Source organism: Strix aluco, chromosome Z (genome assembly GCF_031877795.1).
Source record: "Strix aluco isolate bStrAlu1 chromosome Z, bStrAlu1.hap1, whole genome shotgun sequence".
Taxonomy (NCBI): Eukaryota; Metazoa; Chordata; class Aves; order Strigiformes; family Strigidae; genus Strix; species Strix aluco.
The window spans coordinates 42,993,025-43,064,297 of NC_133971.1; the positions used below are offsets into that span (position 1 = coordinate 42,993,025).

Consider the following 71,273-nt stretch of genomic DNA (forward strand, 5'->3'; position numbering starts at 1 on the left):
CACCTGACTGCCTCCTTCCCAAAAAGCCTCCTTCTCCACAGACTCACGGTCCATCCCTTTAGAAAGAAAGAAGGGTTCTGTTCCTTATCAGGATAATGATGCCTTCAGAGGGCAGTACTTCTCAAAATACATTCACAATGCTAAGAAACAAGGCCTGGACATTTGGGGGTGCACCTAGTCACTAGTCCAAAGAAGGTGTCATTCATCGAGAAAACTTTCAGCACTAGACACTCTCCAGTTTACCAGTAGACAGCAAATCCTGACCTGCTGAAGTGCTAAGGCTTGGACAACAGGCCCAAGCCAGAGTTGACCTATAGATGAATCCTGTATATTTTATAACTGATAACCGTTGTGCTAATGGGTATTATACTGTTATAACAAACTACCTAGTCTGATGTAAAAGGTGGAAGTGTTGAAGCCTGAGCAACAGGCCCTGAACCGAAACTGTTAACTCAGTATGTAATCCCTAATGAAAAATGCATGGAGGATGTAGCTATCTTGAATGTATCTTTCCCTTCCTTTGTATATGAATAGAGTAACAGAGTCATGGAGGCAGGTGTCTGTCTCCGAGACCTGATGTGATGAATGTGTCTTTCCCTTCCTTTGTATATGAATAGAGTAACAGAGTCATGGAGGCAGGTGCCTGTCCTCGAGGCCTGATGTGAGACCTTGTGCATAATCTGATCAGATAAGCAGAGAAATTCCCTTAGTTTCTTCCTTGAGCCCTGGCCAGGCTCTGGGGGGAACCTAATGTGAAATTTAAACCAGATATTTCCGCTTAAAACAAAGGTGCCAGCTATTCTGGCTTGCTGATTTTTAGCATATAAGGCTGGACCCGCTCACAGCGACTTTGGAAGCCTCACCTACGGGTGGACGCACCGCGTAGGATTTCCCACTTGCAGGGAAAGGTTCTCCAAACCCTCGCTGTAACCGGGGCTGCCCAGCGACTGCGGATCTGGATGATGGTAACGTATGCAAGTGGTGATGGATCTCTCTTAATCACTATTCTCTCTCTCAGGTAGTAATGATTTGATGCATTACCCTGTATTTTCCTATTTATTTAAGTGCACTGTTCTGTCTTTTCTTACTGTATGTTTTCTGTATTATTCTGTTATATTGTTATTTCTAGTAAAATATGCCTGCTTTTTTCACTCTGGTGTCTGAGTTTAACTGATATCCCTAATCAGCAAAATGCCTGCCCAGAGACTAGGAGACCACACGTGGTCTTGTTCACATTCCACTTAGTGCATTTTTGGCAAACTGCAAGGTGATGCCAGATTACGTCCTTCAGAGAGGACAGGAAGAGGTACCCAGTTGAGCTGGGGAAAGAGCTTTTCTGAGTAGCACTTCCCACAGTCCCCCAAAACAAGAGGAAAACCACCAGCCAGTTTTCTAAAGCACAACTAGAAACAGAGAGCTAAACCACCCGAGACTGAATTCACAGCCCTTCCTTTTCGCTGCCTTCAAGTCAGGTGTCCGGCCTCACGCTAGGTGTCCAGCTTTCACCTGTCCCTGACACCAAGGTGTCACCAAGAGGTCTCAGACATCAAGGAACACAAGGGGGATGGACCAGGTTGTGAAACTGGGGCTGCTCTGATCCTGGCCAGGGCGCAGCTCCGGCAGTGTCTGCTGGTCTCAGCGCCCTGCAGCTGCCTGCGCAACCTCTGCGCTCTCCCCTCCAGCAACTGGCAGGGTGCTGCCCTCTCAGCACTGAGCAGCAATCAGCTCCTTTGCAAGTCCATCACGCACTCAAGGCGTGAGTCCCACCAGCTCCTGCCAGCTGGACACCACCGTCTGCCCAGAACAGCTCTGGCCCCAGTAAGGCTGTAACTGGGGCAGCAGCTGTTCCTGGGGCTCAGCTGGAACCCTAACTGCAAGCAGAGACTCGACCATCTCTGCAGCTCGCCAGCGCCCACAAGGCGTGAAACTGAGCGTCGCCGCAGTGAGGCTCTGAGCCTCCCCTTCCTACTGTGCAGGCTACAGCTTGTCCATCCATGCATCTAAAACCTCAGCTTCCCAAGGCTTCTGCTTAACGGGGACAGACACCCACTGTGGGCTGACATGGTCTGGTCCAGTTCCTTCAGGATTCCCTGGAGGACTTCTGAGGACTGCTGGGAGGGTTTTCCTGATCGGTGCTATATTTTGCTCTTTGAGGACCTGAACGGAACATCCAAAGTTAAATTTCTCACAAATAGAATACTGAAAACGAGTGCTTCGTCTGTGAAATCAGTCAAGACTGACTACTCACCCCTGCGATGCCAGGGAAGCTCCAGTGCAGGATCCAGCCGAGAATCTGGAAAAGTCCTCCCTGTACCCACATCTGCAACCAAACACCCACGAGAATTTCCATCACGCACTGTGATACACACCACCATGACTGAGCAGCAGAACATACAAGCAGATCACGCAATGACACTGCACACACAGTGCAGGTCGATGTTCTCACAGCTGCGAGAGACACCTCGCTCACATCTGGGCTTTGAGCCAGCGATTCTCAAAGGAAGTCAAAAGCCGTGACGTACTCATGCGATCTCCCTGAGCATCCGCCCTGGAACCGAGCTGGGAAGCTGCATAGCCATCGCCTCCAGCCACATCTGTGAACAGACAGAAAAGAGAAGCTCCCATGAACTATTTCAATACACCTCTGCAGGTCTGAATGGCCATGAAGACAGTTCCAACATGTGAGTTCTCCATGACACTCGTCTCCCCGCTCCATCAGGAGCGTTGTGCAGACAGGTACTGGGTGCCTGGACCAGGCGGATCTAAAACAAGACATGCACAGAAGTGTTGGGAGAAAGGACTCCCTGGAGCTCGCACCAGCTCTAAACTCAACCCCAACAAGCTCACCACTGGCCTTGCAGCAGGCACTAGAAGCAGAGCAGGGCTGGAGAGGCTGGCACGGACACCATCGCAAGGCAGAGTGCTCGCAGCACCCATTCCCTCTCTGCTCCTCTTCTGCATGGCTGAGCATGGGCCAAGAGACCGTTAAGTGAAATTTCACATGAATGGAATATTAAAACCTAAGTGCTCACTCATTCAACGGACATACCTGTGGGATCGCCCTGATCCTCCCAGAGAAGATCCGGCTGAGCAGTCAGGTGGCCGTTGGCTTCGGGCACAGCTGTAATCAAGCACGTTCCCATTAGAGGTTGTGACCTCCTTTTCCAGTGACCTGCAGTGACTGGAGGGGGTCAGGTAATGCCATGGGACCCAGACATGGGTGGAGATTTCCAAAGGTGCAGAGGGGCCGGGGTGACCTGTTAGCTGCACCTGGAGGCTTTCAAAATACTGTTTCCAGGCCCTGTGCAACAGCCCTCAAGGACCGGATGGACAAACGTATAGCCCCTGGGGATTTCTTCCTGGGACACATTTTCTGGGCAGAAAAGGAGCCCACGTGAAAACATTATTGTGCACGTATGTGTTGGAGAAGAGCCCACTGGCCAGGGAGAGGCTGCCCCAGCGCTGCCCCGTCTGTACCCCGGGCTGTGGGCTGGGGCTGTGTGTCCCATGATGACCTGGGTTCGCCCGGGGAGAGCGTTGCAGGGCTGGAGCAGGAATGCTCCTGTTTTCCCGAGTGGACATCTCCCAAGGATGGACATCCCCGAGGCTGAAAGCTGGGGTCCAGCCAGGGAGCGGCAGAGCCACAAACCCGGACGTGGCTGTGCCTGGCCCGGGGAAGAAGTGCTCCCGTGGGCTATTGCCCGGCTCCTGCCATGCTGCCGGGCCCTGACATACAGACCGGGGCAAGGCTGCCCCAGGGCAGGAAGCACAGGGCCGGCTCCAGGGACAGTTTCTCACTGCTGCTCCCAGTCCCCCCGTCCACCTGGAAAATGCCCCCGCAGCAGACGCAGCCCCCTGCGCCTCCATTCAGGGCATGTGCCTCCCGCTGCCCACAGAGTGGACACAGCTCACCCATCCCAGCCCGGCCCCGCTGCTCTCCTGGCCCTGCCTCACCACGACCCCAGCCCCGCTGTCAGCCCGAGGTGCAGTGGGTGCTGCCCCATGCTGCCAGGGCTGGGCGCTGGCCCTCACCTGCCCACCTACCTAATCCCCATGCTTGCCACAGAGCAGCCCCAGCACCCTGGGCTTGCAGGGCCACCAGAAGCAGGATGAGGATGAGGGTGGGGGCCATGGTCACCTGCACCTGCACCTGCACAACGCCGCTGCTGCTGCTGCTGCTGCTGCTGCTGCTGCTGCTGCCGCCGCCGCCACTGCTGCCAGCACATCTGATGTGGTGCCTGGGCACAGCACTGCACACCCCGGTGTGGCACCGCAGGGCTCTGTGAACTCACAGTGCAGCCTCTTCCCCACAGCCACAGCCCTGGGGCAGGGGCATGTTGGAGAGGAGACACTTGGTGAAGAGCATCTTTTTTTCTGAGCTGAGGGCAAGAGGCAGCAAGCATGATGGAGGGATGCTGCACCGCCGCTGTCAGCTTTGAGTTGTGCAGTTTGTTCCCCATGCTCCTGCAGCTCTCCAGCATGGGTAGGGTTTTCAGGAGCTCTTTCCCGAAGGGTTGCAGTTGTTGAGAAACTGTTTTACCAAACAATGTTTAACATTGCATGGAGCAAGGCCTGAGTGATTAAAGTGTATAGAGAAGATCTCCTAACCTTGAGAATAGACACATCCTGGCAGAATTGCTCAAACAAGGTGGATAAGAAAGAACAGCTTGGCTGGACAACAGAGCTGGGAAACATCCAAGGAGAAGAAATTGTCCTCAAAAGACTCGTGACCATAAAAGGGAAAAAGGAGTACGGGGCTAACTACCCAAACGACCACCCAAGACCCCTGTGCATGTGTAGTGTAGTTTTGCAACACCAGCATTATGTAAATGCAACAGACAGGTGGAAAGGCGGAAACTTCTTGAGAAATGTATGAATATTCATGTCTTTAAGGTATATAAAAACTGAACTTTTGTTTTAGTGTGTGCATGATCCCCCATGCACCCAGCACTGAATAAAGAAATGCCTGCTTCTTAGTGCTACATTGGTGTTGAGAGGTTTATTCCTGATTTTGGTGACACAGTGGGGCCGTCCACTGTCAAAAGCTGCAGCTGCTGGGCTGTGGGGGTGGCTGAACAGGGCTGGGGGCTGCTGCGAGAGCCCTGCCTGAGAGTCCCACCGGGCTCAGGGGACAATGTGGCAACCAGGACCCCCGGGTTGTGGTGCTGGGGCTGCCCTGAGCCCTGAGGCTCCTGTGGGCATAGCCTGTTCCCCTCGTGAGGGGGCCATCCAGGGCCAGCTTCCCCTGGGAGCTGGTATCCCTTGGGGTTCTGGGTCTGGGATGAAAAGGGGTCCTGTGTCCTGGGAGCTGGGCACCTACATCTCCAGCTCCAGCTCCCACAGGGATCTCTCTCATGGGCTGGCTGGAAATGCCCCTGCTGTAAATCAGCCTTGAACCAGTACCCTTTTGGGAGAACCTTTGTTCCTTCCCACGGGATCCTCTTGTGGCACCAGGCTGGCAGATTATGTCCTGGGCTTGGGGGTGCCATCCCTTTCTGGGGGTTAGATGGCCAGAGCCCTGGTCCTGGGCCCTTCTCACAGCCCCATTTCTGCTTCAGCCCTGCCCCAGGAGCACAGTAAGTCTGGCGGTCATAAACTGGGGCACAGCCCAGCTCTGCAGCCACGGCGGTGTTTGTCTGGGCTGGTTTTAGACACCCCCATCTGCCACCCCCTGGGCGAGGAGCTGCCCGACAGGCTGTGAGCTGGTTGGTCCGGAGCCTGAGGCTGAAAGCCAGGGTGCAGCCGGGGAGCAGCAGAGCTCACAGCCATGCCTCCCTGATGTCTCTAGGAAATTTTGTTCTCTGCTCATTCTGAACTTGTAAATAGAAGAATAACAGGGGCAGTTTCTGATTTAAGGCTCTTGCAGTGAAAAGAAGGAACCAGGAGATAAGGGAGTGAGTTACTCCAACTTTGCACAAACAATGTGTGCCTTCGCTAACAACTATACCTTTGAAGAGCAGCTGAAAGAGTGATAAGAGCAGAACATCCTGTCCCAGAAGGTGCCAGATGCTTGGATGATTGTCTGAGAAGCATGAATTCAGGGAGAATCAGCAATAACTGGGGGGAAAGGTAAAGGCATGGGGGAGGGGGGGGGGGGCACACGTGGAGACCATGGCCACTGACTCAATTCAAGACCAAAAACACTTGGCCCCCCACACCTGTAAGGAGCATGCGTGCTAATTTACACAGCAAGCGAGGGTAATTTAAATATAACTAACCAATAGCAGATGGAATGGTAATTACGGACCCATGAGTGTAATCTTAGATAGGTTTTTACTAATCATGTAACAAGATAAATAGGCTGTAGTTCCTTTGTGTAGCATGCTAGCTTTGTGGAATTACCACCTAAACCCAATCTTTGTGCAAATGCAGATTAAACTGCTCTCTCAGCTCTGTGTGTAAGAGTGGCTTTTTTGCACACAGGGTAATGAACCCTGTTTGAAGGAGAACAAAAGCCCTGTAAGAGTTAAGAGAAAAACACAACTCCTGTTACTGCAGTAATGCTATGTTATGCTGGGGTGGCTCACGGGGGCTCTGGGAGTAGGGATGCCTGGTGCCTGTGCCCAGGGGGGCCTGTGCCCAGGGGGGTCTGTCTCCTTCCCCCTTCCCTCCCCAGCTCTCACTCCCGGGCCTGCCCTGGCCGGGCCCGGCTCCAGCTGACCAGGAGCCGCCCCCCCGCCACCACCAGGCATCCAGTGGGCAGGAGAAACCCCAACACCTGCCCAAGGGCCTCACTCCTCACGGGTGACCCCAGTACTCACCTCAGCCGGGCCGCAGCTGGAGCAGAGGCTGCACCTCCTGAGACCAACATGGCCACCTGTCAGTGCCCTGCCCTAGGACTACAGCTCCCAGCATGCCCTGGGAACAACATGTCTGCCAGCAGCCCCCTGCCCCAGGACTGCAGCTCCCAGCATGCCCTGGGAACCAACATGGCCACCCACAGCCCCTGGCCCCAGGACTACAGCTCCCAGCATGCCCTGGGGCACCAGTTCCTGCGGTCTGACCCTGTGGGGACACCGTCCCCTGGCCCGGCCCCGCCCCCGCAGCCCCATGGCCGCTGCTCTGGGCCAGTGGCTGGTGGAGGGACTGATGGACAGACATGGACAGACAGACAGAGCGAGCGAGCAGCAGAGAGAGGTGGGACAGGGCATTGGACTGGCTGGAGAGGGACAGGAGGTGGACAGAGGGATGGGAAACCGGCAGTGGGACGAGGAGAATGGGGGGAGCTGGGCAGGGAGTGGGGGAAGGAAAAATACTGGTGAGGAGCCGGGCAGAGGGGCAGAGGGGCAGAGCAAGAAGAGGGTGGAGGGGAAGGGGACAGTGGGTGCAGGAAGAAAGAGAGTGGTAAGCATCAGGACAGAGGGACAGAGAGAGGAGAAGGGCAGGAAGGAGGACAGAGGGACGGACAGACACAGGCAGGGCGAGTGAACGGGACTGGGGGTGAGAGACAGCAAAGGCACCAGGAGAGGAGTGACAGAGACATGGGACAGGGAGCAGGAGAGAGGGACGGAGGGGAAAGGGTGAGAGGGAAGAGGGAAGGGAAAGAGAAAGGGAGAGGCAAGGACAGAGAGCAGGACACAGAGCAAGAGAAGGACGGGAAACAGTCCCTAAAGACTGAGAAACAGAGGGTGTGGATCAGGACAAGGAGGCGGAGAAGGTCAGAACAGCGATGGGCTCCAGGATGGAGACGGAGGAAGAGCAAAAGCGGATAGGGAGCAGGACAGAGGCCCAGAGAGAAGGCCCAGCCAGCTGAGCAGGGGAGACAGGTGGGAGAGAGGGGACAGGCTGCAGGAGAGAGAGGAAAAATAAGGCCAGGAAGCAGGACATGGCAACAGAAAGAAGAGAAGGACAGGGAGAGGGAGAGAGAGATGTGGAGAAAGAAAAAAATAGCAACAGGCTATAGGACAGACAGAGAGGAATGAGAAACTACAGACAGGGAGTCAGAGAAAGAAAAAGACAAAATAGCAATGGGCTAAAAACAGAGAGGGAGGAACTAAAAAATGGGGGCAGGGATCTGGACAGAGAGCAATGGGGAGAGACCAAAAAGAGCAATTATGGGCAAGGCCCCATTTCTTGAGCGCTCTCCAGGAACTGCATTACTGGGAGCCTCAAGAAATGTGCAGCCTGCAAAAGCTCTGCCCTGGGCCCAGTCCTGCACACTAATATTGGTGCAAATCATCACGCTGCAAAGTGGCCAGGACTTGGGAAAAAAAGCCCAGCTGGGGGGAAGAAAAATTGCCCAGCTTTTTTTTTGTTTGTTTGCTTGTTGGTTTTGCTTGTAAAAAAGTACTATTTAAGCTCTAAATACAACCTGCAAAGGAAAAAGGAACCAGGCGTACCAGGCTGGACACATTTAAAAGCTGAACACATCCAACAGCTGCACAAACCATGCTTGCTCTCGCTGTGCACATTCCACCCCCTGCCTGCAGGTGCAGGCAGTCTCCCTGTGTCTTGAGTGTTCCCTGGGAACAGCACCACCAGGCAGCTCAAAAAAACGTACTGCCTGCAAAAACTTGAGCACAGCTTAATTCTGGGAAATTTGTCCACTTTCTAGGCCTGCTGGTTAGAGACTCAGCTGTCAAGAGACGGCTCAGGTCCACACCAGGGCTGGCGGTGCTGCTTTCTGGATCCCGTGATGGTGATGGGCAGAGGGGCAGGTTGCCATGTCCCAGGACCGGGTACGTGTGTGGGATTCCAGGGTCACCCCTGCCTGTTTTTTTGCAGCAAAACCCCAACTGGTGCCAGCCCCGTGCTGCAGTCCCGGCGCCGAGGCTGACAGACCCAGGCATTTCTGCGGGCCCTGCACCCTGCCGGGCCCCACCGCCAACTGCCAGCTGCCCCGGGTCTCCCCCCATTGTCTCCAGTGCCGGGGGCACCGCAGAATGGCTTGTCCACACCGCAGAGCCATCCTGGCCCACGTCTGCAGATGGTATGTGGTGTCCATGTCACACAGCTCATTTGGGGTGGCAGGTCTCTCTTGTGGCACCCTGGGAATGGGGACAAAGCAACCCATCCCTCCTTTCCATCTCTGTCCACAGGGCGACCAAGCGGAGCCGTCCCGTGCACTGGAAAGCATCCTGCAGGGAGGTGACAGCCAAGTGCAGAGCAACACTGAGACCCGCCTGACAGCAAAGGTGACCGCTGGCCACAGAGCAGCCCAGGCGAGCTGGTTCTCTTGGAGGCCAGCAAAATTGCCTTCCGCCGCCCCTGGTTTTGGTGAGATATGGAGCAGCGCCGAGGTGTTTCTCAGGCATCCAGGCCTGAGGAGGCTTCCCAGTGCCCCTGTAAGAGATGCTGCTGCTGGGCAGCACATCCCCGTAGAGCAAAGGCCGTATCCAGCCCCTCAGAGCTGAGTTCGGCTGCCCAGAGGGGTGTCTCAGGAGGACGGGGTCATCTGCCTGGTGACTCTGGCACAGAAATGATGAGCTGAAGCCCCGTGGCCATGGCTGGCCAGTTCAGAGTCTCTGAGTGCCTCAGCCTTTCCCCCTGGGAGTGTTTAACATGTGGCCTTTTTTAGGGTGTGACGGATGATGGATGTTGGTGACATCCTGGTGGCTCTGTCCCACTCCCACTTCAGAGTTGTGATGCCTGAAATCCTGGGCCACCTGAGGCTCTGGCAGGGATTTCCAGGGTGTTTGAGTTCAGTTTTATGATATCTTGGGGCTACAGTGTGCTAGGGTTATGGGATGCTAGGGTTAGAGTTTGCATAGGTTATGGGGTGGCAGGGTTATGGTATGCCAGAGGTTAAGCGAGTTAGGATTAAAGCGTGTTATCGTTATGACCAGATCTGGGTTTGTTGGCCCTGGGTTCCTGGGCTTAGGTTATTGTAGGAGTCTGGGCCGCGCTGAGGGAAAGTTAGTGCAGGCAGAAGAATGCAAGGATGAAGACAAGGCCAGCAAAATAAGGCTGGCAAAAACACACAAGACAGATAAGTGAGAAACGTCTGTGGTCAGCAAAAGCACACAAGTCTGAGCAAAACAGGGTATGAGACAGGGGAGTTTTTGGCAAGTTTTGGGCTTTATGTGCTAATTGCAATTAACCAATGCGAATGCTTGTAGAGGAGCATGAACAGCGCGTGCAGATAACCTGTAGCCTATTAGAAGATAGATGAGTGCATGTATGGAACTTAGTAGGATATAAATGTAACTAGGACTGGAAAAATAAAGATGGACGATCTGATCATCACATTGGTGTTGTGTCGTTCCTGTTCCCGCATGGAGAAATAAGGATCCCAGCTAATGGTAACCCCAGCAGGTTATTTTTACCTTATCTTGTGTTCTGTGTGGTCTTTTTTTGTGGAGAGTCCTTTTTTAGCTTGCCTTTTTAGGGATTGGATAGGGACCTTTGATTTGTGTATGATGTTTCTTCTGGTTGATTTTTTACTGTTTTGGTGGATTGTATTGCTTTCTGTCTTGAAACCATCATCTCTGGCCTAGTAAGTCTACAGCAGGTCAGTCAGTGTCCCTTCTGGTGCAGTCCCACTCATTTCTGGTGAGTTGGTAGGTGGGTGGGTGTGGAGAACTTGCGGTTCATGGAGAGTGACTGCCGGATGACTAATGGGCAATTCTGGGAAGGGCTGAGAGGACTTGTGGCCCCTGGGTAACAACTGCCAGAGGACTACGTGTACTTCTCAGTTTATGTGAACTTCCAGATTCACGGTCATTTCTCCTGCCTTGAGGAAGAGCCATGGGAAGACACCAGCCACACGGAAGGGCGAGGGTTTCCCCAAGGGTACATGGCTTTTTCATTTTTGCTTTTGAGTAAGTGAAGTGCTAAGGTTTGGACAACAGGCCCAAGCCTGAGTTGACCTATAGATGAATCCTGTATATTTTATAACTGATAACCATTGTGCTAGTAGGTATTGTACTAAGTTATAACAACCCACTTATGCTGGTGTAAAAAGTGCTAAAGTATTGAAATACTGCAGCCTGAACAACAGGCCCCAAGCTGAAGCTGCTAACTTAGCATGTAGTCATTAGTAAAATATGTAAACTCACTAGTGAAAGACAAAATATAATCAGTAGAGAGGAGAGAATGTATCCGACTTTCCTTTCGCAGCCTTCTTCAAGGTTGAGAACCTAAGTATTTGGCCTTGTTAGAAACTCCCTTGGTCTCCCCCCCGAGCCCTGGCCAAGCTTTGGGTGGAATCCAACAGGAGAATGAAACCAGAAACTTTCCACTCAAAACAAAGATGCCAGCTATTCTGGCTTGTTGATCTCTGGTATATAAGGCTGGGCCCGTTCACAGCGACTTTGGAAGCCTCACCTATGGGTGGACGCACCGCGTAGGATTTCCCACTTGCCGGGACAGGCTCTCCAAATCCTCGCTGTAACCGGGGCTCCCCAGTGTCTGCGGATCTGGATGATGATGATTATATATGCAAGTGGTGATGTATTTCTCTTAATTACTATTCTCTCTCTCTCTCGTGTAGTAATGATTTGATGCATTACTCTGTTTGTTGCTTTAAGTGCACTATTCTGCTTATTCTTACTGCATGTTCTCTGTATTACGCTGTTACATTGCTTGGTTATCACTAGTAAAGTACGCCTACTCTTTTCACTCTGGTGTCCGAGTTTAATTGGTATCCTTAATCAGCAAAACAGTAAGAAACCTGCAAAGAGGCTGCTATCGTTAAGGTTAGTGACATTTCGTAATGTCCTGGACTGAGTACTGTGTGGCTTGAAACATTGCTGAAAAAATGGTGGAGGTTTGTCTGCGTCTTCTGGATGCTTCAGGTTTGAGCATCTGCTCGTGGCGGTGAGATCATGCAGCCCTTAGCTCCTGTCTCAAGGCACAACATGTGCTTAGGGTGAGCTCACCATCCATGACAGTGGATGTGAATCTGTATCTCAAATAGATTTCCTCATCATTTTGATTTGGATGGCACAATTTCCTGTCAGATCTGTTTTGATCATCCTTGGTTTTGCCTCTTCAAGTAGCTGGCAAAGAGCTTTTAGGAGGAGCAGGAGAAGGGTCAGTGCTGCCATTTCCACATTGGTGCTGGAGTTATCAGGGTTAACTTCCTTCCGCAGTTTCTTTGCAGGCGTCTCTTTAAGCCACTTGTCTCTTTTGTGAGGGACTTCACAGGAGACCTTTTGTTCCTCATTAGTGCCCCAGAGGTTTACCTGTCACTTTTTGTTTGTTTGCCCGTTCACTTTTTATTTGCAGTGCTTGATTTAAAAAGCTTATTGTAACTCTTTGGACTCCTCTCATTCCAGGAAGTCTCTAGGATTTCTACCCAGGAGTGAGACGTCCAGAAAAGACTGTCCTTGTGCACTGCTGTCAGCCTTCAGTCTAGAGAAGTATCTCGTAGTGGTGTCTGTTTAATGGTCAGTGTAACTCAAATGCATCTTAAGTGGGGACCCTTTAGAGTAGAGGAGAGAATGTGAGAAACACTTCAATGATGTGCATCTAGTGAGGATGGAAGTATGTGCTTAAATGTGCTTTTTTGGTTGTTTTTGCATTCTTTGGCGGGATTTATTTAAAAGTCTACTTCAGTGAAAGAAGAAGAAATCACTTCTGATTTCTGTGTCTGACTAAAAGAACTCACCTGCTCATACAGAGAACTGATGTGCAGAGACGTTTTCTGTCGTTACTGGGTACCGTGTCTGACGTGTCGTGCTTTCCCTGCACGTAGGGTGGTGGTTTGTGTGTGGTACTGGTCTGTGCTGCTGGGTCCACATCCCTGTTGGTTGCCAGATGCAAGGCAAAGGGCTTCTCCTCATTAGAAATTACTTATCAAATTTCAGAAACCATCTACATAAAAACAAAGCTTCCTAATCTCTTTGTGCACTAAGTAGAGAAGCGGTGCGGGGGTTTCAGGGCAGTGCCTGTGAAAGAGCCTTTAGGAGATCCCGTCCCTTGACTCTTGGATTGAGAGTCTGAGAAAGTCATGGGTGTTTTGGTGTTCACTAAAGGAGGCTTTTTTTCTTTTGTAACTTACGTAGCTTATGTTTCTTATGTAGGAGAGTTGTGAGGCTGGGAGGAAAGACTATGGGTAGGAGGGAATGTGCCTAGTTACGTATCAAAGGAAGATAAAATAAATATCTAAGTAAGGTCCAGCGTAACTATTCAGAGTGTTGGCTGTTTAAATGTTGACCTGAGCTTTCACCAAAATGGATTTGCTTGCACTTCTCTTCTAGTTTGTCTGTAGGTACAGAGAAGAAGGCAGCAGATATACACACAACCTAAAACCCCTTTGTGTTGCCAGCAATAAAGGTGCCTCTCGTCTGGGAGCCCAAGAAGGACCCTGTGTTACAATTCTTGATTCCTTATATGCAGTCTTAAGGCTACTCACTTACTCATTTTTAGAGTCTAAAAAAACTATTGGCCTCAGCCATGAGACTGCTTGTTACCATTCACTTTTGAGTATTTGTCCACACAACCCCCGTGCAAGCACGCTTAATGCACGTTAGCTCAGTTTGCACTGTTTTGTTGCATCTTTGCCACTTTCAGCGGTTTCTGTCTGGTTTCTTCTAACAATAGACCCACTTGTACAGGCGATGTCACAGTCGGCCAAGTTGTCTTACACATGTCTTCGAAGCCGTCTTTATATAGGAGCTGTTTCTTATGTGCCACACTCTGCTGGTCAGCTTTTTCGCCAGGACTATTTCAAAGCCTACACAACAGGACACAACTGCTGCCTGGCAAGTTTTCTTTATATCCCCCAGGAGCTCGATGGTGATAACGCCATTTATAGCTTTCTGTGGGAGACGGGGAGGACCAAAGCTCTTGTATCCCAGCCTGGCTTGGTCTGGGAAGGCAAACTGAAAAGCACGTGATGGTCACAGACACTTCTGTCCTGGACTGTGAGCTGTGCAAATGCCAGCAGAAAGCTCTGGGAAGACTTTGCCCGTACGCCAAAGCGTTCCTGCTGCTGCCCCAAGCGTCACCAGCCCGAGCCCTGACATCCACAGACCGGTGTTGGATGCCAGCAGGGCAGGGGAAGGTGGAGTTGCCTCCTCTCCCACAGGAGGCTGCAAGCGTTGGAGCAGGCGTGCTCTGGTGGGCACAGACCAGGTGCCTTTGCTGTCCCCAGGCCCTCATGTGGGTCTGGTGCTCATGGACAGCCTCATCTCTGTTGACAGCCTTTCCTAAACAGGGATTTGGAGAAGTGAAAGTTGTTTCTCCTGCCTGGTGGGTGCACGCACCAGGGCTTTGCTGTCAGAGAAGCAAGTGGGGAGTGATCCTGGTTGGATGCAGCTCCCTTGGCAGATGCTTGTTCCCCTCTTTTGGTCCCTGATTTGTGCCTTCCCCCACCCAGGCTGTGCTGCCAGCTTTTGGGAAATGGGGGTACTGAGGGCAGATGGTTTTACCACAGCTGGGAAGTTCCATCCTTCCTGGCTGTTGCAGTTGCAGGTTTTCAAACAAGCCAGCAAAGAAGTATTGTAAGGAAATGTGCTCAAGGGAAGTGCAGGATTGAGCTTGGATTGCTCTCTGTGTGGATTGTGTCTGTCCTCAGCCATGCACACAGTAGCTTTTGGACAAGGAATGGGACTATTCCAGGCTTAAGTGAGCAATCAGGATCCATATTCTTTTTTTTTTTTTTTTTTTTTTTAAGGCAATCAGGTGGAAATGTGCGGTTGGAGCCTTCGTGGTCACTTACACTTTGATTTCAGTGCTCTCCTCTAGTTCAAATCTTTCAGGTTTTTTGCTGAGGTGTAAAAATTAAAGGGATAAAGCAAATCTCTCTCACCCACATACACACCTTCTCCCCAGCTCAAGGTGAACAGACAAAATCTCTGGGGATGTGTTGTTTTATTAAAGGTGTATCAGGTACCCAGCATCAGGGGAGTTGTGTACAGGGAATGGCTGCACATGCCTGGGGCTTGACCAGTGTCACCTGGAAGAGAAAAATATAAAAAGGTGACCACGGGGACTTGTTATCAAGTGTGTTTATTTGAAATTTCTCATTGTACATTGCTGTAGGTGTGCCTTGAAAAATTTAGCTTGCAATACTTCCTTCTCTACTCCCCCTCCTTCTCCTCTTGATCATCTTCCTCTACCTGCTGTTCCTACTCCTCTTCACTTTCATTCTTTTACCCTTCTCCTCCTCCTTCTGTCGTTATGCTTGTTGTTGCTGTAGTGGTCCTCATCCTCCTCCTCTTCCACTCCCTTTCCACTCGTCCTCCACAACTTCATCCTAATCCCCTTTCTCCCATTAGTCATCCTTATTCTCCTGTTCATCCTCTTGCTCATCCTCTTCTTGCTTTTTCTCCTTCTTCTCCTCTTTCTCCCCTGCCTCCCCCACTGCCTCCTCTTTGTTCTGTTCCTCTTCACCCTGTATGCCACCCTCCTCTTTCTTGTCTTCTTCCTACTCATATTCCCACTCCTCTTCAGTCTCCTTTTCCTTCCTCCTTCTCTTTCTACCTCCTCCTCCTTCTCATCCTACTCCTCTTCCTCCTCTTTCTTCCTCTTCTTTTTCATGTTTGTCCTCTTCCTCCTGTTCTGTATCTTGTTCTTCTATCTTCTATTCCTCCTCCTGCTCACCCTTCTTCTCTTCCTATTCTTCCTCCTGCTTCTCATCTTGGGCCAGCTTTTCCTCTTCTGACTGTTCCTTGTGTTCGTCCTCCACTGCTTCTTTCTCCTCCTCTTGCTCCTCCTCTTTCTTCTTGTCTTTCTCTTCTTCCCCGTCCTCATTCTGTTTCTGTGTTGCTCATCCTCTTCATCCCTCTCCTCCTTCTCCTGCCATCCACCAGTTCATCCTGTTTGTCTTCCTTCTTTTTACCCCCCTCCCGTTTGTCTTGTTAATTCTCTGTGACAGGGTCATCACAACCTGGTTGGTTGGGGTCTGGGACTCAGTGATAGATGAAGGGATTCCCCATTTAGAAGTGGGTTTCTATATGCCCTTTTCTCATGTCAATGTGAGAAAAATGACAGGCTGACAGTGGGGCTTTTAAAGGGTCTGTGGGTTGGAGAGAGCAGGAGAATGAGCTCATTTCACTGGGCATCCAGTGGGTACCTGCCCACTGTTAAAGCATCATTATTTAAGTGCTGTTAGCTTTGGGTCTGTAGGGCAGGTGGAAGACCCAAGCAACTCTGTGAGGTTCACACCATTCCTGTACAATTTTGTGTTGTATCAAGGCAGAAGAACTCTGCCCCACAGAAGGGAAAGGTGCCATTTGTCATTTTCTCCACAAATTAGCCCTTGGAAGAGGAGAGGGAAAACGTGCTGTTTGATTATATAGATGGTGCTGTGTGTGCTGCTGCGTTTCCCTGTTCTGTGGCAGGGTCATCACAGCCTGGCCCGTAAAGAGGGAAGATGTCATCCTGGTGCCCAGGAGCCTTGAGGCTGATAAGGAAGGTGAGAAGAAATCTGCCTGGTGCACAGGACCTGATGAGGAGGGCGAAGGGGACTGACACATGACCAGCTTCGTCACAGAGCATGGCCATTTGCCTCAGAAAATGGCATTGGTTGTGCTGACCATATTGTCAGGGATCAGGAGCACGGGGTATCCATCACAAGTGCAATTGTTAATTGCCTTTCGTAACTACTGGGATGGCAGCAGTGCGGGGCCCAAATACCAGGATAGGCTCGAGGCCGCTGCTGTTGTCGTCTTTCTCCCAGGCAAAACACAAGCGGAGACGTCTCCGTCCTGCAGCTTATCTGAAGGGAGTGCAGTAGCTCTTGCCCGTTCCCAAGGCACTGGGTGGCTCCAGCCCATTACAGCATCAGAGTCAGTATAAACTGTGCTGGCTGCAGCTTCAAAGGCTTGGGTGAGAGTCAGGGACTCAGCTCATTGGGCAGAACCTTGTATTTCCTCAGTTAACTCTGCTTTTCCATCTGCAGAAATGGCTGTGGATTTACCAAACCAAACATCATTTTTCATTTCTGTCTGTAAACCATACTCCTCAAGTATTACTGGGGTCAAAAGGGGGAGCATCTTGCACAGGGGATGATGGCACATTGCTCTCACATTCTTGAGGCAGTCCGATTTGAGTTACAGTTTCAGTGGGAGTCCTTCCGGAACTATCGTTTCCTGAGAGGACAGCACGATGATGGAGGTGAAGTGTCCCGTGCTGAATGGTAGGCTTCTGGGCCACCTCTAGGGGTGATTCTCAGCCTTTGAGAATGGCTTTCAGAATGGGGAGAGAGGTATTGTCACGAAAATTTTGCAACTGGCCCATGCCGTCCGGGAAGAGAGGCTAGGACACAGAGTATAGAATTACAAGAGTAGTTCTCTATTCATGTGCATGAGGTGTCCCAGAGAAATTGGGGCACCCCAAATGCAGTTTTACACACAGTTCTTACACCTTTCAGGCATTCAGGTACAACATGATTTGTCCAATCATTACTTAACACGCTGTCATGGTTTAACCCCAGCCAGCAACTAAGCACCATGCAGCCACTCGCTCACTCCTCTCCCCTGCCACTGGGATGGGGAGGAGAATCAAAAAAAAAAGTAAAACTCGTGGGTAGAGAGAAGAAGAGTTTAATAACTAAAATAAAATATAATAATAATTTTTTAAAACATGAAAAGGAATATAACAAAGAGAGAAATAAAACCCAAGAAAAGACAAGTGATGCACAATGCAGTTGCTCACCACCCGCTGACCGATGCCTGAGGAATGATCCACTCCTCCTGACTGCCACCCCCCCCCCCCTCTTTGTTTATATACTGAGCATGACATCCTCCTATGGTATGGAATAGCCCTTGGGGTAGTTCAAGTGAGCTCTCCTGGCCACGCTCCTGTCACATCCTGCTCAGATGAGGGAGACAAGTGACTCAGATTTGTAAATCCCCAGCAGAGTGGACAACGGTGAGACAAGTCTCAAAGTCCAAACATTTATTAACTTCCCACAATGTGCTAATTGGCTAAGTATGTAACGAGTTGTGGCAAGCAATAAGTATGCCTTGCATTGCTTAATGGTAGTGAAGGAAAAGGGGAAAAAGGAAAGGAGGGAGATGGAGGGAATGGAGGAACAGAGATCACCGGTCTGGGTTCCTGCGTCGATCCCACCAGCGAGGGTTCCAAGGAGGCAGCTGTCTTCTTCGCTTCACTGCACTGTCCATGCCTGCACCCCTCCCCCCCCCCCCCCGCCCCTTCCTCCCCCTCGATTTATACCCACTTTCCTTGGGTCCGTCCCCTAGGTCGACCCACATACCTACGTATCCCATGGATGGGGAGGGGTAAGGTGTTTCATGGGATGATGTAATTATCATGATCATGTTAGCCTTCGTTAGCATATTGAGGGGTGTTAACTTTAATATGCATTTTGTGGATAATGAAGCAAAGGTCATTCACTGGACAGATGGCCCTTGGAACTTGACCAGGTGCCCCAGAGCAGAACCGTCCTGTCTCCACAGGGCTCCCCCCTCAGCTGCATCCTGTGTTACTGGGGCAGCCTTATCAGCTTTGACCTCCACACCATCCACCCCGGGACTGTAGTTTCGTTACTTGCAAGTGTTTGAGACATTCCTTAGCTCGGAGGGCCTCCGCTCCCCTTGCTAACTTTTATCTCTTTCCCAGGCTGTTTTTCTCAGTCCTTGTTTCTCACAGGCCTGTTTCTTTCAGGACCTGTTTTTTACAAGTCATCTGTCACAGCTCCCTCCCACCTTCTTGTGCATCTGCTTGCTGACAGAACAAGGGAAACAGAAAAATCCTTAATTTAGGATAAGCACTACTTAGCAACAACTAAAACATCACCATGTTATTAACATTATTCTCACACTAAATCCAAAGCACAGCACTGTAGCAGCTACTAGGAAGAAAATTAACTCTATCCCAGCCAAAAGCAGGACACACACACATATACTGCTGTTTTACAAAGCAACTCTAATTCTATGGCATCATCATCCATCTGCTTCTTTCCTGATGTAGAGGTCCCTGGAGTTGGTCTTGCTGCAGTTCCTTATCTCTGATGCCAGATGAGGGGAGGGTTTCACCAAGGTGTCAGAGGGGCTGGGATGCTGCCATGAACTGGGTACCCAGGGGTATCCTTTCTTCTTCAGGGTGGGGGCTGTCCTTCTCCTTGCAATGAGCCAGGATCCTTTAGTCATGCTGACTGAACCATGGCTATGCAGTATACAGTGTAAACTATATATATCTTCAGAAAGTTCATACAGTTTCATACTCTGAAGACTAATTGGTACGTTAGTTAAGAAATAAGATTTTCCTAACAGTCCCTCCTTTTCTTTTCACTGTCAGGGTCACACTACACTATCCATTATTTTAGTTGTAAGTCGAGCACGTAAGGTAATACAACTCTGTAAACACACATATACAATTGCAAAGCAAAACAAGAGCATGAATACAACAACCCAAATCCTTTTAGTTCACCTAAGTCCGGGAGCCAAGAGGCTAACCACCCAAATAGATTTAGGGGACATCCCTGCCTTACTTCATGTAATATTTGTAAATGAGTCTTTGTTTCTATCAACCAGTTTCATTTTTCTGGTCTTGATTTACATAAAAACCCACCAGCTGTTATTCAGTACTGCACATACTCTGTCCTGTACTTCTGAAAGGTGGTCTAGAGCTGATCGATTCTGTATCACCATTTGTGATAATAATTTGATTTCTTCCTGTAGGGCTGTAATACTATCTGTGCTTTCATGAATGGCTTTTTCTAATTCTCTTGGCATATTTGCAATAGCTCTTTCTAGTTTTGCAACCCCTAACTGTGGGATAAAAGCTGTTACAGACAGGTGGAGCTTAGTGCCACGTTCAGAGGGCTGTAACACTTTTCCCCAGATATCAGTAGTTAGGAGCCACAGAGGCAGAAGAGATCCTGGTTCTAACCTGTGTGGATGGTATTAATGCACTTAGAATGCACTTTTCAGCTCAGGTTGAGGGTAAATCCTTGAATGCCATTTCTCCACCCATCCAATATTGCCCTGGTTGTGTCAATGAGTACTATAACCTTCATAGAAATCTGAATCATGTCAATTATTTCCTGTAAAAGGGTTAGCGTGTGCGGGGTTTGCTTGTTCAGGTAAACCAGTAAGGTTCAGATCCAGGGTAGATGACCCAGAGCAATCAGGATCCTCGAGGTCTGTAGTGGGAACGAAAATTGTATCATTACCTTTAGTTTGATTATGGCTTCCTGCAGAATACCCAGTTAATCTGTCTGCAAATATCCACATAATGTTGGAGTCTTCAGGGCCTGATAAACTCCATTCAGGAACAAATCTACAGCGTGGTGGCCTGTTAGAATGGGTTTTATGTAAGGGCTTCTGGAGACTCTCCCGTCCACTGCACCCACCCCCTGTGCCTCACGTGCCCCAGCACATTTTGACAAAAGGCCCTGTCACCGCCTGGGCCTGTCCCTGCCCAGTGTCCCGTCACACCCCCAGCTCTGTGGTGTCCCTCCTGTCACCCCCCAGGCCTGTCACTGCCCACTCTCCTGCCACCTCCTGGGCCCGTGGAGTCCATCCTGTCACACTTAAACAGAATAATATGTTCGCTGCAGTAACTGTAACTTCAGCCCTAGCCTTTAAAGGGGTTGGACCTAAAGCTCACTGTTTATCTACAGATATTTAAATTATTTCCAGGAGAATGTCTGTGAAGACACTTAACAGCACAACGTTAGGTGTCTTAGGGATGCCATTGGATTCTGTGACGTGTGTAGGTAGAGATGCATTTCAGAAGTCTTGAATTTTTCTAGTAGTATTGAATAAATTTGCCAAGAGCTTTTGAAAAATTGTTTAATTAGCTTTAAGGGCTTTGCTGCAGAAGGCTCTCTCTACATTTTGTTTTCAGTTGCTAATGTACTTTCAGCTTCACAAATGCTAGCAGGCTGAGTGGCCAACTGGCTGATGTCACTCCTGTAATAGTTGGTTCTGTGTAAAACAGAGCCTTAAAAACAGAACACTGGATAGTAATAAACTGTAATGGAGCCTGATTAGTATCACCAGAAGAAAAAATGTTTTGAAATAGGCCAAGCACATGGATTCTGTTATAGTACATGAGGAACAGAAAGCAAAGTTTTAGAAGAAGAATTTATGCTCATAAACTTGTTACCCCATAAAGTGTTACTCTAATAGACATAGCACCAGTTTCACAAAGTGTGTTGCTTTGATTTCATACGTAATCAGAATCCAGTGAAGAAAAAGCGTCTGCTTCACTAGGTTCTGTTAAATGTGGTGTTGCCCAAAGGTGAACTTACAGAAGGAATATCTTTCATATTTTAAAGAGCATCACTCTTGTTTAATGGTGACAAGATCCTCCTCTAGGTAGGTTGTGTTGCACTTTGGCCTTTGTAAAATGAGTATAAAATTTTGAACTTTGTATATTAGTGTCACTGATGCTTATTGAAGCTCTTGTAAGGGTGTTTTCCATGTGAAAATGCAAAAATCCCCCCGTGGTTTTCAGAGCAAAGCTAGGGAATACATTTTGGTGTAATATATGTGTATGCCAAATTTTTGTTTTATAGGCATAACAGTGAATTTCAGTTTCTATTAATCAGATGTAAATGCTTAAACTCACCTTCAGAAAGCAAAGGAGAAAACTAAACCAGGATATCCCACCTAAATGGGATGTTTGGAATTCTTACATGTGAACATAAAGTATTGGGGTTTTATACCTTTGTCAGTGCAGGAGTCCTGACTACATGTTGCAATGATCTTGGAAAGAGCAAAGTGAACCTTGAGTGAGGGTGGCCTACTTGTTCAGATTTTTCTGAGTACTCTTTTTACAGCTCAGTGGCTGTTACTTTTCTTAATGGAAATCTAGCAATAGAAGCAATGCTAATATAAGCTAAAAGTAAACAGGAATTTACATATCAGTGGAGAAAAATTATAGGATGGACTCTTCCAAATGCTGGGAAGGCAAAATGGCTGTTTGGGACCTACTTTAAAAAGGGGGAGGGAAAGTGTGTGTGTCATCTTCCACGCTTATTACAGAGGCATGTTCTCTAAAGGCAGAATTCCCTTCAAAAAGCCAACACCCAGGAATGATGCATTTAAACTTGCCTCCTTTTAATTTGATCTCAATTTCTTGACCTGTCTCTTATAATAGATGTTCTCACAATATTGTGGAAGAACTGCAAACTCCAGAGCTCCGGTTTCTGGAGTACTCTTTCCTGCCCTGTAACGTTCTGACTCAAAACACTTGGAGAATGTGCTATTCTGCTTATCAGGCAAAATACAAAAAAAATAGAAAACCAAAAATGGGACTCTGAACTGGTCTTAGATGAATAGTTTTAAGGAAGAGTAGTGCTCTTTAAGACTGTCTCTTGAACTCAGAACTTTCCTGACTTCAGTGTTGCAGCATGCACTTGACAGTTTTAGTAATGCCACGGTGTGATGTCTTCAAAACAGACTCATGCTAACTCTGAGTGACATCATTTGGCCTCACAGCTGATGTCTGTCTGTCTACTGGAATGTCTTCAGCACTCTGCAAACTTAGGCTTTTAGAGAAAACATTTAAACAACTTTTAAACCTTGCCCTTCCCTGTGCCGTTTTGTGTTGCAGTGCTAGTGTGGGGGAGTTACTTTGGTTACACCTCGGAGTGCAATGAATTCTTGGGCTGCCGTGCAGCGTTGTTGTGTGGAGCTTTCAGAAAGGGGATGGAGTTCCCTGTTTCCCTGGTGAGTTCACAAAACGTGATGTTACGGTGGAGCTCATGCACTGCCTGTCTGGGAGTCGGCTGCTTTGACTGTGTCACCAGCAGGTTGGGACCTCTCTGGGATGTGCTGTCAGCTTGGGTCGTGTCCCCAGGCTCAGTTTGGTTCATTACCACCTTGTCTCCAGCATTGCTTTTGCTTTCCCAGTCACACGCTGAAGTGGCAAGCAGGGCCAATAAGACATTCAGGCATCGGGCGGTCTGTATAATCAGATTAATGATTGGAAGTATGTTAGATTTTATCGACTCATCCTTTCAAAGCAATATAGGTGCTCTTTTGGAGCACAGCACTGTATGATAATAACGCACATGAACTGTTTAGCCTACTGAACTTGCTAATTCAGGGAATGATGATGCAGCAGCTGGAGATGAGATCATTGGAACCTATTCTGGTGGGAGCTGAAAATCTGGAAATAGTAGCTCAGTCAGGATGTTTTGAGGCAGTGCTTTCAGTGACAGCTGCATAGATGATTTGTTTGTCACCAAGTGGTGTTAATTAGAACAGAGATAAAAAATCACCTAATGAGAAAGCACATTTTTAAGTGCAAGGGAAAAATGTGTTCTTGGGAGTTCCCCTGTTTTCTGGTAGAGGCAGTCTGGCATGTTAATAGTCATTTTCATCTCTTACTCTGCAAATCCTTCCCCCAGCAGCGTAACAGCTGGTTAGCAAGGCACCTAAGCCTAATAAATGCTTTTCATTGTTGTTTCACATACAGGCTTGTTTTCTGATGACTTCTGCTCTGATGAGCTTCTGTACTTTATCTGGGTGAAAATACCTCTCTAGGTAGTGCTCAGAGAGATGCTTCTGCCATGTTGTCAGACTCAAAATACTGGATTAAAGCAGACCATAAAATAAAGTAGGAACTTTTCTCCGTAACTGGTTTATAACATACATATGACACAAATTATTAAAACTAGCAGATTTTCAGAATTATAGATGAACTTAAAAATGGGGTTGTTCAAGTGTTCATTAAATGGGAAGCGGTATAAACTTCAGAGCATAACCTGAGCTGTTTGTACTTTTTCGCAGAAAGAAGGTTGTGGACACTAATGCACTGTTGATTTAAGATTTCTAAGTCGGTATGAGGCAGCAGTCAAAGCAGCCATTGTTTAACTCATCTGCCTCCACTCATTCCTTGAAATACTTCTTTCCCTTGACTCTTTCAAGCATACTGTTTCTTGTAGAATAGATATCAAGTTTTAGACTGTTTTCTTTCTTCTGTTCTTGACTTTAATAAACATCCAAATCTTCCTTTGCTTTTGCACGCTTTCTGAGTTAATCGAATCCTTATTTTGAATCACAGGTCAGATTGGCAAAAGCCCAGTAGCCACTTACTGGCCATCATTGGCAGCAAAACAAGTTTTGTGCTATAAGGGAATAGGAATCAACAATGTTGTTAGCTCCAGCTTTGTTGAACATTTCTGTTGGAGCTCTGCTTGGACAACTGTGAAAAGTAGCCCTGTTGAGCGTGATGTTGCTGCTCAATCTGCAGATGTGGAGTCGTGGCGAGGCAGAGTGACACTGCTTCACAGCTCCTGGTAGCTGCCAAGTCTCTGCTAGGGAATGTTGCAGCTTGAGGGGAACAGGCTCCTGCTGGGAGATGCCAGTTTAGTCTGAGAGCTGTTAGACTAAGCTGGCAGCTGTTAAATTCAAAGCGAGTAAACAGAAATTTCCAGGGACTTCAGGAATAATGCTCCAGCTTTAGTCCTTTCCTGTTTAAAACAAAAAGTTAACTTTTTAGTCTACATTGTTTGACTTCACCTCTAATAAAATTTAATCACCAAAATGAATTCAATTACAGAATCACAGAATCACAGAATCATCTAGGTTGGAAAGGACCTTGAAGATCATCCAGTCCAACCGATAACCTAGCACTGACAGATCCCAACTACACCATATCCCTCAGCGCTATGTCAACCCGCCTCTTGAACACCTCCAGGGATGGGGACGCCACCACCTCCCTGGGCAGCCCATTCCAACGCCTAACAACCCGTTCTGTAAAGAAATGCTTCCTGATATCCAGTCTAAACCTTCCCTGGTGCAACTTGAGGCCATTACCTCTTGTCGTATTGATTGTTACTTGGTTAAAGAGACTCATCCCCAGCTCTCTGCAACCTCCTTTCAGGTAGTTGTAGAGGGCGATGAGGTCTCCCCTCAGCCTCCTCTTCTCCAGACTAAACAACCCCAGTTCCCTCAGCCGCTCCTCGTACGACCTGTGCTCCAGACCCTTCACCAGCTTTGTTGCCCTTCTCTGGACACGCTCGAGTCATTCAATGTCCTTTTTGTAGTGAGGGGCCCAAAACTGAACAGTCATCGAGGTATGGCCTCACCAGTGCCGAGTCCAGGGGTAAGATCCCTTCCCTGTCCCTGCTGGCCACGCTATTTCTGATGCAGGCCAGGATGCCATTGGCCTTCTTGGCCACCTGGGCACACTGCTGGCTCATGTTCAGCCGGCTGTCAATCAACACCCCCAGGTCCCTCTCTGACTGGCAGCTCTCCAGCCACTGCTCCCCAAGCCTGTAGCGCTGCTGGGGGTTGTTGTGGCCCAAGTGCAGCACCCGGCATTTGGCCTTATTGAACCTCATACAGCTGGCCTCAGCCCATCGCTCCAGCCTGTCCAGGTCTCTCTGCAGAGCCTCCCTACCCTCGAGCAGATCAACACTCCCACCCAACTTGGTGTCATCTGCAAACTTACTGAGGGTGCACTCGATCCCCTCGTCTAGATCATCAATGAAGATGTTAAACAGGAGTGGCCCCAAAACTGAGCCCTGGGGGACACCACTTGTGACCGGCCGCCAACTGGATTTAACTCCGTTCACCACAACTCTTTGGGCCCGGCCATCCAGCCAGTTTTTTACCCAGCAAAGCGTGTGCCCATCCAAGCCGCAAGCAGCCAGTTTTGCCAGGAGAATGCTGTGGGAAACGGTGTCAAAGGCCTTACTGAGGTCAAGGTAAACTACATCCACAGCCTTTCCCTCATCCAATAAGCAGGTCGCCCTGTCGTAGAAGGAGATCAGGTTTGTCAAGCAGGACCTGCCTTTCATAAACCCATGCTGACTGGGCCTGATCATCTGGTTGTCCTGCATGTGTTGTATGATGGTACTCTGGATGAGCTGCTCCATCAGCTTCCCGGGCACCGACATCAAGCTGACAGGCCTGTAATTTCCTGGATCATCCTCCCGACCCTTCTTATAGGTGGGCATCACATTGGCTAGTTTCCAATCTGTGGGGACCTCCCTGGTCAGGCAGGACTGCTGGTAAATGATGGAAAGCGGCTTGGCGAGCACCCCAGCCAGCTCCTTCAGCACCCTCGGGTCTATCCCATCCGGTCCCATAGACTTGTGTGTGTCTATGCGATGCAGTAGGTCACTGACTGTCTCCTCCTGGAATGCTGGGGGGTTGTTCTCCCAGTCTCTGTCTTCTGGCTGAGGAGGCTGGATTCCCTCAGTACAACTAGTCTTGCTATTAAAGATCAAGGCAAAGAAGGCATTAAGCACCTCAGCCTTCTCCTCATCACTTGTTACCATGTTTCCTCCTGTGTCTAGCAGGGGATGGAGGCTCTCCCTGGTCTTTCTTTTGCTGCTCACATACTTATAGAAACATTTCTTGTTGTCCATGATTGCTGAAGCCAGATTAATTTCTAGCTGGGCTTTAGACCTCCTGATTTCTGCCCTGCATAGCCTCACAGCATCTTTGTAATCACTGTGAGTGGCTAGCCCCTTCTTCCAAAGGCTGTAAACTCTCCTTTTCTCCCTGAGTTGCAGCCAAAGCTCCCTGTTCAGCCAGGGTGGTCTTCTCTGTCACTGGCTTCTCTTACAGCACCTGGGGACTGCCTGCTCCTGTGCCATTAAGACTTTCTTCTTAAAGAGTGTCCAGCCTTCCTAGATCCCTATACCCTTCAGGACCATCTCCCAAGGGATGCTGTCAAGCAGGTGCCTAAACAAGACAAAGTCAGCCCTTTGGAAGTCCAGGATGTCAGTTCTGCTTCCCCCTCTCCTGGCCTCCCTAAGAATAGAGAACTCTATTCATGATTGCTGTGCCCTAGTCGGCCTCCAACCGCCACATCATCCACCAGTCCTTCTCTGTTCACAAACAGCAACTGTTTTACAATTGGGAAAGCAAAACAAAAAATACCAGAAGCATGCAATAACTCTGCGTGTTCAATTTAAGATACTGAATAAGATTTTTCAGAGAATGTGACATCTTAAACTGTTTAAATACACCTGCCACCAGCAGCAGCCGCAAGAGGCCAGGACTTCTGCAGAGCAAATTACCTCCATTCATGCAGCCAGAGGAAAAAGGAGCACCTTTTGTATCAAGCTTTTTATGGTGGCCTAGCAGACCACCTTCATGGCAGAAGCAAGCATAGATCTAGTTCTCCAGGTCAACATTTTACTGTTTTAACCTTTTCTTCTTCACTCAAGTCACAATTTGAGTGTTATTTTTTCCTCAGCACTGATCAAAATACAGATCCTATGTGAAGAAACTGCTTGTCATCATGTAACCAAAGTCAAAACACTTGTGTTCAAGACTAGAAAACTTTTCTGTCAGGAAAAAAAAAAAAAAACAACTAGATTTTTTTGCTCTTTCATCCATGCATTCGAAGTGTGTAGCCTTTGTTAGAAGGCAAAAGAAAAAAAAATACAGAAAATGCTTTACTATACTGTGCTGTTAATAGCATGGCCTCACAAGAGGTGGAATTCTTAAATTTCTACAAGCCACCCCAATGCTGAGGTCTTATTTCTAGTACAGACCACAAAAACTGTTACAGGTTCACTGAAAGGTAAAATAGAGCAGGAACTGCTGGGTAACTTATAGAGGGATATCCAGCTACACATCCACCGGCACGCAGTCATGCTGGTGCAACATGTTGAAAAACCCAGCGGTAAATTTCTCACTTTCCATTTTTTCATGCATTATAAATAGTACAGCACTTGAAATGGGGTGGTATATATCACGATGTCACAAGAACTTCTCAGAACATGTTGCAGACATATCAGAAGGGTTTCTTGAGTTGATTACTACATGAACACACATAGGGAAGCTTTCTCCCTCCCCCACATTTCAGTCATTACAAGTCATTACAAGTGACAACTTAAAATTTTTGCTCATATAATTTTTGCCTATTAAGGTAAACAGGGCAGCCAATGGCTCTGTTTCGTGAGGTCAAAGAAATGTAACCCTTCTCTGCAAGTCAACCTTCTACCAAATGAAAACCTGGCTATCTTCTACTTATCACTTCCTCAATTAGATTAATTCTCTCCACCCATAGCCTCATCCATCACTTCAGTTAATGCTTTATACTTAAATGGTGATTGGATTTGCCAGCTCAGCATCACTGTAATTACCTCTCAAAGCAATGCGCTGTTTCATCAGTTCCATGCTAACTTTACTTGTCCTAAGAAGAAATCCAACACTTACTAGTCTTTCTAGTCATGAATGCTCTGGTGTTTCTACGCTTTCTGAATTTTAACAACCTCCATGTTAAAAAGGAAAAAAGTTATTAAAAATATATCATGAACTACCCAAATATTGACTAACAGCCAACATGAGAAACAATCCCAATTAATGTAACAATGTGAGACACAATATGCTAATAGCATATAAAATATGTGAATAGGACAAAACACTTCAGGAATTATCCAACATAAGCAGTAACATTATGCCTACAATTTCGTGATGCCTTAGCTAAATTTATAAAGAAAAGCAATTAGGTTTTATCATTAAAATACTTACAAAAACACAGAAGTTCTTAGGAGAAACTGTACTATTAATAATGTTTTAGAACAGGTATGAAGCACTTTTTCAGTTTCTAACAGTTCTACTACAAAAATCAACAAGATACGAGCTTCTGACCAATTAGCTGAAATATTATATTGTGAAAATCAGAACACCTTCCACACTGTCTCCCCAAATGAATTCAGTTTCTCTAAAATATGAATTTAGAGTTGGACAATTCACATAGTGCAAACTTTACCTATTTCAATAATTGGTGTTAACCTACACTGATGACAAACTTCAGAAGAGGGAGAAAAAAAAGCAAGAAAAGCTAAGCAAGTTTGTAATTCCTGTTGTTTATTTCAGGGCACTGACTCCCAGTTAGGAACAATTTGTATTAGGACAGCTGATAAGAACACCACCTCTCGCCACACCCCTCCCTGCTCCTGTGTCACAGATGGCTGAGGTCCCCACCAAGCAGACCCTGAACCACAGCAGTAGGCATACCATTGCTGGCACAAAGTTCAGTTTTCCTTAAATTTCCTTAAATTTTCAGGGGTATGAACAGCCTACAGCTCAGTCTGCACAGTACAGAAAAAGGGAAATCTTGTTATCCATCCAAATGCAAGTCACTTCTTGCTTCTACGTGAGAGCCTGCAGTGCAGACCCTTGGTCCAGCTTCATGCCTGGTTCAGCTGTACTGGCTCAAGTGCTTGGGGAGTAGGGGGTGGATTTTTGTTTTTAATGTTTTGCTTTTTTAAAGAATCATTTAGGAGATTTCCACTGGAGCATTCCTCACTGAAATTTTAGAAATTGACTTTCCGCTTTAATGAAAAAAAGCTTACATCAATGAGAACTTGTTGTTTCTTTTAACATGAGTGACAAGATGGCTTGAAAACAGTTGAATACTCATGAGACAAAATTAATTTTTTTTTCCTCCAGTGAGCATGTTTCCAATGAAGAATTTAGCCCGAGCACTCTCCCCTTTCTTGAGCAATAACACTTTTTTAGCTTTAGAATAGCGAAAACTTCAAAAGGACTCTAGATATCCCATTTCTACATCCTTCAGACAAATCTTTTGGGGTCAGAGCTGGACTTCCAATTAAACCTCAGATTTTTGCCTCAATGCTGCAAGAAGATATTAACAGTAAGAACAATGGGAGAGAAGGAGGAGGGAAGAATGGTCAAGAAACAGAATGTCTCTACATACTAGACACAAGTATGAAGAAATTGAAGGATTTAAGTAGCAGCAAGAATCTCGGAAAGATCTGCACCCCTCCCCCCGATTTCTGCATCAAGAATGCTCTATATCCAGACACTGCTCAGGCCCTGACTCTTCCTCAGACATGCAGCACTTCCCCACTGCATGGGGCCTGACACCCCAGGGCCCATGTGGCTGCAACAGGGGTTTACTCCAGGTGTCAGAAGCCACCCTCCCTGCAGTGTACTTAAAACAAGGACAGCCAGCTGCTGACGACATAGGGTTGAAAGCCTGTCCCATTAAGGCTCTCTGGGGATGCAACACAGAAACCTCTCTTTGAAATGGGAGAAGGCAATGCATTCAACATCACCACCTTAATCCTCCTAGTTTTGCCAATTTTTTCCTCCATGTTGAATGTAGTTCGAATGCCAAAGAGCCTAAAGTACCCATCAGAGTAACAGATAAGGAAGATTAGAGCATTTTGGTTACTTTTTCTTAATCTCCCTGGTCAATTAATATGCAATGGCCAGATATATGCCCGGGTCAAACAGTCCCCTAAAGGCTCTTCTTTCAATGCTATCTTTCCAAATACCTCTGAAGAGATGAGCAGGAGAAAAACAAGGGTGAGAGGAACACAGGGAGATGTAATGGGGAGAAATGGGGCAAGAGGATTTCATGTTTTGGAATGTCCTTGTGGACAAGACACTGTGAGCATAGAGAACACTAAAAAACTGTCACACTGTTTGTAGCATTTCCCTGCTTTCACCTGCATTCACAATTAAACATCAACAGCTTCCCAACTCTTGCCTGCATTAACTCTCCCACTGCTCTGGCAGAGACCCAGACAAAGGGAATTATACAGTAGCTAATCAAAGCTACACTTGCAAAAGGAAAGAGAATTTCCTAAGTACAGAAATTACTAAACCCCATTAAATTTGACTTACTTAGGCATTCTTCATAAACATGTGTCACAGGCAGACATCTCAATTGCCTGTCTGCCTACTTTGTGCCAAGGCAGCAGTGCAACATACCACAAGAACTCAGTGAGTTGTTACATCAGGTCAGGGCATTATATGACCGCGGCCAATTTAAACACACCTTGTGACAGCCTGATTTAATGACAGCACTCTGGGGAATTTTGATTGTAACTAATTTGATGTTGAGGTTAACTCGCAGACATTTCTGAAGGGAAGACACTAAGTAAATTGTGTGTCGACATCTTTGTACCACTTAAGTCATAAAGACATAAGAAGAGGTAGAAAGCTAAAGAAATTAAATGTATGCTTCCTCCATGTCAAGTGAGGATCTCTAACAAATTACTCAGAACAATTCTGTCAGGCCCCTGTGACTCCTCTTCCCCAAATGCTTGACCAAGACTGATAATTAAAAGCATAAGGTCTCACCCGGCAACAATTCAGCATAACAGGCACATATACAATGCCGCTTTCACCATTAGAAAAAATTGACAAGTTTTAAAAGCCTTTCAGGATTTCTTGGATTAGACTTGGAGGAGGCAATTAAGAAAAAAGTCAGTTTTCCAAATACCATTGACGAAAAAAGCTCTTTCTGGAGTCCAAAAGGATACAGCACTTTTTTTTTTTTTTTTTTTTTTTTTTTTCAGCATCTGGGAGATGAGCCCTCATCCCTAAGCTCAGTCTGGTACAGGGTTGCAAAACCAGAGAACAACTTGATTACCATGCTATATAGCACATTTATTTTAGTTTCACAGATGCCTAATTATCAGCACAAAGTGGACTGCACCCTTTTGGATTATTTATTGTAGTAAAAAACCCTACTGTATTAACTATCCTAATGGCAAGTAAAAACAAACCATAAAACTTCGCTTGGCAGAATTTTATGAGAAACTGTAAACCAAATCCTTATAAAATACACTACTCCCTCCAATGTGACATTTACAACACTACCTAATCATTACATCAGCCTGAACATATGTTTTATAAACCCAATGAACAAAATTAATTTGCCCTAACCTGCTGAGGGAAAAACAATGAGAAATTAAGTCTCCTATTTTGCACCTTGAAATTATATTCAGATTGTCTAGAAAAATGAGACCTGGCTGAAGTTAAGGCACCGTCTTCTGCTCCTGAGCCACAGGATGACTTAAACAAAAGCTTTCTGTATAACCCTCAACAGTGAGACTTATTGTGCCTCAGTTTCCCTACTGCAAAAGAAGGAAAATGACAGGAGCCAGTTTTCCTGGTGGGAAGTAGAGCCTGGGAAGTCTCACACACAGTGACAGGAAGATGAGGAGAGGCACATTTGAGATAGATGTAGACAGAGAAAACCTGGAAGTTTCCATCTTGGCCATCACTCCTAAAGATGTTCAACGTTGGACATCAAGGACAGCAAAGCTTCGAGCAAAAGCCCAGGTACAGGCAGGAAGGCCACAAGGCTGTGCCGAGTCTCAAGGGCAGCCAGAGCCTGCAGGTCACTTGGCTGAGTTCTAGCTATGCAGGGAGAGCTCTGCAGCTATACTGAAAGCCAGCACCTGCATCTGGCTGTCCCTCAGGCAGTCTTCAAGGTAAACTTTAATTAAAGATGTGGATAACAGCAAGGAGCGCCACTGCTGAAAAAATGCCTGTGAACTCTTAATAAGAGTTATATGCTATTTCAAGAAGAGCATGACATGACGCACTTTCAAAAGCATAGGCGGATCCTGCCTCTTGACCTCATGAACAAAAGAGGGTATATCACACCCGTCACCAAAATACAGCCTTCCTCCTTTTCCCAAGTACAGCCAACAAGCCACAGCACGAGGCAAGCCACATCCTTTTATGCCCAGACCCAGGTGGTGGTCAGATGCTGGGTAGGAAGAACGTCCATCTGTGACAGCACCGCAGCCCAAGCTGCAGTGGGCTCAAAAACAACTGGCAAACCAAACACAGGAATTCTCCAGAACGAGCAAGTGCCCCCCCCTGAAAAGAACAGCATGTGTCTCATGATCTGGAGTGCACCCTGTGTGCATTAAAAGCCATCAACTGGAAGACACCAACAACTTGCACTCAGTTGACCTGACCCAAGTAAAAGCTATCATGATTCCAGATCAAAATACTTTGATGGACACTTTTCCCAACACCATACTCCCTCCCTGCCCAGAGAGGGGCTCCATGAACCTAAAACTCCTCTGACACAGGGCTTTGCTTCAGCGCTGCTGAGCAGTAGGGTTGGTGGTAGCTGTTGCACGAGCTACCAGCACCTTCTGTTCCTTTCACACAGTGTCACACCGAAGACGGACTTACACACAGGGGGATGTTAAACTCTTTGGAAGGCTTCAAGATTAAGCAAACATTGCCAGTGTGAGATCACTCATGTAAGGTGAAAAACATAGACTTTAGTAAGCACTTCAGAGATGCTTTAACAGCAGAGAATATTGGGAATTTAGCATTAGAAAAGTGTCCCCCTATATTTCACTTCCCTTCTCCTCCTTCCTCCCTCACAATCAGCTTAGGACTAAGATATATATATTTATATACATACAAACATATGTTGATTTATGTATGAATACACACACACAAAATTTGAACTACCACCTACTGCTGTATATGAACCAAGTAATGTATTTTTTTTTTAATATGACTAAATTTCAAGAGTATTTCTGGCTCCAGTACACATGGTTTAAACGCACTCGGGAAGATGAAGAAGCAGCAAGAAATGAGTGAGTCAGTGTAAAAGAACAACAAATTGCTTGTCTCTTCATCTGCAGCTGAAGTGCAAGTGCCCCATAAAAGGATCCTTTCATTGTCCTTTTCTATGCACTTCTATGGGAGGGGAGGAAAAAACCTATCAGTACTTGCTTGGAACTTCAGAAATGCAGTTACAGCTCCTATTCCTAGAGGATACAAAATTTATGAAGTTATTCTTGAACTCATCTCTTCAGATAGTAAACTGCTTTATGAGGAACAAAACAGACTAGAAAATTAAATGTTCAGTGACAAACATGAAAAAGACAGAAATAAATGGGATATCTGATTTACAAACAGAACTGTGTACACCCCTGTGAACTCTTTTATTTAAAATATTTTAGGAATCTCTGATCAGATATATGAAAGAAAAGTTTTATATCTATGTATTTCATATATATAATAAATGTAAGATATATAGATAAGACAGGTAATAGGTATGAAAGATAGATCTATGTATATCTTGTGAGTGTATGTATATATATGATGAAAAAAAGCAAATTTGTCTCAATTGGAACAAGGTCTACACTAATTTCTTATTCTAAGAGCACATATTCCAATCAAACCTAAAAGAAATATACAGAAGTGAACACAGCAACAGTCCAAAGACTGGTTTACAAATCCCACTGAAAGGGTTATAAGTTGTGACACTTCGACAGCTGTTGGGAGTACAAGTCAGATAAAAGCCTGAAGGTATCAAGGTGGAAGATGCAATGTTGCTTGATGCAGGTTTCCTGCATCAAACAGTCGTGACCATTAATTCCCATTTATGAGAGAAAACTGGAAACCACAATGGGAAAGTGTTTATTTTAATTAAGTTTATTCCATTATTCACAAAATAACTCCTCCCTTCAACACTTACTGATGCTTTATTGGGAAAGATTTAGATGCCCACCATGATTTCTAATTTTCCATTGTCTTAATGCATCTCTTTGCACCACATTACAGCAATTCAATCTCTGTCCTTCATCTCGGAACTGTTCCTGAACTTGTTTCCATTTGGATTATTAAAAAGCCCAGACATAACGCAATTCAGAACTATTAACTTCCAGCATTATTCACTTTGTTCGGTCCCCATTTATTTTCAGGGTTCTCCTTGAAACCACTTGTAATCTGCCCCAATTGGATTTTGTATAGTATTTGTAAAAGGTGCCGTATCATCACCTAAGAAGTAGAAAGACTGCATTAGCACAGTATGAAGTGATGGAAGTTTAGGGAGCACAACAGAATTCGAACACAGATCTTAGTGTTTTATGCAGAAAGCCATCTTAGGGGGTTGTTTCAATTCAGTTGCAAGGATGCAACATTGTACTCTCTTCTCAGGGCTGCTAGCACGCTCAAGAGAGAGATATGAAAGGGCTTTGACTGCACCAGACCTCTCAGTTGCAACAGTCATAACCCATATTTGGCTCAGAATTAGCCTACATGCACAGGGGATGTTAAAGGGTAAAGACAAGCATGGTATTTTCCCATCCACTGCTGTCTTGCAGATGAAACCTCAGTACTCCATCTTAGCAGCAGCATATTAACAAATCTGTCAAAGGCTAGATATTAAAACAGATTTTCTTTTAGATCACATTTAGAAAGTAATTGTCAGCAGAAAAATATTCTTACAGTAATAATGGCATACAGCTAATGCCTATTATGAATGAAGACATTTCAAAACCTCCAATGGTTATGTCGGCTGAGTATCTGCTGCAGTACCCCAAACTGAACATTAAGCATCTTGAGTACAGTATTTATAATTTAGTTGTCAAAAAGTATGTATTTAAGCATTTTTGTAATAAATATGGCAATACTCCTCATTGAAGAAAAGATGAAGGCATCAAAAGCAAAATAACTGTCCTAACAATAAGCTTTTCTATTGAAAGTTAAAAATAAATGAGTAGAACATGTTTTCAACCACTGTATGTGCAAGTTCACTTATAAGGAGCAGTGACTTCCACACTGACGTCTTTTAGATAGATTTCTGGCATCTTTAAAATGATAATAACAAGTTGAAGGGTAAAAAGTCACTCTTAACTTCCATCTGCATAGTCTGCATCTGCAACTCCCCACCAGACATCTGAATCATCATCTTCGGCATCAGCTGAGTCGAGATTGTCATTTTCCTCCGCTAACAGGCAGCAAACAAACTCCACACCACGAAATTCGTCGATTCCACAGGGCAGCAGCATGCCATAGTCATGCAAATTCATACTCTTCTCACTACAGGACTACAGAAAATAGAAAGAAAGCAGTAACAATATTGCCATGGAGGAAACAAACAAACAAAAAAAAAATCACAGACCTTGAAAAAACATAATGGGCTGCATACTGCCTTAGGAGGTTGAAGCTGGTGAACTGCATGATCTCTGAATTTTGAAACATGATTTAGAGTGGTCAAGTGTGCATTCAGTATTTGCATTGTAGGCAGCTCCCTATCTGTGTCTGCATGACCATTGTAAGTGGCAAGCTCTCCCTTCCCCTGCCCTTGATCTTTCCCAGCATACAAACACTTCTCTCTCCCATATATGTGACAACTCCATATCCTCTTGTCTAAGATCCTCACAGGCTCTGCCTCATAAGCAGAAAACCTTAAGACAGAACAGTAATGTGATGCATTAATCCTGATCCTGATGTACTAATGCTATTGAAAAGTTCATTGCAAGATAGATTAACATTTAAAATACCCGTTATACTGGAAACACACTATATCTGGTCTGACACCTCTGCCAGTACAGCACCTTCTAGCCTTGTTGAGAAAAGAGTCAGTTGTGCATAATTATACCTTGAAGATATAGTGATGTAGGACAGAAAGATATAGTGATGTAGGCAGATGAAAAAAGGAAAATAGTTCATTGGTGCACAGCGACGATGTTGTTCTCGGTTATGCCGTTCCAAGCTTGCAAGTACTAAAATAGACTAAAATTTGCCTGCATGAAGGTTGCTGCCTTCATTTGAGGGGCAACAGTATGATTCAAGCAAGAACTGAAAATTTGAAAAGCTGCTGAGCACATTTCAATTTTGATCTCCAGAAGGTGGGATAACATACAAGCTAAGAGCTTCCAAAACAAATAGCAGCCAGAAAGCTTCTTGAAGCTCATCTCGGTTTTTATTCCTAGGACCTCTCTACATAAGGACAAAAATGTCCAAAATGCATTAGCAATTATAATATTAGGTTTATTTCTGTTTTCAGTAAAGCACTGGTAAATTATTAAAACTCTGTGCTTGACTCCAAAATGTCTTTGGCTAGTCCTGTGTCCTATCAGCTCTCCTACCCTTTTATGCCAAACTTCATATACTGCATTCTTTGAGGCCTGTTTGATTGTTGCGAAGCACCTGGCATACCAATATCCATATTGAGGATGATGATAAAAGCAAAGCCTAGGCATTAGTGATCAGTCTTTAGTTCCAGAGCAGCACTAACACAGGAAGCTGGAAGAGGCAGAAAACATGGTGGGTGTGTAAGTGAATGTGAAGAAAAAAACCAAAGTGCTATGAAACAGGGTCAATGTTCTAAGGTGGACTCTGATTGTGCTCAACAGAGTGACTCCTATTTCCTACCTTACAAAACAGAACAAAAAGCCATTCACTCAAATATTCATAACTACTGCTTTTTGTTTTCCATGTCACTGTTATATTTAAACTCATCCTCAGAAGAGTGATACAGCTCTACAGAAGGGAGGCAGGAAATTTTAAGACAGATGAATATACCTCTTTAGCAACAGTATGCCAGTGCAGGTGAGTTTCACACACATCCATCCTTTCCTGGTGAAGGAACTTGCACTTGTCTGGTACCAGAAGGGCATCACTCACAAACTCGCCCACTGAAAGGAGAAAACAAAATGAAGAGGGGAAAAAAAAAAAAAAAAAAAAAAAAAGTAGTTAATTTTGCTTCCAGTACCTCATCCTGTTAAACCTTTAGCTAGGCATAGGTCAGCTTTCACAAATGAGTGGCAGGGTCTGTTTGCAGAGAATGGAACAGTTTCTAAATGGTGCTTCCATTATCACCTTCTTCTAACTTTCCATTTGAAAGTAGCTCGTGTCTTTGATCTCAGAGATGTATTAGATTATGAAAACTTGAGGATAATATGCTAACTTCCATATACCCAGTGTGTAACTTCCAGGACCCACTGAAGATGTGTGTGGTGCAACATCAAGTCAGAAGTTACTGGATGCAGCTCCTGTAAGGGGAGTGCAGAGACAGAGAGGGACAACTGTATTTTGCATCTGAGCAGCAGTTGGGAGAGGGTTAGAAGTGTTTTGAAATACTCATTTTTTCCACACCAATCAAATCTGACACATTGTTTCAAACAACTCAGAAGTGTTTCTGCTGAATTACAGCACTAACAGAAACACAATCCACTTAGTTATTTTTGTTGATGCAGCCTCTTTATTGCAACCTCGTTTCATCAGCCAGACAAATTCAGGTTAGTTCAGAAGGTTGATGAGCAAGTGGAGCTCATCAGCCAGGGAACAAGATGATTCATGGATCACCTGAGTATCCGGTCAGATTGAAGTAGGGAAAAAAGGCTCTTTACCAAGGATGTAACTGACCAAAGAGATTGTGCTGTCTTCAGCAGTAAAACAAAAATTTACACGCTAATGAATTAAACAATGCTCACAGCTTCAGTACTGATGAATAAGAAGAAACTCCACTGATAAATAACATAATTTATTAGACTAAAATCACTGTAATTCTGTACAATTCTGGCATTGCAGTTAAATAACCCCAAACACGTCAAAGATTTTTTTTTTAACGTACTTTCGAGAAGTTGATATACTGAACAGACACTGGATTGTGAACGCACATGACTCAGCTGGCATAAATTATCAGCTCCCTGAAGCACTGTCTGTAACCTCCAAAAAACTACAGCCTGTGCGTGTTAAACGAATGAACCAAGGTGGCCCAGTGGCTGTGTGCATGGATGTAATAACAGGTTAATTAATCAAAATGAGATCACTGAGTTCACTGTTCAGTAGAGGGTCATCTCAGGGAGCTGATGAAGTGGCCCTTGAGGCTTACAATTAAAAAGTCAGTTTTAAAAATAATCAACACCCAATGCATTGGGAGAAAGCAGAGTTCAGCAAATAGATGTATATGCTGTTGCTAATCACCAAGATGTGTATTTCACATAAAATTCCCTCCTGTATTTCAGTGCTTTTGATCTGAAGCCTTTAAAAGCCAGTCAGTTTACTAGGAAAAAAAGGATTTTGTTATCTTTATCCTTCAATGACATACTCTAATGCCTGCAAATTATTAACAGAAATGCCTTGTAGAGGTGTCCAAAATGAACTTGCAGAAGTAATGAGTTAAAACACTTTCTGGTAACCTAAAATACAAACCCTACAGCTTCTGTTAGCAAAGTCTCTGATCCCAGTGGTATCACACCCAAATCTTTCATTGAGATTTGAATAAATTTGCACCTTGCTTTTAGCTGTACTTGTCTTTGTAGGGGACCATCCTGCCACATACCCTAAGTCACTCAGTACATAAGTAATTGGTAACTGCTAATGCTTCAGTTTAGTCAAGTACATGAGCACCAAGCAAATACATGGGTGTTTTGCTGAAGACTCACAGACTATGTTGACTTTGCTCTTCTGAGACATATGACTTCATACAGAACTGCAGTTACACTTTTCTGGCTGTTCAAGCATGCAAAACATTCAGAGCAGATTTTATGGCAAACATTTCTATGAAACAAAACAAAACAAAAATAATCCTGGAGTGTGTATTACTCTGGCAAACTAGATCTGATTTCGGAAGTTATGCACACAACGATGTGAGCAAGCTTGTGTCATCTAACTTCTATATGCACAGGAGTCCAAATACAAACACACCTGATAATCTCTGCATGAAGCTATTCCATTTACCTTAACACCCTGTAATATTGTCAAAATATCGTGTCTGTAAAGTTAGAGGGCAATTAATGGTATATCTCATTGCTGAAGAAAATAAGCCTACATCATTCTAGCAAAAAGTAACAAGTATGGATGTACCAGAGTTACACCCATGGAAAGCTGTATGTCCAAACTTCTGGGCAATGCAGCCTGGGCTGCAGTGTCATTAACAGTATGTATATGTAGTTAATTTAAAAAAAATTAGATTTCTGAGTGTCTGATTATATCAACCAACTCATATCAAGACACTAAAGAAATACTAGACATTTGGATACAATTGAAAGTATGATATTAGATTTGACTTTCGGACACAAAATGTGCATCTGCTTTATAAATTCAGATTTCTTGAAAATAAGGTAACAGCATCCTCACAGTAACACAAATTCTCATTTCAAATGAGGCTCCATTTTGCAACCAGTTGCTGAATTTTACAGAAGCAAACAATCCATTGGAACAAGCTCCCCTCTAGTTTTCAGAAGGAAAGAAGGAGCTGGAAAGAAGGGTGGTTGTTTAATGTAACACCCCAGTATATAGAATTATAATAAATTATTTAGGGTTGTGAAAACCTGGGCAATAGCAATCACTTGCAACTTTGCATGTGACTCCTATTGCCTTCAATTCAGTTTTTTATTACAAATAAAATTTAATTCTGCCCATTATTCACACATACACAGAGCTCATGCCCTGGAAACTTTTTTTCATTAATTTCATTATAATTATGACTGAATTTTAAATGCAAAGCTTTTGTTCTATTTTTGTTGTCTTAAAAATTAATGTTCAAGTGGCAGCTTGATGAACTAAATTGAATTCACTTGACAACCACAATGTTTATTTTGCCTGGGCTAGTCTAACAGAAACGCAAATCCATCAGAAAGAAGCACTTCAAACACTTTGATTTGCAGACAATCTTCTACTTGTATCACTCCAGTACATGTTTAACTTTGAATGCTTCTGAATCATAAAACTTTGAGGATTCTTTGTTTTTTTCGAACAAGTAACCCACAGACTACACAGGGGAAACAAGCACGTGTGAAGGGAGAGCAATCCTGTGCCTCCAAAAAGAGGGAGCCAATGTGCATGGCTCTGAAAATAAGGAAAAATTGTAACAGTTCTTCTGTTTGCCAGTACAAGCCATGACTGACGTAACTGCACATCAGAACATTTTTTTGACTGATGGAGCATCCTGGCCCAGCACTGGTTATTTCCACTGTCAGGTGCTGGGATCGCAACACATAGTTCAACTCCAGTATTATTTTTTCTTCTAACACATCAACATACCAACTTCCACCGCACTGGGCTGTCCTCAACACTGTGCCTACGAGACTTAAGTTGTATGAGCATTTCCACAGGTAGCAGCACGGCCTTAAAAGCCTCCCTGGCCCAGTGCTGATCTGTTGTCCTTACTAGTGCCTTACCTCCACTCCCTCACCGCCTACCCAGCTGCCAGTAAGCCACAACTAGACCATGGCCACACCACGGACAGAAGCGCTTGCAAAATTTGTAACAAATCCACACAAAGGGTTGGTATTACTACCACCACCAGCACTGCCTCTGTTGGGCTTATATTGATCACTTTTTCCTGTACTCTTCTGCCTTCTTCAGCATCTCTTGTATTTTGATTACAGCTGTACATCTGTACTCTGCTGAGGTACTCTAATAATAAACCAGGATGGCACAATTTGTCTTTTGGTGAGCTCATAAATCATTAAACTCCCTCAAGTGATCCAACACACAAGTGTAACAGCTACTTGTTTTCCAGTAGCTGCTTTCCCACTCTTGCAGGGAAGGGCAGGACAAAACCAGACCCCTCTGGTTTGTGTGTTTCTGACCCATTCAGAGAAAATAGCCCCTGAGTAGAGATCACATTACCCCGTTAAAAAATCACCACCCCATGCCTACCATTCATTTAGCTGAAGACTGACAATCCGCTGCTTACACTTTTGAAGAGTTGCTTGTTGCTAACTCAAACCTGTATCTTTTAACTGCAGGTCACCACTGGAACAGAGATTGTGTCACCACAGTAAGTCACTGTTTAATTTCATTTTACAGTTTAGCAGACCTTCAGATTGCCCCATCCTGGTGTATCACAACGGGATAGCAGTTCACATTTTTCAAAGACAGTTTGCCAGAGGCTATGATGTTACATTTTACTACTACCTAATTTTACATCAGACACGCACATCCTATTCTCTGAAAAATACTCTTGCAACAATAACCGATTTTGTGCTGTAAGACCAGAATTTCTGGTTCAGAAATTTCATTTTTCAACATAAAGAGCACTAAAAATCAACCTCTAATAAAAGAATTTGGATTATAGTGAAAGCAACCGATCACACACTCTTTTTAATCTTCTCTAGGAAGAAAAAGGCTCAGCAAGTGGGCATGCTCGGAAAATGACGACTGCCCTATCTGTGTAATGGCAGATACGATGTCAGGGCGAAGTAATTAAAAATAAAAATACTAGACCATGTGAAACAGTCCTGATCAGCAGATTTTTCCATCCACTGCATAAACCAGATGGGATGTGAGGATCCGTACAACATTGCACAGAAAGAGAGCAAAGATAAGATGATAAAGGTAATAAAACAAAATCCATGACAAAATGAAACACCTGCTAGCAGATGGTTGCAGATGGTTAGGATCCCAACCAAAAAAATAAGCATGTTCAAGTTATGTTCAGAGGAGTACTTTCAAACAAAGCCTGTGCTAAATTTTGCATGAGGAGGCAGCACACATGCTGAGGCTCTAGGACTCAAGGCTTCATTTTCCATGTCACTGGCAAGAACAAGGGCCTTGCTGAAATGAATTTACAAGCTCAAGTGCACCATACATATTTGAGAACGTTCAGAGAAATGTGTCTTTTCCCTACAACTTTACGTAGATTATCCCAAGCCATCACATGCTCAGCACAGCACAGCAAGGAGTAGATCAACCCTGCACCTTTCCCCGTCCCGCTGTCGTGGGGCTTTGCTCTGCCCTGCTCCCAGGAGCAACAGCTCAGCTCCTGCAACACCTCTGGTAGCCCCTGTGCCTGCCCAGGCACACTTATTTGTTACATATGATGTTACACACACATTATAACATTTATTTAAGCAGCTATATCACTTTAGGTGCTTTTATTAAGGGTGATGTTTCTATAAGTCTTTATGTGTGATGCTTTCTCTTATTTATAACGTCAGTAATTGAAACTTAGCTGCAATCTACATTGAGTGCAAGCCAAACACACTGGCCTCAGTGCAAAGAAACAACACTTTATTGAAAATGCTTCTTCTTTTCTTCAGAAGTCCAGAAAAGCAGAGAAGATGCAAAGCACTACTAGATACTTTAAAAATGCATTTCATTTTTCAGTAAAATGATTCAGTAAGTATAATTCTCTCGTGACATACTGAACCAGTCATAGTGTACTTCATTATTTTAGACTCAGTATGAAGAAGGAGAGGCTGTGCCTGTCAAAACCTGGTTTGAAGGAGGGTTTGCTGCTCTGCCAAACCCTTGGGGATTGATGCCTGCCCTGGCCCACAGCTGAAAGTTAAAAATTTTTCCTTTCATATTATAAAGGATTGGCAGTGTTTGGATGCAGAGAAACTGTTTTTAGAGTGATGACTGCAGAGCTCCGAGTCATGAATTAAAAGATAAAAATTAGATTCCTAAAAGATAAGTCTTAGCTCTTCCTCCGGAGGGAGTGGGGGAAAAAAAAAAAAAAAAAATCAAAACCAACAAACAAGCCAACCAGAGAAGGAGGAATTCAGACAATACCAAGGGTTTTTTCCCAGAGAGAACACAATCCTGAGAGAACAAGATGTTTGTGCTATCAGAATAAAAATCCAAAAGGAAACAAAATAGTTTACCTTTCCCTTTGAGAAGTTGCTTTGGAGTCAAGATCTGCTCATTTTCTCTCCCAAGCGTGAAACATCTCTTCCATTTAAGACTGTTTTCAAAATACTGAGTGAAGTAGAAATTAAGTGCACACACTGGAACATGTACAGAATCTTATTCAAAAAAACCCCAACACAATCGTACCACACTGGCTAGAAATCCTTTAAGTGTTCTGATGAAAAGGGGACTTATTTCTAGCAATTAAGTGTTTGTGGCCAAAACCAATAAATGATGTTCTAATCAAATGTAAGTTTAAAAATTTTTTTTTTTTTTTTAAATTGATGTATTAAAAAAAGCTGGAGAAGGAAACAGGGACAGAAATGGAAACCCATTCCGGGAGTCAATGGATAGACTGTCACCACACAATCTAAACATGACAACTGCAGATCATATATTCAGAACAAGCGAGTCAAAAGTCACACACTCCCTGACAGAGGGGAGGGCGTCCCTCTCCCCTGTCACAGCAAGAAGCCCTCACAGTGTATTGAGCTAAGACCCAGCTAGCAGAAGGCAGCTTTTCTGTCAGACAAAGCAAGGCAAAAAAAGCATCTAGTACAGCAACCTCCTTGTGAATACTGACCCCCCTTCTTCAACTCTTCTTTCTTCTTCTGGTGACGGGAAGGCTAAGTGTGTCCTGTCCCTGTGAAGCTGTGCTGTCCCCTGCCTGTCCCTGTGGGAACACCAGGCACCTGGGATTCCTCTTCAAAGCCATTTACACACAGAAATCAGCTGAGCGGTGTATTGTGAAGCATAAGCTGCAGCGGACATGACTTAGAATCAGTTATTTTTTTGTCCATCATGACAAAATAAAACCAGCAATTCCTTCCTTTACAGAAGTTGTCCCAAACAGTCTCTCCCAATATCTCTCAAGTTTTTATATCACAGAGAACTGATGCAGCCAAAAGAGCGTCGACTCTAAAAGGACAATGCTGCACTCCGCAGGCAGGCACGGGCAGTGCATGATGTCAGTGCCCGCAGCACCACTTGGTGGTGAAAGCGAGCGGAGTCACTGCTGACACCAAGAAGAAGTTTAACACCAGCCTTTTCTTTAGTTTGGGTTTTTGGCATTTTACCCCCTGGACATGAGGTCTGGTCTGCCTGTCCTCGTTTGCCAAATACCATTATGGTGCCTTTACTGTGAGAAACTGTATCGACCAGGCAAAAGAAGTCCAAGGGAGCTGAACCTCGAGGCCAGCAGAACCAAAGGCTGCTGAGTACCAAACAGAAGCTTTCACAATTCTCCAGCACTCTACCCCTGGTTTCTGGTGACACAGCCTGAAGCAGTGTTTAAAAAAATGATCCAGCTTAGCACCTGCCCCTGTTCTGAAGAACAGCAATCTCTTGCCTCACGACCTGTATTTTACATAGACTTGGGCCATAAACAAATGCAACAGATGGAGAAAAACTGAAGACTGACAGCAACTGAAACAGAACTATTACTATTACTATTACAATTAAGAGCTCACCTTCATGCGCTGGTAGCCAGGGATAAAGAGTCCACATTCCTGCGCTGGTAGACAGGAATAAAGAGCCCACATTCCTGCGCTGGTAGCGAGGGAGAAAGAACCCACCTTCCTGCGCTGTTAGACAAGGATAAAGAGCCCACCTTCCTGCGCTGGCAGCAAGGCATAAAGAGCTCACCTTGCTAAGCTGTTAGCAAAGTAGCCGAATTTGCTGGGATGGTAGCCAGGGATTAAGAGCCGAACTTGCTCAGCTGGTAGCCAAGGATAAAGAGCCCACATTCCTGCACTGGCAGCAAGGGATAAACAGCTCACCTTGCTACGCTGTTAGCAAAGTAGCCCAACTTGCTGGGATGGTAGACAAGGATTAAGAGCCGAACTTGCTCAGATGGTAGGCAGGGATAAAGAGCCCATATTCCTGCGCTGGTAGCAAGAGATTAAGAGCCCACCTTCCTGCGCTGGTAAGCTGGGATAAACAGCCCACCTTCCTGCACTGGTAGCCAGGGATAAAGAGCCCACCTTCCTGCGCTGGTAGCCAGGGATAAAGAGCCCACCTTCCCGTACTGGTAGTCAGCGATAAAGAGCCCAGATTCCTGAGCTGGTAGCAAGGGATAAAGAGCCCACGTTTCTGTGCTGTTAGCAACGGATAAAGAGCCCACCTATCCGCACTAATCGCCAGGGATATGAGTCCACCTTGCTACGCTCTTAGCCAGGGATAAAGAGCCCACATTCCTGCGCTGGTAGCCAACGATAGAGAGCCCAAATTCCTGCGCTGTTAGCCAGGGATAAAGAGCCCACCTTCCTGAGCTGATAGCCAGGGATAAAGAGCTCACACTGCTACGCTGTTAGCAAAGTAGCCCAAATTGCTGGGATGGTAGCCAGGGATTAAGAGCCGAACTTGCTCAGCTGGTAGGCAGGGATAAAGAGCCCACATTACTGCGCTGGTAGCAAGAGATTAAGAGCCCACCTTCCTGCGATGTTAGTCAGGCATAAGGAGCCCACCATCCCGTGCTGTTAGCCAGGAATAAAGAGCCCACCTTCCTGCGCTGGTAGCCAGGGATAAATAGCCCAGCTTCCTGCCCTGGTGCCAAGTATAAAGAGCCCACCTTCCTGCACTGGTAGCAAGGGATAAAGAGCCCACCTTCCTGCGCTGGTAGCGAGGAATAAAGTGCCCACCTTCCTGTGCTGGTAGCCAGGAATAAAGTGCCCACCTTCCTGTGCTGGTAGCCAGGGATACAGAGCCCACCTTCCTGCTCTGGCAGCAAGGGATAAAAAGCTCACCTTTCTAAGCTGTTAGCAAAGTAGCCCAACTTGCTGGGATGGTAGCCAGGGATTAAGAGCCGAAGTTGCTCAGCTGGTAGGCAGGGATAAAGAGCCCACATTCCTGCACTGGTACCCAACGATAAAGAGCCCACATACCTGCGCTGGCAGCAAGGGTTAAAGAGCCCACCTTCCTGCGCTGACAGAAAGGGATAAACAGCTCAGCTTGCTACGCTGTTAGCAAAGTAGCCCAAATTGCTGGGATGGTAGCCAGGGATAAAGAGACGAAATTGATGACCTGGTAGGAAGGGATAAAGAGCCCACATTCCTGCACTGGTAGCAAGGGATACAGAGCCCACCTTCCTGCGTTGGTAGCAAGAGATTAAGAGCCCACCTTCCTGCTCTGTTAGCCAAGGATAAAGAGCCCACCTTCCTGTGTTGTTAAGCAGGGAGAAAGAACCCACCTTCCTGTGCTGTTAGCCGGGGATAAAGAGCCCATCTTCCTGCTCTGGCAGCAAGGGATACAGAGCCCAACTTCCTGCGCTGTTAGCTAAGGATAAAGAGTCCACCTTCCTGCGCTGTTAGCTAAGGATAAAGAGCCCATCTTCCTGCGCTGGTAGCCAGGGATAAAGAGACCACCTTCCTGTGCTGGTAGCCAGGGATAAAGAGCCCACCTTCCTGCACTGGTACCCAACGATAAAGAGCCCACATTCCTGCACTGGTAGCCAGGGATAAAGAGTCCAACTTCCTGCGCTGGTAGCCAGGGATAAAGAGCCCACATTCCTGCGCTGGTAGCCAACGATAAAGAGCCCACATTCCTGCCCTGTTAGCCAGGGATAAAGAGCCCACCTTCCTGCACTGGTAGCCAGGGATAAAGAGCCCATCTTCCTACGATGTTAGCAAGGGATAAGGAGCCCACCATCCTGTGGTGGTAGCCAGGGATAACGTGCCCACCATCCAGTGCTGTTAGCCAGGGATAAAGAGCCCAATTTCCTGCGCTGTTTGCCAGGGACAAAGAGTCCATCTTCCTACGCTGTTAGCCAGGGATAAAGAGCCCACCTTCCTGCACTGGTAGCCAGAGATAAAGAGCCCAACTTCCTGCATTGTTAGCCAGGGATAAAGAGCCCACTCTCCTGCACTGGTAGCCGGGGATAAAGAGCCCACATTCCCGTGATGTTAGCCAGGGAAAAGGAGCCCACCATCCTGTGCTGTTAGCTAGGGATAAAGAGCCCACCTTCCTGCTCTGGTAAGCAGGGATAAACAGCCCACCTTCCTGCACTGTCAGCCAGGGATGAAGAGCCCACCTTCCTGCGCTGGTAGCCAGGGATAAAGAGCCGAACTGGCTCAGCTGTTAGGTAGGGATAAAGAGCCCACATTCCTGCACTGACAGCAAGAGATTAAGAGCCCATCTTCCTGCGCTGGTAAGCTGGGATAAACAGCCCACCTTCCTGCACTGGTAGCTAGGGATAAAGAGCCCAGCTTCCTGCACTGGTGCCAAGTATAAAGAGCCCACCTTCCTGCACTGGTAGCAAGGGATAAAGAGCCCACCTTCCTGCGCTGGTAGCGAGGAATAAAGTGCCCACCTTCCTGCGCTGGTAGCCAGGAATAAAGTGCCCACCTTCCTGCGCTGTTAGCTAGGGATAAATAGCCCACGTTCCTGAGCTGGTAGGCAGGGATAAACTGCCCAACTTCCTGCGCTGGTAACCAGGGATACAGTGCCCACATTCCTGCGCTGTTAGCCACGGATAAATTGCCCACATTCCTGCGCTGGTAGCCAGGGATACAGAGCCCACCTTCCTGCGCTGGCAGCAAGGGATAAAGAGCTCACCTTGCTAAGCTGTTAGCAAAGTAGCCAAACTTGCTGGGATGGTAGCCAGGGATGAAGAGCCGAACTTGGTCAGCTGGTAGGCAGGGATAAAGAGCCCACATTCCTGCACTGGTAGCCAGGGAGAAAGAGCCCACCTTCCTGCGCTGGTAGCCAGGGATAAAGAGCCCACATTCCTGCACTGGCAGCAAGAGATTAAGAGCCCATCTTCCTGCGCAGGTAAGTTGGGATAAACAGCCCACCTTCCTGCACTGGTAGCCAGGGATAAAGAGCCCACCTTCCTGTGCTGGTAGCCAGGGATAAAGAGCCCACCTTCCCGTACTGGTAGTCAGCGATAAAGAGCCCAGATTCCTGAGCTGGTAGCAAGGGATAAAGAGCCCACGTTTCTGTGCTGTTAGCAACGGATAAAGAGCCCACCTATCCGCACTATTCGCCAGGGATATGAGTCCACCTTGCTACACTCTTAGCCAGGGATAAAGAGTCCACCTTCCTGCTCTGGTAGCCAACGATAGAGAGCCCACATTCCTGCGCTGTTAGCCAGGGATAAAGAGCCCACCTTCCTGCGCTGGTAGCCAGGGATAAACAGCTCACACTGCTACGCTGTTAGCAAAGTAGCCCAACTTGCTTGGATGGTAGCCAGGGATTAAGAGCCGAACTTGCTCAGCTGGTAGGCAGGGATAAAGAGCCCACCTTCCTGCGCTGGTAGCCAGGGATAAAGAGCCCACCTTCCTGCGCTGGCAGCAAGGGATAAACAGCTCACCCTGCTACGCTGTTAGCAAAGTAGCCCAACTTGCTGGGATGGTAGCCAGGGATTAAGAGCAAACTTGCTCAGCTGGTAGGCAGGGATAAAGAGCCCAACTTCCTGCACTGGCAGCAAGAGATTAAGAGCCCACCTTCCTGCGCTGGTAAGCTGGGATAAACAGCCCACCTTCCTGCGCTGGTAGCCAGGGATAAAGAGCCCACCTTCCTGTGCTGGTAGCCAGGGATAAAGAGCCCACCTTCCCGTACTGGTAGTCAGCGATAAAGAGCCCAGATTCCTGAGCTGGTAGCAAGGGATAAAGAGCCCACGTTTCTGTGCTGTTAGCAACGGATAAAGAGCCCATCTATCCGCACTATTCACCAGGGATATGAGTCCACCTTGCTACGCTCTTAGCCAGGGATAAAGAGCCCACGTTCCTGAGCTGGTATCCAGGGATAAACTGCCCAACTTCCTGCGCTGGTAACCAGGGATACAGTGCCCACATTCCTGTGCTGTTAGCCACGGATAAATTGCCCACATTCCTGCGCTGGTAGCCAGGGATAAAGAGCCCACCTTCCTGCTCTGGCAGCAAGGGATAAAAAGCTCACCTTTCTAAGCTGTTAGCAAAGTAGCCCAAATTGCTGGGATGGTAGCCAGGGATTAAGAGCCAAACTTGCTCAGATGGTAGGCAGGGATAAAGAGCCCAACTTCCTGCACTGGCAGCAAGAGATTAAGAGCCCACCTTCCTGCGCTGGTAAGCTGGGATAAACAGCCCACCTTCCTGCACTGGTAGCCAGGGATAAAGAGCCCACCTTCCTGTGCTGGTAGCCAGGGATAAAGAGCCCACCTTCCCGTACTGGTAGTCAGCGATAAAGAGCCCAGATTCCTGAGCTGGTAGCAAGGGATAAAGAGCCCACGTTTCTGTGCTGTTAGCAACGGATAAAGAGCCCATCTATCCGCACTATTCACCAGGGATATGAGTCCACCTTGCTACGCTCTTAGCCAGGGATAAAGAGCCCACCTTCCTGCGCTGGTAGCCAACGATAGAGAGCCCACATTCCTGTGCTGTTAGCCAGGGATAAAGAGCCCACCTTCCTGCACTGGCAGCAAGGGATAAACAGCTCACCTTGCTACGGTCTTAGCAAAGTAGGCCAACTTGCTGGGATGGTAGCCAGGGATTAAGAGCCGAACTTGCTCAGATGGTAGGCAGGGATAAAGAGCCCACATTCCTGCGCTGGTAGCAAGAGATTAAGAGCCCACTTTCCTGCGCTGGTAGCCAGGGATACAGAGCCCAGATTCCTTAGCTATTAGCCAGGGATGAAGAGCCCAAGTTTCTGCGCTGTTAGCAATGGATAAATAGCCCACCTCCCCGCACTATTCGCCAGGGATATGAGTCCACCTTGCTACGCTGCTAGCCAGGGATAAAAAGCCCACCTTCCTGCGCTGGTAGCAAGGGATAAAGAGCCCAAATTCTTGCACTGGTAGCCAGGGATAAAATGTCCACCATCCTGCGCTGGTAGCCAGGGGTAAAGAGCCCATCTTCCTGCGCTGGTAGCCAGGGATAAAGAGCTCAGCTTGCTACGCTGTTAGCAAAGTAGCCCAAATTGCTGGGATGGTAGCCAGGGATAAAGAGACGAAATTGATGAGCTGGTAGGCAGGGATAAAGAGCCCACATTCCTGCACTGGTAGCAAGGGATACAGAGCCCACCTTCCTGCGCTGGTAGCAAGAGATTAAGAGCCCACCTTCCTGCTCTGTTAGCCAAGGATAAAGAGCCCACCTTCCTGCGCAGGTAAGCAGGGATAAAGAGCCCACCTTCCTGTGTTGTTAAGCAGGGAGAAAGAACCCCCCTTCCTGTGCTGTTAGCCGGGGATAAAGAGCCCATCTTCCTGCTCTGGCAGCAAGGGATACAGAGCCCAACTTCCTGCGCTGTTAGCTAAGGATAAAGAGTCCACCTTCCTGCGCTGTTAGCTAAGGATAAAGAGCCCACCTTCCTGTGCTGGTAGCCAGGGATAAAGAGCCCACCTTCCTGCGCTGGTAGCCAGGGATAAAGAGCCCACCTTCCTGCACTGGTACCCAACGATAAAGAGCCCACATTCCTGCCCTGTTAGCCAGGGATAAAGAGCCCACCTTCCTGCACTGGTAGCCAGGGATAAAGAGCCCATCTTCCTACGATGTTAGCAAGGGATAAGGAGCCCACCATCCTGTGGTGGTAGCCAGGGATAACGTGCCCACCATCCAGTGCTGTTAGCCAGGGATAAAGAGCCCAATTTCCTGCGCTGTTTGCCAGGGACAAAGAGTCCATCTTCCTACGCTGTTAGCCAGGGATAAAGAGCCCACCTTCCTGCACTGGTAGCCAGAGATAAAGAGCCCAACTTCCTGCATTGTTAGCCAGGGATAAAGAGCCCACTCTCCTGCACTGGTAGCCGGGGATAAAGAGCCCACATTCCTGTGATGTTAGCCAGGGAAAAGGAGCCCACCATCCTGTGCTGTTAGCTAGGGATAAAGAGCCCACCTTCCTGCTCTGGTAAGCAGGGATAAACAGCCCACCTTCCTGCACTGTCAGCCAGGGATGAAGAGCCCACCTTCCTGCGCTGGTAGCCAGGGATAAAGAGCAGAACTGGCTCAGCTGTTAGGTAGGGATAAAGAGCCCACATTCCTGCACTGGCAGCAAGAGATTAAGAGCCCATCTTCCTGCGCTGGTAAGTTGGGATAAACAGCCCACCTTCCTGCACTGGTAGCCAGGGATAAAGAGCCCACCTTCCTGCGCTGGTAGCCAGGGATAAAGAGCCCACCTTCCCGTACTGGTAGTCAGCGATAAAGAGCCCAGATTCCTGAGCTGGTAGCAAGGGATAAAGAGCCCACGTTTCTGTGCTGTTAGCAACGGATAAAGAGCCCACCTATCCGCACTATTCGCCAGGGATATGAGTCCACCTTGCTACGCTCTTAGCCAGGGATAAAGAGCCCACCTTCCTGCGCTGGTAGCCAACGATAGAGAGCCCACATTCCTGCGCTGTTAGCCAGGGATAAAGAGCCCACCTTCCTGCGCTGGTAGCCAGGGATAAATAGCTCACACTGCTACGCTGTTAGCAAAGTAGCCCAACTTGCTTGGATGGTAGCCAGGGATTAAGAGCCGAACTTGCTCAGCTGGTAGGCAGGGATAAAGAGCCCACATTCCTGCGCTGGTAGCAAGAGATTAAGAGCCCACCTTCCTGCGCTGGTAGCCAGGGATAAAGAGCCCACCTTCCTGCGCTGGCAGCAAGGGATAAACAGCTCACCCTGCTACGCTGTTAGCAAAGTAGCCCAACTTGCTGGGATGGTAGCCAGGGATTAAGAGCCAAACTTGCTCAGCTGGTAGGCAGGGATAAAGAGCCCAACTTCCTGCACTGGCAGCAAGAGATTAAGAGCCCACCTTCCTGCGCTGGTAAGCTGGGATAAACAGCCCACCTTCCTGCACTGGTAGCCAGGGATAAAGAGCCCACCTTCCTGTGCTGGTAGCCAGGGATAAAGAGCCCACCTTCCCGTACTGGTAGTCAGCGATAAAGAGCCCAGATTCCTGAGCTGGTAGCAAGGGATAAAGAGCCCACGTTTCTGTGCTGTTAGCAACGGATAAAGAGCCCATCTATCCGCACTATTCACCAGGGATATGAGTCCACCTTGCTACGCTCTTAGCCAGGGATAAAGAGCCCACGTTCCTGAGCTGGTATCCAGGGATAAACTGCCCAACTTCCTGCGCTGGTAACCAGGGATACAGTGCCCACATTCCTGTGCTGTTAGCCACGGATAAATTGCCCACATTCCTGCGCTGGTAGCCAGGGATACAGAGCCCACCTTCCTGCGCTGGCAGCAAGGGATAAAGAGCTCACCTTGCTAAGCTGTTAGCAAAGTAGCCAAACTTGCTGGGATGGTAGCCAGGGATGAAGAGCCGAACTTGGTCAGCTGGTAGGCAGGGATAAAGAGCCCACATTCCTGCACTGGTAGCCAGGGATAAAGAGCCCACCTTCCTGCGCTGGTAGCCAGGGATAAAGAGCCCACCTTCCTGCTCTGGCAGCAAGGGATAAAAAGCTCACCTTTCTAAGCTGTTAGCAAAGTAGCCCAAATTGCTGGGATGGTAGCCAGGGATTAAGAGCCAAACTTGCTCAGATGGTAGGCAGGGATAAAGAGCCCAACTTCCTGCACTGGCAGCAAGAGATTAAGAGCCCACCTTCCTGCGCTGGTAAGCTGGGATAAACAGCCCACCTTCCTGCACTGGTAGCCAGGGATAAAGAGCCCACCTTCCTGTGCTGGTAGCCAGGGATAAAGAGCCCACCTTCCCGTACTGGTAGTCAGCGATAAAGAGCCCAGATTCCTGAGCTGGTAGCAAGGGATAAAGAGCCCACGTTTCTGTGCTGTTAGCAACGGATAAAGAGCCCATCTATCCGCACTATTCACCAGGGATATGAGTCCAACTTGCTACGCTCTTAGCCAGGGATAAAGAGCCCACCTTCCTGCGCTGGTAGCCAACGATAGAGAGCCCACATTCCTGTGCTGTTAGCCAGGGATAAAGAGCCCACCTTCCTGCACTGGCAGCAAGGGATAAACAGCTCACCTTGCTACGGTCTTAGCAAAGTAGGCCAACTTGCTGGGATGGTAGCCAGGGATTAAGAGCCAAACTTGCTCAGATGGTAGGCAGGGATAAAGAGCCCACATTCCTGCGCTGGTAGCAAGAGATTAAGAGCCCACTTTCCTGCGCTGGTAGCCAGGGATACAGAGCCCAGATTCCTTAGCTATTAGCCAGGGATGAAGAGCCCAAGTTTCTGCGCTGTTAGCAATGGATAAATAGCCCACCTCCCCGCACTATTCGCCAGGGATATGAGTCCACCTTGCTACGCTGCTAGCCAGGGATAAAAAGCCCACCTTCCTGCGCTGGTAGCAAGGGATAAAGAGCCCAAATTCTTGCACTGGTAGCCAGGGATAAAATGTCCACCATCCTGCGCTGGTAGCCAGGGGTAAAGAGCCCATCTTCCTGCGCTGGTAGCCAGGGATAAAGAGCTCAGCTTGCTACGCTGTTAGCAAAGTAGCCCAAATTGCTGGGATGGTAGCCAGGGATAAAGAGACGAAATTGATGAGCTGGTAGGCAGGGATAAAGAGCCCACATTCCTGCACTGGTAGCAAGGGATACAGAGCCCACCTTCCTGCGCTGGTAGCAAGAGATTAAGAGCCCACCTTCCTGCTCTGTTAGCCAAGGATAAAGAGCCCACCTTCCTGCGCAGGTAAGCAGGGATAAAGAGCCCACCTTCCTGTGTTGTTAAGCAGGGAGAAAGAACCCCCCTTCCTGTGCTGTTAGCCGGGGATAAAGAGCCCATCTTCCTGCTCTGGCAGCAAGGGATACAGAGCCCAACTTCCTGCGCTGTTAGCTAAGGATAAAGAGTCCACCTTCCTGCGCTGTTAGCTAAGGATAAAGAGCCCACCTTCCTGTGCTGGTAGCCAGGGATAAAGAGCCCACCTTCCTGCGCTGGTAGCCAGGGATAAAGAGCCCACCTTCCTGCACTGGTACCCAACGATAAAGAGCCCACATTCCTGCGCTGGTAGCCAACGATAAAGAGCCCACCTTCCTGCACTGGTAGCCAGGGATAAAGAGCCCATCTTCCTACGATGTTAGCAAGGGATAAGGAGCCCACCATCCTGTGGTGGTAGCCAGGGATAACGTGCCCACCATCCAGTGCTGTTAGCCAGGGATAAAGAGCCCAATTTCCTGCGCTGTTTGCCAGGGACAAAGAGTCCATCTTCCTACGCTGTTAGCCAGGGATAAAGAGCCCACCTTCCTGCACTGGTAGCCAGAGATAAAGAGCCCAACTTCCTGCATTGTTAGCCAGGGATAAAGAGCCCACTCTCCTGCACTGGTAGCCGGGGATAAAGAGCCCACATTCCTGTGATGTTAGCCAGGGAAAAGGAGCCCACCATCCTGTGCTGTTAGCTAGGGATAAAGAGCCCACCTTCCTGCTCTGGTAAGCAGGGATAAACAGCCCACCTTCCTGCACTGTCAGCCAGGGATGAAGAGCCCACCTTCCTGCGCTGGTAGCCAGGGATAAAGAGCAGAACTGGCTCAGCTGTTAGGTAGGGATAAAGAGCCCACATTCCTGCACTGGCAGCAAGAGATTAAGAGCCCATCTTCCTGCGCTGGTAAGTTGGGATAAACAGCCCACCTTCCTGCACTGGTAGCCAGGGATAAAGAGCCCACCTTCCTGCGCTGGTAGCCAGGGATAAAGAGCCCACCTTCCCGTACTGGTAGTCAGCGATAAAGAGCCCAGATTCCTGAGCTGGTAGCAAGGGATAAAGAGCCCACGTTTCTGTGCTGTTAGCAACGGATAAAGAGCCCACCTATCCGCACTATTCGCCAGGGATATGAGTCCACCTTGCTACGCTCTTAGCCAGGGATAAAGAGCCCACCTTCCTGCGCTGGTAGCCAACGATAGAGAGCCCACATTCCTGCGCTGTTAGCCAGGGATAAAGAGCCCACCTTCCTGCGCTGGTAGCCAGGGATAAATAGCTCACACTGCTACGCTGTTAGCAAAGTAGCCCAACTTGCTTGGATGGTAGCCAGGGATTAAGAGCCGAACTTGCTCAGCTGGTAGGCAGGGATAAAGAGCCCACATTCCTGCGCTGGTAGCAAGAGATTAAGAGCCCACCTTCCTGCGCTGGTAGCCAGGGATAAAGAGCCCACCTTCCTGCGCTGGCAGCAAGGGATAAACAGCTCACCCTGCTACGCTGTTAGCAAAGTAGCCCAACTTGCTGGGATGGTAGCCAGGGATTAAGAGCCAAACTTGCTCAGCTGGTAGGCAGGGATAAAGAGCCCAACTTCCTGCACTGGCAGCAAGAGATTAAGAGCCCACCTTCCTGCGCTGGTAAGCTGGGATAAACAGCCCACCTTCCTGCACTGGTAGCCAGGGATAAAGAGCCCACCTTCCTGTGCTGGTAGCCAGGGATAAAGAGCCCACCTTCCCGTACTGGTAGTCAGCGATAAAGAGCCCAGATTCCTGAGCTGGTAGCAAGGGATAAAGAGCCCACGTTTCTGTGCTGTTAGCAACGGATAAAGAGCCCATCTATCCGCACTATTCACCAGGGATATGAGTCCACCTTGCTACGCTCTTAGCCAGGGATAAAGAGCCCACGTTCCTGAGCTGGTATCCAGGGATAAACTGCCCAACTTCCTGCGCTGGTAACCAGGGATACAGTGCCCACATTCCTGTGCTGTTAGCCACGGATAAATTGCCCACATTCCTGCGCTGGTAGCCAGGGATACAGAGCCCACCTTCCTGCGCTGGCAGCAAGGGATAAAGAGCTCACCTTGCTAAGCTGTTAGCAAAGTAGCCAAACTTGCTGGGATGGTAGCCAGGGATGAAGAGCCGAACTTGGTCAGCTGGTAGGCAGGGATAAAGAGCCCACATTCCTGCACTGGTAGCCAGGGATAAAGAGCCCACCTTCCTGCGCTGGTAGCCAGGGATAAAGAGCCCACCTTCCTGCTCTGGCAGCAAGGGATAAAAAGCTCACCTTTCTAAGCTGTTAGCAAAGTAGCCCAAATTGCTGGGATGGTAGCCAGGGATTAAGAGCCAAACTTGCTCAGATGGTAGGCAGGGATAAAGAGCCCAACTTCCTGCACTGGCAGCAAGAGATTAAGAGCCCACCTTCCTGCGCTGGTAAGCTGGGATAAACAGCCCACCTTCCTGCACTGGTAGCCAGGGATAAAGAGCCCACCTTCCTGTGCTGGTAGCCAGGGATAAAGAGCCCACCTTCCCGTACTGGTAGTCAGCGATAAAGAGCCCAGATTCCTGAGCTGGTAGCAAGGGATAAAGAGCCCACGTTTCTGTGCTGTTAGCAACGGATAAAGAGCCCATCTATCCGCACTATTCACCAGGGATATGAGTCCAACTTGCTACGCTCTTAGCCAGGGATAAAGAGCCCACCTTCCTGCGCTGGTAGCCAACGATAGAGAGCCCACATTCCTGTGCTGTTAGCCAGGGATAAAGAGCCCACCTTCCTGCACTGGCAGCAAGGGATAAACAGCTCACCTTGCTACGGTCTTAGCAAAGTAGGCCAACTTGCTGGGATGGTAGCCAGGGATTAAGAGCCGAACTTGCTCAGATGGTAGGCAGGGATAAAGAGCCCACATTCCTGCGCTGGTAGCAAGAGATTAAGAGCCCACTTTCCTGCGCTGGTAGCCAGGGATACAGAGCCCAGATTCCTTAGCTATTAGCCAGGGATGAAGAGCCCAAGTTTCTGCGCTGTTAGCAATGGATAAATAGCCCACCTTCCCGCACTATTCGCCAGGGATATGAGTCCACCTTGCTACGCTGCTAGCCAGGGATAAAAAGCCCACCTTCCTGCGCTGGTAGCAAGGGATAAAGAGCCCAAATTCTTGCACTGGTAGCCAGGGATAAAATGTCCACCATCCTGCGCTGGTAGCCAGGGGTAAAGAGCCCATCTTCCTGCGCTGGTAGCCAGGGATAAAGAGCTCAGCTTGCTACGCTGTTAGCAAAGTAGGCCAAATTGCTGGGATGGTAGCCAGGGATAAAGAGACGAAATTGATGAGCTGGTAGGCAGGGATAAAGAGCCCACATTCCTGCACTGGTAGCAAGGGATACAGAGCCCACCTTCCTGCGCTGGTAGCAAGAGATTAAGAGCCCACCTTCCTGCTCTGTTAGCCAAGGATAAAGAGCCCACCTTCCTGCGCAGGTAAGCAGGGATAAAGAGCCCACCTTCCTGTGTTGTTAAGCAGGGAGAAAGAACCCCCCTTCCTGTGCTGTTAGCCGGGGATAAAGAGCCCATCTTCCTGCTCTGGCAGCAAGGGATACAGAGCCCAACTTCCTGCGCTGTTAGCTAAGGATAAAGAGTCCACCTTCCTGCGCTGTTAGCTAAGGATAAAGAGCCCACCTTCCTGTGCTGGTAGCCAGGGATAAAGAGCCCACCTTCCTGCGCTGGTAGCCAGGGATAAAGAGCCCACCTTCCTGCACTGGTACCCAACGATAAAGAGCCCACATTCCTGCGCTGGTAGCCAACGATAAAGAGCCCACCTTCCTGCACTGGTAGCCAGGGATAAAGAGCCCATCTTCCTACGATGTTAGCAAGGGATAAGGAGCCCACCATCCTGTGGTGGTAGCCAGGGATAACGTGCCCACCATCCAGTGCTGTTAGCCAGGGATAAAGAGCCCAATTTCCTGCGCTGTTTGCCAGGGACAAAGAGTCCATCTTCCTACGCTGTTAGCCAGGGATAAAGAGCCCACCTTCCTGCACTGGTAGCCAGAGATAAAGAGCCCAACTTCCTGCATTGTTAGCCAGGGATAAAGAGCCCACTCTCCTGCACTGGTAGCCGGGGATAAAGAGCCCACATTCCCGTGATGTTAGCCAGGGAAAAGGAGCCCACCATCCTGTGCTGTTAGCTAGGGATAAAGAGCCCACCTTCCTGCTCTGGTAAGCAGGGATAAACAGCCCACCTTCCTGCACTGTCAGCCAGGGATGAAGAGCCCACCTTCCTGCGCTGGTAGCCAGGGATAAAGAGCAGAACTGGCTCAGCTGTTAGGTAGGGATAAAGAGCCCACATTCCTGCACTGGCAGCAAGAGATTAAGAGCCCATCTTCCTGCGCTGGTAAGTTGGGATAAACAGCCCACCTTCCTGCACTGGTAGCCAGGGATAAAGAGCCCACCTTCCTGCGCTGGTAGCCAGGGATAAAGAGCCCACCTTCCCGTACTGGTAGTCAGCGATAAAGAGCCCAGATTCCTGAGCTGGTAGCAAGGGATAAAGAGCCCACGTTTCTGTGCTGTTAGCAACGGATAAAGAGCCCATCTATCCGCACTATTCACCAGGGATATGAGTCCACCTTGCTACGCTCTTAGCCAGGGATAAAGAGCCCACGTTCCTGAGCTGGTATCCAGGGATAAACTGCCCAACTTCCTGCGCTGGTAACCAGGGATACAGTGCCCACATTCCTGTGCTGTTAGCCACGGATAAATTGCCCACATTCCTGCGCTGGTAGCCAGGGATACAGAGCCCACCTTCCTTCGCTGGCAGCAAGGGATAAAGAGCTCACCTTGCTAAGCTGTTAGCAAAGTAGCCAAACTTGCTGGGATGGTAGCCAGGGATGAAGAGCCGAACTTGGTCAGCTGGTAGGCAGGGATAAAGAGCCCACATTCCTGCACTGGTAGCCAGGGATACAGAGCCCACCTTCCTTCGCTGGCAGCAAGGGATAAAGAGCTCACCTTGCTAAGCTGTTAGCAAAGTAGCCAAACTTGCTGGGATGGTAGCCAGGGATGAAGAGCCGAACTTGGTCAGCTGGTAGGCAGGGATAAAGAGCCCACATTCCTGCACTGGTAGCCAGGGAGAAAGAGCCCACCTTCCTGCGCTGGTAGCCAGGGATAAAGAGCCCACCTTCCTGCGCTGGTAGCCAGGGATAAAGAGCCCACCTTCCTGCTCTGGCAGCAAGGGATAAAAAGCTCACCTTTCTAAGCTGTTAGCAAAGTAGCCCAAATTGCTGGGATGGTAGCCAGGGATTAAGAGCCAAACTTGCTCAGATGGTAGGCAGGGATAAAGAGCCCAACTTCCTGCACTGGCAGCAAGAGATTAAGAGCCCACCTTCCTGCGCTGGTAAGCTGGGATAAACAGCCCACCTTCCTGCACTGGTAGCCAGGGATAAAGAGCCCACCTTCCTGCGCTGGTAGCCAGGGATAAAGAGCCCACCTTCCCGTACTGGTAGTCAGCGATAAAGAGCCCAGATTCCTGAGCTGGTAGCAAGGGATAAAGAGCCCACGTTTCTGTGCTGTTAGCAACGGATAAAGAGCCCATCTATCCGCACTATTCACCAGGGATATGAGTCCAACTTGCTACGCTCTTAGCCAGGGATAAAGAGCCCACCTTCCTGCGCTGGTAGCCAACGATAGAGAGCCCACATTCCTGTGCTGTTAGCCAGGGATAAAGAGCCCACCTTCCTGCACTGGCAGCAAGGGATAAACAGCTCACCTTGCTACGGTCTTAGCAAAGTAGCCCAACTTGCTGGGATGGTAGCCAGGGATTAAGAGCCGAACTTGCTCAGATGGTAGGCAGGGATAAAGAGCCCACATTCCTGCGCTGGTAGCAAGAGATTAAGAGCCCACTTTCCTGCGCTGGTAGCCAGGGATACAGAGCCCAGATTCCTTAGCTATTAGCCAGGGATGAAGAGCCCAAGTTTCTGCGCTGTTAGCAATGGATAAATAGCCCACCTTCCCGCACTATTCGCCAGGGATATGAGTCCACCTTGCTACGCTGCTAGCCAGGGATAAAAAGCCCACCTTCCTGCGCTGGTAGCAAGGGATAAAGAGCCCAAATTCTTGCACTGGTAGCCAGGGATAAAATGTCCACCATCCTGCGCTGGTAGCCAGGGGTAAAGAGCCCATCTTCCTGCGCTGGTAGCCAGGGATAAAGAGCTCAGCTTGCTACGCTGTTAGCAAAGTAGGCCAAATTGCTGGGATGGTAGCCAGGGATAAAGAGACGAAATTGATGAGCTGGTAGGCAGGGATAAAGAGCCCACATTCCTGCACTGGTAGCAAGGGATACAGAGCCCACCTTCCTGCGCTGGTAGCAAGAGATTAAGAGCCCACCTTCCTGCTCTGTTAGCCAAGGATAAAGAGCCCACCTTCCTGCGCAGGTAAGCAGGGATAAAGAGCCCACCTTCCTGTGTTGTTAAGCAGGGAGAAAGAACCCCCCTTCCTGTGCTGTTAGCCGGGGATAAAGAGCCCATCTTCCTGCTCTGGCAGCAAGGGATACAGAGCCCAACTTCCTGCGCTGTTAGCTAAGGATAAAGAGTCCACCTTCCTGCGCTGTTAGCTAAGGATAAAGAGCCCACCTTCCTGTGCTGGTAGCCAGGGATAAAGAGCCCACCTTCCTGCGCTGGTAGCCAGGGATAAAGAGCCCACCTTCCTGCACTGGTACCCAACGATAAAGAGCCCACATTCCTGCGCTGGTAGCCAACGATAAAGAGCCCACCTTCCTGCACTGGTAGCCAGGGATAAAGAGCCCATCTTCCTACGATGTTAGCAAGGGATAAGGAGCCCACCATCCTGTGGTGGTAGCCAGGGATAACGTGCCCACCATCCAGTGCTGTTAGCCAGGGATAAAGAGCCCAATTTCCTGCGCTGTTTGCCAGGGACAAAGAGTCCATCTTCCTACGCTGTTAGCCAGGGATAAAGAGCCCACCTTCCTGCACTGGTAGCCAGAGATAAAGAGCCCAACTTCCTGCATTGTTAGCCAGGGATAAAGAGCCCACTCTCCTGCACTGGTAGCCGGGGATAAAGAGCCCACATTCCTGTGATGTTAGCCAGGGAAAAGGAGCCCACCATCCTGTGCTGTTAGCTAGGGATAAAGAGCCCACCTTCCTGCTCTGGTAAGCAGGGATAAACAGCCCACCTTCCTGCACTGTCAGCCAGGGATGAAGAGCCCACCTTCCTGCGCTGGTAGCCAGGGATAAAGAGCAGAACTGGCTCAGCTGTTAGGTAGGGATAAAGAGCCCACATTCCTGCACTGGCAGCAAGAGATTAAGAGCCCATCTTCCTGCGCTGGTAAGTTGGGATAAACAGCCCACCTTCCTGCACTGGTAGCCAGGGATAAAGAGCCCACCTTCCTGCGCTGGTAGCCAGGGATAAAGAGCCCACCTTCCCGTACTGGTAGTCAGCGATAAAGAGCCCAGATTCCTGAGCTGGTAGCAAGGGATAAAGAGCCCACGTTTCTGTGCTGTTAGCAACGGATAAAGAGCCCACCTATCCGCACTATTCGCCAGGGATATGAGTCCACCTTGCTACGCTCTTAGCCAGGGATAAAGAGCCCACCTTCCTGCGCTGGTAGCCAACGATAGAGAGCCCACATTCCTGCGCTGTTAGCCAGGGATAAAGAGCCCACCTTCCTGCGCTGGTAGCCAGGGATAAACAGCTCACACTGCTACGCTGTTAGCAAAGTAGCCCAACTTGCTTGGATGGTAGCCAGGGATTAAGAGCCGAACTTGCTCAGCTGGTAGGCAGGGATAAAGAGCCCACATTCCTGCGCTGGTAGCAAGAGATTAAGAGCCCACCTTCCTGCGCTGGTAGCCAGGGATAAAGAGCCCACCTTCCTGCGCTGGCAGCAAGGGATAAACAGCTCACCCTGCTACGCTGTTAGCAAAGTAGCCCAACTTGCTGGGATGGTAGCCAGGGATTAAGAGCCAAACTTGCTCAGCTGGTAGGCAGGGATAAAGAGCCCAACTTCCTGCACTGGCAGCAAGAGATTAAGAGCCCACCTTCCTGCGCTGGTAAGCTGGGATAAACAGCCCACCTTCCTGCACTGGTAGCCAGGGATAAAGAGCCCACCTTCCTGTGCTGGTAGCCAGGGATAAAGAGCCCACCTTCCCGTACTGGTAGTCAGCGATAAAGAGCCCAGATTCCTGAGCTGGTAGCAAGGGATAAAGAGCCCACGTTTCTGTGCTGTTAGCAACGGATAAAGAGCCCATCTATCCGCACTATTCACCAGGGATATGAGTCCACCTTGCTACGCTCTTAGCCAGGGATAAAGAGCCCACGTTCCTGAGCTGGTATCCAGGGATAAACTGCCCAACTTCCTGCGCTGGTAACCAGGGATACAGTGCCCACATTCCTGTGCTGTTAGCCACGGATAAATTGCCCACATTCCTGCGCTGGTAGCCAGGGATACAGAGCCCACCTTCCTTCGCTGGCAGCAAGGGATAAAGAGCTCACCTTGCTAAGCTGTTAGCAAAGTAGCCAAACTTGCTGGGATGGTAGCCAGGGATGAAGAGCCGAACTTGGTCAGCTGGTAGGCAGGGATAAAGAGCCCACATTCCTGCACTGGTAGCCAGGGAGAAAGAGCCCACCTTCCTGCGCTGGTAGCCAGGGATAAAGAGCCCACCTTCCTGCGCTGGTAGCCAGGGATAAAGAGCCCACCTTCCTGCTCTGGCAGCAAGGGATAAAAAGCTCACCTTTCTAAGCTGTTAGCAAAGTAGCCCAAATTGCTGGGATGGTAGCCAGGGATTAAGAGCCAAACTTGCTCAGATGGTAGGCAGGGATAAAGAGCCCAACTTCCTGCACTGGCAGCAAGAGATTAAGAGCCCACCTTCCTGCGCTGGTAAGCTGGGATAAACAGCCCACCTTCCTGCACTGGTAGCCAGGGATAAAGAGCCCACCTTCCTGTGCTGGTAGCCAGGGATAAAGAGCCCACCTTCCCGTACTGGTAGTCAGCGATAAAGAGCCCAGATTCCTGAGCTGGTAGCAAGGGATAAAGAGCCCACGTTTCTGTGCTGTTAGCAACGGATAAAGAGCCCATCTATCCGCACTATTCACCAGGGATATGAGTCCAACTTGCTACGCTCTTAGCCAGGGATAAAGAGCCCACCTTCCTGCGCTGGTAGCCAACGATAGAGAGCCCACATTCCTGTGCTGTTAGCCAGGGATAAAGAGCCCACCTTCCTGCACTGGCAGCAAGGGATAAACAGCTCACCTTGCTACGGTCTTAGCAAAGTAGCCCAACTTGCTGGGATGGTAGCCAGGGATTAAGAGCCGAACTTGCTCAGATGGTAGGCAGGGATAAAGAGCCCACATTCCTGCGCTGGTAGCAAGAGATTAAGAGCCCACTTTCCTGCGCTGGTAGCCAGGGATACAGAGCCCAGATTCCTTAGCTATTAGCCAGGGATGAAGAGCCCAAGTTTCTGCGCTGTTAGCAATGGATAAATAGCCCACCTTCCCGCACTATTCGCCAGGGATATGAGTCCACCTTGCTACGCTGCTAGCCAGGGATAAAAAGCCCACCTTCCTGCGCTGGTAGCAAGGGATAAAGAGCCCAAATTCTTGCACTGGTAGCCAGGGATAAAATGTCCACCATCCTGCGCTGGTAGCCAGGGGTAAAGAGCCCATCTTCCTGCGCTGGTAGCCAGGGATAAAGAGCTCAGCTTGCTACGCTGTTAGCAAAGTAGCCCAAATTGCTGGGATGGTAGCCAGGGATAAAGAGACGAAATTGATGAGCTGGTAGGCAGGGATAAAGAGCCCACATTCCTGCACTGGTAGCAAGGGATACAGAGCCCACCTTCCTGCGCTGGTAGCAAGAGATTAAGAGCCCACCTTCCTGCTCTGTTAGCCAAGGATAAAGAGCCCACCTTCCTGCGCAGGTAAGCAGGGATAAAGAGCCCACCTTCCTGTGTTGTTAAGCAGGGAGAAAGAACCCACCTTCCTGCGCTGTTAGCCGGGGATAAAGAGCCCATCTTCCTGCTCTGGCAGCAAGGGATACAGAGCCCAACTTCCTGCGCTGTTAGCTAAGGATAAAGAGTCCACCTTCCTGCGCTGTTAGCTAAGGATAAAGAGCCCACCTTCCTGTGCTGGTAGCCAGGGATAAAGAGCCCACCTTCCTGCGCTGGTAGCCAGGGATAAAGAGCCCACATTCCTGCACTGGTACCCAACGATAAAGAGCCCACATTCCTGCGCTGGTAGCCAACGATAAAGAGCCCACATTCCTGCCCTGTTAGCCAGGGATAAAGAGCCCACCTTCCTGCACTGGTAGCCAGGGATAAAGAGCCCATCTTCCTACGATGTTAGCAAGGGATAAGGAGCCCACCATCCTGTGGTGGTAGCCAGGGATAACGTGCCCACCATCCAGTGCTGTTAGCCAGGGATAAAGAGCCCAATTTCCTGCGCTGTTTGCCAGGGACAAAGAGTCCATCTTCCTACGCTGTTAGCCAGGGATAAAGAGCCCACCTTCCTGCACTGGTAGCCAGAGATAAAGAGCCCAACTTCCTGCATTGTTAGCCAGGGATAAAGAGCCCACTCTCCTGCACTGGTAGCCGGGGATAAAGAGCCCACATTCCTGTGATGTTAGCCAGGGAAAAGGAGCCCACCATCCTGTGCTGTTAGCTAGGGATAAAGAGCCCACCTTCCTGCTCTGGTAAGCAGGGATAAACAGCCCACCTTCCTGCACTGTCAGCCAGGGATGAAGAGCCCACCTTCCTGCGCTGGTAGCCAGGGATAAAGAGCAGAACTGGCTCAGCTGTTAGGTAGGGATAAAGAGCCCACATTCCTGCACTGGCAGCAAGAGATTAAGAGCCCATCTTCCTGCGCTGGTAAGTTGGGATAAACAGCCCACCTTCCTGCACTGGTAGCCAGGGATAAAGAGCCCACCTTCCTGCGCTGGTAGCCAGGGATAAAGAGCCCACCTTCCCGTACTGGTAGTCAGCGATAAAGAGCCCAGATTCCTGAGCTGGTAGCAAGGGATAAAGAGCCCACGTTTCTGTGCTGTTAGCAACGGATAAAGAGCCCACCTATCCGCACTATTCGCCAGGGATATGAGTCCACCTTGCTACGCTCTTAGCCAGGGATAAAGAGCCCACCTTCCTGCGCTGGTAGCCAACGATAGAGAGCCCACATTCCTGCGCTGTTAGCCAGGGATAAAGAGCCCACCTTCCTGCGCTGGTAGCCAGGGATAAACAGCTCACACTGCTACGCTGTTAGCAAAGTAGCCCAACTTGCTTGGATGGTAGCCAGGGATTAAGAGCCGAACTTGCTCAGCTGGTAGGCAGGGATAAAGAGCCCACATTCCTGCGCTGGTAGCAAGAGATTAAGAGCCCACCTTCCTGCGCTGGTAGCCAGGGATAAAGAGCCCACCTTCCTGCGCTGGCAGCAAGGGATAAACAGCTCACCCTGCTACGCTGTTAGCAAAGTAGCCCAACTTGCTGGGATGGTAGCCAGGGATTAAGAGCCAAACTTGCTCAGCTGGTAGGCAGGGATAAAGAGCCCAACTTCCTGCACTGGCAGCAAGAGATTAAGAGCCCACCTTCCTGCGCTGGTAAGCTGGGATAAACAGCCCACATTCCTGCACTGGTAGCCAGGGATAAAGAGCCCACCTTCCTGTGCTGGTAGCCAGGGATAAAGAGCCCACCTTCCCGTACTGGTAGTCAGCGATAAAGAGCCCAGATTCCTGAGCTGGTAGCAAGGGATAAAGAGCCCACGTTTCTGTGCTGTTAGCAACGGATAAAGAGCCCATCTATCCGCACTATTCGCCAGGGATATGAGTCCACCTTGCTACGCTCTTAGCCAGGGATAAAGTGCCCACCTTCCTGCGCTGGTAGCCAACGATAGAGAGCCCACATTCCTGCGCTGTTAGCCAGGGATAAAGAGCCCACCTTCCTGCGCTGGTAGCCAGGGATAAACAGCTCACACTGCTACGCTGTTAGCAAAGTAGCCCAACTTGCTTGGATGGTAGCCAGGGATTAAGAGCCGAACTTGCTCAGCTGGTAGGCAGGGATAAAGAGCCCACATTCCTGCGCTGGTAGCAAGAGATTAAGAGCCCACCTTCCTGCGCTGGTAGCCAGGGATAAAGAGCCCACCTTCCTGCGCTGGCAGCAAGGGATAAACAGCTCACCCTGCTACGCTGTTAGCAAAGTAGCCCAACTTGCTGGGATGGTAGCCAGGGATTAAGAGCCAAACCTGCTCAGCTGGTAGGCAGGGATAAAGAGCCCAACTTCCTGCACTGGCAGCAAGAGATTAAGAGCCCACCTTCCTGCGCTGGTAAGCTGGGATAAACAGCCCACCTTCCTGCACTGGTAGCCAGGGATAAAGAGCCCACCTTCCTGTGCTGGTAGCCAGGGATAAAGAGCCCACCTTCCCGTACTGGTAGTCAGCGATAAAGAGCCCAGATTCCTGAGCTGGTAGCAAGGGATAAAGAGCCCACGTTTCTGTGCTGTTAGCAACGGATAAAGAGCCCATCTATCCGCACTATTCACCAGGGATATGAGTCCACCTTGCTACGCTCTTAGCCAGGGATAAAGAGCCCATGTTCCTGAGCTGGTATCCAGGGATAAACTGCCCAAATTCCTGCGCTGGTAACCAGGGATACAGTGCCCACATTCCTGTGCTGTTAGCCACGGATAAATTGCCCACATTCCTGCGCTGGTAGCCAGGGATACAGAGCCCACCTTCCTTCGCTGGCAGCAAGGGATAAAGAGCTCACCTTGCTAAGCTGTTAGCAAAGTAGCCAAACTTGCTGGGATGGTAGCCAGGGATGAAGAGCCGAACTTGGTCAGCTGGTAGGCAGGGATAAAGAGCCCACATTCCTGCACTGGTAGCCAGGGAGAAAGAGCCCACCTTCCTGCGCTGGTAGCCAGGGATAAAGAGCCCACCTTCCTGCGCTGGTAGCCAGGGATAAAGAGCCCACCTTCCTGCTCTGGCAGCAAGGGATAAAAAGCTCACCTTTCTAAGCTGTTAGCAAAGTAGCCCAAATTGCTGGGATGGTAGCCAGGGATTAAGAGCCAAACTTGCTCAGATGGTAGGCAGGGATAAAGAGCCCAACTTCCTGCACTGGCAGCAAGAGATTAAGAGCCCACCTTCCTGCGCTGGTAAGCTGGGATAAACAGCCCACCTTCCTGCACTGGTAGCCAGGGATAAAGAGCCCACCTTCCTGTGCTGGTAGCCAGGGATAAAGAGCCCACCTTCCCGTACTGGTAGTCAGCGATAAAGAGCCCAGATTCCTGAGCTGGTAGCAAGGGATAAAGAGCCCACGTTTCTGTGCTGTTAGCAACGGATAAAGAGCCCATCTATCCGCACTATTCACCAGGGATATGAGTCCAACTTGCTACGCTCTTAGCCAGGGATAAAGAGCCCACCTTCCTGCGCTGGTAGCCAACGATAGAGAGCCCACATTCCTGTGCTGTTAGCCAGGGATAAAGAGCCCACCTTCCTGCACTGGCAGCAAGGGATAAACAGCTCACCTTGCTACGGTCTTAGCAAAGTAGCCCAACTTGCTGGGATGGTAGCCAGGGATTAAGAGCCGAACTTGCTCAGATGGTAGGCAGGGATAAAGAGCCCACATTCCTGCGCTGGTAGCAAGAGATTAAGAGCCCACTTTCCTGCGCTGGTAGCCAGGGATACAGAGCCCAGATTCCTTAGCTATTAGCCAGGGATGAAGAGCCCAAGTTTCTGCGCTGTTAGCAATGGATAAATAGCCCACCTTCCCGCACTATTCGCCAGGGATATGAGTCCACCTTGCTACGCTGCTAGCCAGGGATAAAAAGCCCACCTTCCTGCGCTGGTAGCAAGGGATAAAGAGCCCAAATTCTTGCACTGGTAGCCAGGGATAAAATGTCCACCATCCTGCGCTGGTAGCCAGGGGTAAAGAGCCCATCTTCCTGCGCTGGTAGCCAGGGATAAAGAGCTCAGCTTGCTACGCTGTTAGCAAAGTAGGCCAAATTGCTGGGATGGTAGCCAGGGATAAAGAGACGAAATTGATGAGCTGGTAGGCAGGGATAAAGAGCCCACATTCCTGCACTGGTAGCAAGGGATACAGAGCCCACCTTCCTGCGCTGGTAGCAAGAGATTAAGAGCCCACCTTCCTGCTCTGTTAGCCAAGGATAAAGAGCCCACCTTCCTGCGCAGGTAAGCAGGGATAAAGAGCCCACCTTCCTGTGTTGTTAAGCAGGGAGAAAGAACCCCCCTTCCTGTGCTGTTAGCCGGGGATAAAGAGCCCATCTTCCTGCTCTGGCAGCAAGGGATACAGAGCCCAACTTCCTGCGCTGTTAGCTAAGGATAAAGAGTCCACCTTCCTGCGCTGTTAGCTAAGGATAAAGAGCCCACCTTCCTGTGCTGGTAGCCAGGGATAAAGAGCCCACCTTCCTGCGCTGGTAGCCAGGGATAAAGAGCCCACCTTCCTGCACTGGTACCCAACGATAAAGAGCCCACATTCCTGCGCTGGTAGCCAACGATAAAGAGCCCACCTTCCTGCACTGGTAGCCAGGGATAAAGAGCCCATCTTCCTACGATGTTAGCAAGGGATAAGGAGCCCACCATCCTGTGGTGGTAGCCAGGGATAACGTGCCCACCATCCAGTGCTGTTAGCCAGGGATAAAGAGCCCAATTTCCTGCGCTGTTTGCCAGGGACAAAGAGTCCATCTTCCTACGCTGTTAGCCAGGGATAAAGAGCCCACCTTCCTGCACTGGTAGCCAGAGATAAAGAGCCCAACTTCCTGCATTGTTAGCCAGGGATAAAGAGCCCACTCTCCTGCACTGGTAGCCGGGGATAAAGAGCCCACATTCCCGTGATGTTAGCCAGGGAAAAGGAGCCCACCATCCTGTGCTGTTAGCTAGGGATAAAGAGCCCACCTTCCTGCTCTGGTAAGCAGGGATAAACAGCCCACCTTCCTGCACTGTCAGCCAGGGATGAAGAGCCCACCTTCCTGCGCTGGTAGCCAGGGATAAAGAGCAGAACTGGCTCAGCTGTTAGGTAGGGATAAAGAGCCCACATTCCTGCACTGGCAGCAAGAGATTAAGAGCCCATCTTCCTGCGCTGGTAAGTTGGGATAAACAGCCCACCTTCCTGCACTGGTAGCCAGGGATAAAGAGCCCACCTTCCTGCGCTGGTAGCCAGGGATAAAGAGCCCACCTTCCCGTACTGGTAGTCAGCGATAAAGAGCCCAGATTCCTGAGCTGGTAGCAAGGGATAAAGAGCCCACGTTTCTGTGCTGTTAGCAACGGATAAAGAGCCCACCTATCCGCACTATTCGCCAGGGATATGAGTCCACCTTGCTACGCTCTTAGCCAGGGATAAAGAGCCCACCTTCCTGCGCTGGTAGCCAACGATAGAGAGCCCACATTCCTGCGCTGTTAGCCAGGGATAAAGAGCCCACCTTCCTGCGCTGGTAGCCAGGGATAAACAGCTCACACTGCTACGCTGTTAGCAAAGTAGCCCAACTTGCTTGGATGGTAGCCAGGGATTAAGAGCCGAACTTGCTCAGCTGGTAGGCAGGGATAAAGAGCCCACATTCCTGCGCTGGTAGCAAGAGATTAAGAGCCCACCTTCCTGCGCTGGTAGCCAGGGATAAAGAGCCCACCTTCCTGCGCTGGCAGCAAGGGATAAACAGCTCACCCTGCTACGCTGTTAGCAAAGTAGCCCAACTTGCTGGGATGGTAGCCAGGGATTAAGAGCCAAACTTGCTCAGCTGGTAGGCAGGGATAAAGAGCCCAACTTCCTGCACTGGCAGCAAGAGATTAAGAGCCCACCTTCCTGCGCTGGTAAGCTGGGATAAACAGCCCACATTCCTGCACTGGTAGCCAGGGATAAAGAGCCCACCTTCCTGTGCTGGTAGCCAGGGATAAAGAGCCCACCTTCCCGTACTGGTAGTCAGCGATAAAGAGCCCAGATTCCTGAGCTGGTAGCAAGGGATAAAGAGCCCACGTTTCTGTGCTGTTAGCAACGGATAAAGAGCCCATCTATCCGCACTATTCACCAGGGATATGAGTCCACCTTGCTACGCTCTTAGCCAGGGATAAAGAGCCCACGTTCCTGAGCTGGTATCCAGGGATAAACTGCCCAACTTCCTGCGCTGGTAACCAGGGATACAGTGCCCACATTCCTGTGCTGTTAGCCACGGATAAATTGCCCACATTCCTGCGCTGGTAGCCAGGGATACAGAGCCCACCTTCCTGCGCTGGCAGCAAGGGATAAAGAGCTCACCTTGCTAAGCTGTTAGCAAAGTAGCCAAACTTGCTGGGATGGTAGCCAGGGATGAAGAGCCGAACTTGGTCAGCTGGTAGGCAGGGATAAAGAGCCCACATTCCTGCACTGGTAGCCAGGGAGAAAGAGCCCACCTTCCTGCACTGGTAGCCAGGGATAAAGAGCCCACCTTCCTGCGCTGGTAGCCAGGGATAAAGAGCCCACCTTCCTGCTCTGGCAGCAAGGGATAAAAAGCTCACCTTTCTAAGCTGTTAGCAAAGTAGCCCAAATTGCTGGGATGGTAGCCAGGGATTAAGAGCCAAACTTGCTCAGATGGTAGGCAGGGATAAAGAGCCCAACTTCCTGCACTGGCAGCAAGAGATTAAGAGCCCACCTTCCTGCGCTGGTAAGCTGGGATAAACAGCCCACCTTCCTGCACTGGTAGCCAGGGATAAAGAGCCCACCTTCCTGTGCTGGTAGCCAGGGATAAAGAGCCCACCTTCCCGTACTGGTAGTCAGCGATAAAGAGCCCAGATTCCTGAGCTGGTAGCAAGGGATAAAGAGCCCACGTTTCTGTGCTGTTAGCAACGGATAAAGAGCCCATCTATCCGCACTATTCACCAGGGATATGAGTCCACCTTGCTACGCTCTTAGCCAGGGATAAAGAGCCCACGTTCCTGAGCTGGTATCCAGGGATAAACTGCCCAACTTCCTGCACTGGTAACCAGGGATACAGTGCCCACATTCCTGTGCTGTTAGCCACGGATAAATTGCCCACATTCCTGCGCTGGTAGCCAGGGATACAGAGCCCACCTTCCTGCGCTGGCAGCAAGGGATAAAGAGCTCACCTTGCTAAGCTGTTAGCAAAGTAGCCAAACTTGCTGGGATGGTAGCCAGGGATGAAGAGCCGAACTTGGTCAGCTGGTAGGCAGGGATAAAGAGCCCACATTCCTGCACTGGTAGCCAGGGAGAAAGAGCCCACCTTCCTGCGCTGGTAGCCAGGGATAAAGAGCCCACCTTCCTGCGCTGGTAGCCAGGGATAAAGAGCCCACCTTCCTGCTCTGGCAGCAAGGGATAAAAAGCTCACCTTTCTAAGCTGTTAGCAAAGTAGCCCAAATTGCTGGGATGGTAGCCAGGGATTAAGAGCCAAACTTGCTCAGATGGTAGGCAGGGATAAAGAGCCCAACTTCCTGCACTGGCAGCAAGAGATTAAGAGCCCACCTTCCTGCGCTGGTAAGCTGGGATAAACAGCCCACCTTCCTGCACTGGTAGCCAGGGATAAAGAGCCCACCTTCCTGTGCTGGTAGCCAGGGATAAAGAGCCCACCTTCCCGTACTGGTAGTCAGCGATAAAGAGCCCAGATTCCTGAGCTGGTAGCAAGGGATAAAGAGCCCACGTTTCTGTGCTGTTAGCAACGGATAAAGAGCCCATCTATCCGCACTATTCACCAGGGATATGAGTCCAACTTGCTACGCTCTTAGCCAGGGATAAAGAGCCCACCTTCCTGCGCTGGTAGCCAACGATAGAGAGCCCACATTCCTGTGCTGTTAGCCAGGGATAAAGAGCCCACCTTCCTGCACTGGCAGCAAG

General features: G+C 48.5%; 1 protein-coding gene across 1 annotated transcript; it reads right to left on the reverse strand.

Annotated features, from left to right (window-relative positions):
• Positions 1 to 35,139: 35,139 nt before the first annotated feature.
• On the reverse strand, positions 35,140 to 37,032 carry LOC141918720 (amyloid-beta precursor protein-like). Its single transcript, XM_074813581.1, has 2 exons — positions 36,885 to 37,032; positions 35,140 to 35,404 (listed from the first exon to the last, which is right to left on the reverse strand). Exons 1-2 carry the CDS (start codon positions 36,930 to 36,932, stop codon positions 35,207 to 35,209), a joined length of 246 nt encoding a protein of 81 aa, XP_074669682.1. The 5' UTR covers positions 36,933 to 37,032; the 3' UTR covers positions 35,140 to 35,206.
• Between the last annotated feature and the right edge of the window lie 34,241 nt (positions 37,033 to 71,273).

Excerpts from the sequence above, each read along its gene's own strand:
- LOC141918720 (XM_074813581.1), bottom strand. The coding sequence starts at position 36,932 with ATGGATGTGTGTGAAACTCACCTGCACTGGCATACTGTTGCTAAAGAG. Across the intron at positions 35,405-36,884 it reads GGCATACTGTTGCTAAAGAG|TCCTGTAGTGAGAAGAGTAT; the intron begins GTATATTCATCT and ends TATTTTCTGTAG.